The sequence below is a fragment of the Dermochelys coriacea genome, chromosome 10, assembly GCF_009764565.3.
Source record: "Dermochelys coriacea isolate rDerCor1 chromosome 10, rDerCor1.pri.v4, whole genome shotgun sequence".
In the NCBI taxonomy this organism is placed as follows: domain Eukaryota; kingdom Metazoa; phylum Chordata; order Testudines; family Dermochelyidae; genus Dermochelys; species Dermochelys coriacea.
This window is the reverse complement of record NC_050077.1, coordinates 85251471-85322102: the sequence shown is the minus strand read 5'-3', so window position 1 is coordinate 85322102 and position 70632 is coordinate 85251471. Positions and strand designations below refer to the sequence as shown.

The 70632-nt window shown below is 52.0% G+C and overlaps 1 protein-coding gene and 1 long non-coding RNA gene across 2 annotated transcripts; one reads left to right on the top strand and one right to left on the bottom strand.

The window, feature by feature from the left end:
* Nucleotides 1-1734: 1734 nt before the first annotated feature.
* Nucleotides 1735-13605, bottom strand: ANKRD34C (ankyrin repeat domain 34C). The gene is made up of 2 exons (XM_038420529.2): nucleotides 13482-13605; nucleotides 1735-4041 (listed from the first exon to the last, which is right to left on the bottom strand). The coding sequence occupies exon 2, from the start codon at nucleotides 3991-3993 to the stop codon at nucleotides 2401-2403; it is 1593 nt and encodes a 530-aa protein (XP_038276457.1). The 5' UTR covers nucleotides 3994-4041; nucleotides 13482-13605; the 3' UTR covers nucleotides 1735-2400.
* A 13857-nt stretch (nucleotides 13606-27462) lies between these two features.
* On the top strand, nucleotides 27463-69025 carry LOC122456100. Its single transcript, XR_006274766.1, has 3 exons — nucleotides 27463-27578; nucleotides 63880-63953; nucleotides 67446-69025. It is a non-coding gene; the product is annotated as an uncharacterized LOC122456100 (long non-coding RNA).
* The last annotated feature ends 1607 nt before the right edge of the window (nucleotides 69026-70632 follow it).

The following is a 70632-nucleotide window of genomic DNA, read 5'->3' as shown; positions in this document are numbered from 1 at the left end:
TAGAGAACAGCTAGTGCACTGGGGAAGGTACGAGCATCCTCAGGAGAGCTGCAAGAGGGGACTAAATGAAGCATGTAATTTGTCTGGTCTGGGCAATGACACAAGGACATAGCGCCCTAGGTCGCAGTGAGGTACATGCCAGGTACCGCTGCGCTGGGCGGGCAGCGGGAGTCAAGATATTGAGGCATTCATGAACTAAGCCTGTGGCCATTCTCCTCGGTTGGGGTAAACTCACGACACGTGTTTAAGGGAGATGAACAATCCAAGCCATGGACCCCAGGGTTAGAAGGAGATTTCAGGCTTGGTTTCCTCTCCAGCGGAGGTTCTGGTTGAGTGGGGTTTAGCTGAGCACCTACATGCCAAACCAATCCACTTGCCTACCCATATCCACCCCAGTAACAGATGGGGAGAAACACTTCTGGGAGTCGGGGAGTGCAGAGCGCTGAGATGGGGTAGCTGCCCCAGGTCTTGCTGTCCTGACAAAGCAGCTGCCGTCTGGTATCTATTTAGGCCCCGATCCTGTAATGGGATGCCCGTGCAGAGCCGGCAGCTGAATGGGGGCCCAGGGTCCTCTGACACCCTGCAGGCTGCACGGACCCTACCACATACAGCTATGTACCCATGTTCACTCACTCCAGACAAAGGCTAGGAATAGGCTGTGTAGACAGCTTGCTGGAGCACTCATTTTGTAGGGCTGTCCCTGGCTGCCCCTCCTCCTGTAGCAATACAGCTGCAGCCCCAATCTGCACTAGCTCAGGTCTGTCCCTGCACCCTCCCAGCTCAGCTTTTGGGCTGGGGGCAAGGGCTGCCCCTATGAAGAGCCCAGCCTTGGCTTCTGGTGCAGGGAAGGTAACTGCCAAACCAATGTGACACCAGCCCCAGCCCCCACTCTGGAAATGGATGCGGGGGTAGCTAGATCAGTAAAACGCCCCTATCCTTGGCTGCAGGTGAAGAATGCACAGTGCAGCTCAGAGGTGTGTTGGCTCAAGGCATCTTTACCCTCCCCCTAGGCCTGGACTGGCCTTGAACAGGCTGGTCCCACAGCATGAGTTAGAGCAGCCTGAAGGCTGCACCAATTTGTGCTGGTGCCAGTGGCCCCAAGGGCCTGTTGTGGCAGCTGTGCTCAGCAGGGAGAGATCAGAAGCTGCTGTGCTATCACCAGAGGGTCCCCCTATGCTGGGCTGAACTGGCTTGAGGCCCATTTGTGCCCCAGGTGCAGCCGCAGTGAAGCCAAGGGTGAGGGCCTTGCCCATGTCACCGTGGATGCAGCGGGTGAGGGCTGACCCTGCAGCCCCTCACTCGCCTCCCTGCAGCTAGCTGGGGACCCAGCGAGGGGCTCCCCCACAGCCTCTCGTGGGGGGAGGTGGGCTATGTGCTGTAGGGGGGGCCCTTTGGGGGCTGAGATCAAATGGCCATAGGGTAGAAATCCTCTGAGCCTCCCTGATTGGAACATAGTCAGCAGCATGTGACTTAAATGGCCAAGCACCTCCCAGGAGCAGAGCACGGGGCTGAATTCCCCACGAGCCCTTGGCCCGAGACATGGGCCCTGCTCTGCTCCACACTCCGGGTTCCCTCCCCCGAGAAAAGACCTGGCCAGGTCCCCGCCCTTCCGATGGGCTAGAGATGGGGAATGCTGCCCCCCTCCCCTGCCAGGCTGTGCAGTGCCCACAGCAGAACATCCCGCCAAGCAATGGGGGGCCTGGCAGCCTCAGTGGCCGATTTTCTCCCTGGTGCAGTCCTGTTGGTTGCGCTGGAGTGTCACCGGAGTGGATCTGCTCCATTCTCTGGCCTGTTAAAGTGCTAGGATTTCTCGGAAGTCCTGTCCCTTCTCCGGCTCAGGGCAGGTGTCAGTACATTCAGTGGGTCAAGGGTGCTGGGCTCTTCCTCCCCCTGGCAGCAGGAAGTCCTGCTCTGTTTCTGGTAGGCACTTGAGAAGTACACCAGCCCCATGGGCACTGGCAATCCCAGGACTGTTTCCATGTGGGTAGGAAAAACTAGAGATCAAGGACAGAGAATTGGAGAATGAATGAACAGGGATCATGTTCCTTTGTGTGTCTCACACTCTAGGTTCCTCTATGATCAACTCTTCACCAGATCCATCCTGCGGAACAAAGCACAGACCTGGGGGCACTAGTAGAGAAACATTTTTAGTACTTGGTGCTGATTCCCCCCGTTTGTACCTGGTGTTGTCTCCACAGCTGGGCAACGAGAGGGTAAAATGCTCCTGACTTGGCCCCGGTGCCCAGAGCCCAGACCTCCGCAAGGTGCAAGGCTGTGGAGATCTGACCCCTGCCTTGCCCCTCCTGGAGTGGGGGGTGTCAGCCACAGGGACACCCCTGTGTGGAGCACGAGAGAGCAGGGACCTTGCGCATGTTTATGGAAAATCCATTGAAATACAAACTACTGGGCCACTATTTCCTCAAAATTGGAGAGTTGTTTCATCTGCTCAACCTGCATCAAGTGTCTTCGAAGCAGCTTCTTCCTGGTTCTCAAGTCACCCTTTCTGGATGAACTCGGAGCAGCGGGCACTATGGGTTTGAAGCCCCCAGCGAGCTGGGAAGACAGTTTGCTGTAAGAGCCGATGTTGGGAATTGGCAGGTTGGGGTTTACATTCAAAGGAGGCAAATACCCTGGTCGGGTATGAGAAATGTGGTCGAGCAGGAGTGTCCCAGAGCCACGTCTTTCCAGCAAATTGGGTGGCCTGTGGCGACCGGTGCTGGGAGACGTGCTGGACGCGCTGTCCAGGGATTCCCGGGAGCCGTTGGACAAAGCCAAATGGGAACTAGTGAGCTGTTTTCTCTCCAAAGGCACCTTCCCCGCATCGGCCAGAATGGAGCTGGAGTCACAGCAGAGCTGTGAATCCGAATCGCAATGTGCAGTGCCCAGCCTTCTCCGGGGCAGGGCGTCTTTGCAGGCTGCGGAGCCCGAGCCGGCGGAGCTGGTGTTCTCCGGCTCAGCAGGGACAGTGCCCCTCCTAGCTAGGCGCTGAGGAAGGGACTGAGTTTTGTCATAGGATGGTTTCCTTGATCCCAGCACAGAAGTCGCTGGGATCTTCAGAGTCTGGTCATCCCCCAAAGGGAAGAGGGACAAGCCTTTGCCCTTCCTGCGTAAGGAGCCCTGTCTGCGGAGCGACAAGTCATTGATGCCCAGGGTGATTTCCTCATTTGCACGCACCGTCTTGGCCACATCCGGATGGGCAGAGGAGACGAGAACAGAAGGTGCAATCAAGCCCCATGGTTCCGACTGCAGCCTCTTCAGCGGCGGCAGACGGGCTCTGCTGGGGTTGCAGAATTTCCTGCTCGGAGACCAGGGCTCGTGAAGGGCCTGGGCCGGCTGGCACCCGCCGGCATGTGCGGGGAGGAAGTGGAAGAAGGGCTCTTCCTTCACAGCGGCTGAGGACCCTGAAGTGGGCACTTGCAGTTCAGCCTCCGAAGGCGCCATGCAGATGCCCGGGCGCTGCCTCTCCCCTGGCTCCGGCGCTGGCGGGACGTTAAGGTATTGTTGGGTGGCTGGGGTACCTGAAGAGGACTTGTCCGCAGTTATAATGATCACCTCCTTTCCCTTAGCTTTGCAGGCTCTCAGGAGATGGTTCAGCACGTCCTGGTCATGTGCGTTGACAGCGTAAAGCAGAGCAGAGGCTCCAGAGTGATCTTCTAGGCTCGGACCTGCTCCGCTCTCCAGCAGCAGAGAAACGACCTCTTCCCCGGCTCCTCTGAGGCACGCATGCATCAGGGCTGTTCTGCCGGCTTTGTCCTGGATGTTGGGGTCAGTCCCATTATCCAGCAGGTGCTTCACCATCCGGGCTTTGTCTGTACTCTGCTGATCCATGTGTTTAGTAAGGCAGGCCACCATGAGAGCGGTCTCTCCCTTCTCATTGCTTTCATTAATGTAGGTCCCGCCTTCCGGCAAGAGCCTGGCCAGCCAGAGTCTGCCTAGCCACACCGCCTTGAGCAGGGAATTCCCGTCCATCTGCAGCTCCATCACTTCATCCATCGCACCAGCGAGTGTCTATTGGCTGGGAAAGGCAAAGGCAACCGGCACCTGTTAAAGCAACAGAGAAATCAGAATCAGCACCTATTCTCAAAGGCCTGGCTCTGTGATCTGGTCTCTTCCCCGGTTCCCCAGGGCATGTCACATTGGCTTCGGGCATCTTCTTTCTAAGGCAGGCAATAAAACCAGCAATGAACTCTCTGCAGGGCAGGGGCTGGTCTGGGCAGCACCCACATGGTGCGGGCCCCTGGCTAATAATAGCTGAACTGAGATGGAAAAACAAGGGTATTTATGCTCTCATTTATTCTCCATGGAAAACCGCCGCTGTTAAAAGCTTGGAACTTTCTGATGATTTGAAGTGAGCTTTATTCACACACTGTGAGATTTTTACAAGTGACTTTCAATGGGACCATGCTCCTGAATGCCCAGGTGAAGCCCAGTGAGAGTCAATACGATTTGCGCTCCTAAACCCTTTAGGTGCTTGTAAAAATCTCTCCTGTCCCTCGTACTCTCAGCAATTGGACTCACTTTGATTGCCTTCCATTGCTTTGTGTCAGTCCCAGAAATGCCTTTCCTGTGACAGCTCCTTGATACCAAGGGGATGGGCACCAGAGAAGAACTTGAGCCAGATGGGCAAATGTGTGTGGTTCTCTGCAGCATGGCCTCCTCCCTGTCAGCAGAGATCTGCTTGGTCGGCCTGGCCTTGGCCTCCTTTCTCACTGTGCTAGTCGCACTCCGGCCCTGGGCTCATGCTGGCCTGTTGGGCTTCATGCTTCCTCTCCTGTGCGCTTAGCCCATGTGAAGAGTCTCAAGGCTCATTATTACCCATCAGCCACTTAGCTGCCCCCAGGCCACTGTACAGGCATCACCTCCGAGGTGTTTGCACTCTCTCTTTATTCTGGCTGCCTCTTGCCCAGTTTCGCTTCATTAGTAAATGTGCTAACAGCTGGAGGCTGCCGGGAATGTAGGTTACCTTCCGGAAGGGCCCTGCTATGCCAGGCAGTCCCAATGCTGACCCCTCTCTCCACGCTCCTACCCCGATCATATGAGGCCTGATCTGAAGCCTACTGAAATTAGCCCCTTGGACTAGTGTTGTATTGCTAGTGCCGAGTGTGTCCCATCCGTACATGATGCTTTAATCCATTCCAGCAGCTCCTCCCGTAAATCTACACTGGCCCCATGCAGTAAATCTGTCCGCTATATGGGAGGGCAGCACATGCCCTCCTGAAATACAGAGAGGAGTTTGGTTGTTTCACCATGGCCTACGGGGCCTGGTCCGAAATCATGCCACACTCAAACTCCCTCTTATGATGACCTTGTATTAATGCTCAGGTGCGCCCTGCCCTGCGTGGTGGGCACCAAACTCATGGGATGGGATTGGGGTGTGTGTGGATGGAAAAGGTGGATACATTGGGACATCCCCTCAGCATGTCCCAATAGTACATAGTAGGTAGGTGATATGGAAGGGGGGGATTCAGCTGTTGTGACCTGCACTGGATGTGCCATGTTTGTCTTTCTTCCACAGGACAGAAGCGACTTTGTCTGTACAAAGTGCAAGCTGGTCTCCATATTGGAAGAGAAGATTGAAGGTCTGGAGCAACAGGTAACGACCCTGCGTTGTATACGAGAGACTGAGGATTTTCTGGACCAAACTCAGGATAGCCTTCTAGGGGCACAAAGCTCTAAAGATATAGAGCAGGTTGCACAGAGGAGCCAAGAGGCCAGTGAAGAAGCTTGGCAACATGTGACCTCCAGAAGAGGTAAGCGGAATGTCCGGGTTCCAGTAACACAGACACAGGTAACTAACCGCTTTCATGTTCTCTCCACAGGTACCATTGCGGAGAGTGGACCAGATGATATGTCTGGGGGGAGAAAGCGGAAGGAGACTCCGCTGGTTGGGAGGCATGAGATGCGATGTCCTGAGGTTGGAGGTTCCACGACCACCACTCCCAAGAGGAGAAGGCGGGTGGTGGTGGTCGGGGACTCTCTCCTCCGGGGGACTGAGTCATCTATCTGCCGCCCTGACCGGGAAAACCGAGAAGTCTGCTGCTTGCCAGGGGCTAAGATTCGTGATGTGACGGAGAGACTGCCGAGACTCATCAAGCCCTCGGATCGCTACCCCTTCCTGCTTCTCCACGTGGGCACCAATGATACTGCCAAGAATGACCTTGAGCGGATCACTGCGGACTACGTGGCTCTGGGAAGAAGGATAAAGGAGTTGGAGGCGCAAGTGGTGTTCTCGTCCATCCTCCCCGTGGAAGGAAAAGGCCTGGGTAGGGACCGTCGAATCGTGGAGGTCAACGAATGGCTACGCAGGTGGTGTCGGAGAGAAGGCTTTGGATTCTTTGACCATGGGATGGTGTTCCATGAAGGAGGAGTGCTGGGCAGAGACGGGCTCCATCTTACGAAGAGAGGGAAGAACATCTTTGCCAGCAGGCTGGCTAACCTAGTGAGGAGGGCTTTAAACTAGGTTCACCGGGGGAAGGAGACCAAAGCCCTGAGGTAAGTGGGAAAGCGGGATACAGGGAGGAAGCACAGGCAGGAATGTCTGAGAGGGGAGGGCTCCTGCCTCATACTGGGAATGAGGGGCGATCAACAGGTTATCTCAAGTGCTTATATACAAATGCACAAAGCCTTGGAAACAAGCAGGGAGAACTGGAGGTCCTGGTGATGTCAAGGAATTATGACGTGATTGGAATAACAGAGACTTGGTGGGATAACTCACATGACTGGAGTACAGTCATGGATGGTTATAAACTGTTCAGGAAGGACAGGCAGGGCAGAAAAGGTGGGGGAGTAGCACTGTATGTAAGGGAGCAGTATGACTGCTCAGAGCTCCGGTACGAAACTGTGGAAAAACCTGAGTGTCTCTGGATTAAGTTTAGAAGTGTGTGCAACAAGAGTGATGTCATGGTGGGAGTCTGCTATAGACCACCGGACCAGGGGGATGAGGTGGATGAGGCTTTCTTCCGGCAACTCACGGAAGCTACTAGATCGCATGCCCTGATTCTCATGGGTGACTTTAATTTTCCTGATATCTGCTGGGAGAGCAATACAGCGGTGCATAGACAATCCAGGAAGTTTTTGGAAAGCGTAGGGGACAATTTCCTGGTGCAAGTGCTAGGGGAGCCAACTAGGGGGAGCGCTTTTCTTGACCTGCTGCTCACAAACCGGGTAGAATTAGTGGGGGAAGCAAAAGTGGATGGGAATCTGGGAGGCAGTGACCATGAGTTGGTTGAGTTCAGGATCCTGACGCAGGGAAGAAAGGTAAGCAGCAGGATACGGACCCTGGACTTCAGGAAAGCAGACTTTGACTCCCTCAGGGAACAGATGGCCAGGATCCCCTGGGAGACTAACATGAAAGGGAAGGGAGTCCAGGAGAGCTGGCTGTATTTCAAGGAATCCCTGTTGAGGTTACAGGGACAAACCATCCCGATGAGTCGAAAGAATAGTAAATATGGCAGGCGACCAGCTTGGCTTAATGGTGAAATCTTAGCGGATCTTAAACATAAAAAAGAAGCTTACAAGAAGTGGAAGGTTGGACATATGACCAGGGAAGAGTATAAAAATATTGCTCGGGCATGTAGGAAAGATATCAGGAGGGCCAAATCGCACCTGGAGCTGCAGCTAGCAAGAGATGTCAAGAGTAACAAGAAGGGTTTCTTCAGGTATGTTGGCAACAAGAAGAAAGCCAAGGAAAGTGTGGGCCCCTTACTGAATGAGGGAGGCAAGCTAGTGACAGAGGATGTGGAAAAAGCTAATGTACTCAATGCTTTTTTTGCCTCTGTTTTCACTAACAAGGTCAGCTCCCAGACTGCTGTGCTGGGCATCACAAAATGGGGAAGAGATGGCCAGCCCTCTGTAGAGATAGAGGTGGTTAGGGACTATTTAGAAAAGCTGGACGTGCACAAGTCCATGGGGCCGGACGAATTGCATCCGAGAGTGCTGAGGGAATTGGCGGCTGTGATTGCAGAGCCCTTGGCCATTATCTTTGAAAACTCGTGGCGAACGGGGGAAGTCCCGGATGACTGGAAAAAGGCTAATGTAGTGCCCATCTTTAAAAAAGGGAAGAAGGAGGATCCTGGGAACTACAGGCCGGTCAGCCTCACCTCAGTCCCTGGAAAAATCATGGAGCAGGTCCTCAAAGAATCAATCCTGAAGCACTTAGAGGAGAGGAAAGTGATCAGGAACAGTCAGCATGGATTCACCAAGGGAAGGTCATGCCTGACTAATCTAATCGCCTTTTATGATGAGATTACTGGTTCTGTGGATGAAGGGAAAGCAGTGGATGTATTGTTTCTTGACTTTAGCAAGCTTTTGACACGGTCTCCCACAGCATTCTTGTCAGCAAGTTAAGGAAGTATGGGCTGGATGAATGCACTATAAGGTGGGTAGAAAGCTGGCTAGATTGTCGGGCTCAACGGGTAGTGATCAATGGCTCCATGTCTAGTTGGCAGCCGGTGTCAAGTGGAGTGCCCCAGGGGTCGGTCCTGGGGCCCGTTTTGTTCAATATCTTCATAAATGATCTGGAGGATGGTGTGGATTGCACTCTCAGCAAATTTGCGGATGATACTAAACTGGGAGGAGTGGTAGATACGCTGGAGGGGAGGGATAGGATACAGAAGGACCTAGACAAATTGGAAGATTGGGCCAAAAGAAATCTAATGAGGTTCAATAAGGATAAGTGCAGGGTCCTGCACTTAGGATGGAAGAATCCAATGCACCGCTACAGACTAGGGACCGAATGGCTCGGCAGCAGTTCTGCGGAAAAGGACCTAGGGGTGACAGTGGACGAGAAGCTGGATATGAGTCAGCAGTGTGCCCTTGTTGCCAAGAAGGCCAATGGCATTTTGGGATGTATAAGTAGGGGCATAGCGAGCAGATCGAGGGACGTGATCGTTCCCCTCTATTCGACACTGGTGAGGCCTCATCTGGAGTACTGTGTCCAGTTTTGGGCCCCACACTACAAGAAGGATGTGGATAAATTGGAAAGAGTACAGCGAAGGGCAACAAAAATGATTAGGGGTCTAGAGCACATGACTTATGAGGAGAGGCTGAGGGAGCTGGGATTGTTTAGTCTGCAGAAGAGAAGAATGAGGGGGGATTTGATAGCTGCTTTCAACTACCTGAAAGGGGGTTTCAAAGAGGATGGCTCTAGACTGTTCTCAATGGTAGCAGATGACAGAACCAGGAGTAATGGTCTCAAGTTGCAATGGGGGAGGTTTAGATTGGATATTAGGAAAAACTTTTTCACTAAGAGGGTGGTGAAACACTGGAATGCGTTACCTAGGGAGGTGGTAGAATCTCCTTCCTTAGAGGTTTTTAAGGTCAGGCTTGACAAAGCCCTGGCTAGGATGATTTAACTGGGACTTGGTCCTGCTTTGAGCAGGGGGTTGGACTGGATGACCTTCTGGGGTCCCTTCCAACCCTGATATTCTATGATTCTATGATTCTATGACTCACTGGCCACAAGGAACGAGCTGAGCTCTGTGTGACCAGAGTCATGATCCTAAATTGCTGCTACCCAGAGGAATCCCAACTGTCCCTCCACAGCTTGGAGGCCTCCTTGAGGGCTATCTGTGCATGGCCGGTGGAGGCTCACAGGAATGCTGCCAGCTGTGCTGATGAGATGGGAAAGGGCCTAGGAAGGCAGGGCCTGAGGGAGGTGACCCCAAATCCATAGAAATGGATTGTCTCCTGGATCTTCATCCACTGGATGGTCAGTGGGCCTTGCAGTCTGTTTGCTTCACACCTGCACTTACTCTTCCTATGAGAGGTATTCCTAGCCATCCAGGTGCGGTCACACCTCCCCTTCCATAGCTTGAACTGTGAAGAGAAGCATCTGGGCCTGACGTATGTTTCTAACTCTTCTGCCACCAGTTCCCCTGTTAATGTTTATGAAATCCTGCCCACAGCTGAACTCGGGTCTGTATGTCTGCGTCCCCATCACCACCTTAGGCCCCAGCTGTGTATATTGTAAGGGTGCCATTTCCTGGGTTCTCCCTTTCCTACATGTAAGGCCCGCATTCTCTGTTGCAGTGCAAGTCCCATCATATAAAAGCTTGCCCGCACTCCCCAGGTCATCGCGGCACCTTGTCGCCCTCTGCTTTCCAGTGGAGACTGGGGCAAACGCTGTAGGGACAGTGCATCCCTCTCATTTTCCTGGGTGGGCCTCTGGGCCCTGACTGTATTTTTAAGGTGCGTGTATCCTTGGCCCTTTTCATTTCCTGCTTGTGCTCCATTGGCTCCTTTACCTGCATGTAGTTATGTCTGGAGACACATGGAGCTACTGCCATGTTTGGTATTTCATTGTCTCTTCCTCTGGCCTGAGATCCAAGGAGAACTCAGACCTGCCCATTTGCCCAGGAGGGATGATGGCACCTGGGAACAGAAATGCTCTACAGCTACCTAATGTGGACAGCTCACAAGCTTCCTGGTGGGGCTTTGATCTCACCAGCTCACTCAGAACAGCTGCTGCCATGTGCTGAGTGTGCGGGTTCTAGTGTGGGCCTTGGCTGCAGTGGTGTCTAAATTCCCTCTACATTTGGTTTGCTTTTCAGTGGGGCCTCCTGCCCAAGCACTGTACCAGGGTGGTCTGTCCCATGCAGGAGCTTAGGGACGAGGGGTCAGCCAGCCCCTGCTGCGTGGCCAGCCCTGTATGCTTTGGGGAGTTGTGAGGTACACAAGGGCCCAGGAAATGTCAGAAGCAGGGTCCTTGGAGAGAGGAGGCAAGCTCCAGGGCTTGGGGAAAACCCCAGGCTCTTGTTCCTGTCACAGCCCAGGACCAGGAGCCTTGTACTGCAGGGTGGGGAATGGTGCCCCTCTCCCAGCCAACCAGGAGGGCTGGAGTCCTGCCTAGGACTGCCTGGAGTGGGGGACAGCTGAATGAGGAGCTAGCTGACAGCACAGCTTCCCTCCATAGTAACCTGGCTCCAGAAGGAAGGCAGAAGGACTCCTGAATGTAGGAGAGGCCTGTCAGAATTAGCACCCCAGGAGAAGGGTTGGGTTGGCTGGGCTAAAGCGTTTTTTATCCAAAGGGGGATGCTTGTTCTCAGTATGTGGGTCTGGGAGTAAACTACTGCAAGAACCAAGCGGTTGCCAGAGCAGTGTGCCCGAAGGGCCACAAGGGGGTGCGCTCGGACAGCACACTGCTCCTAGCACACACCTGCGCCCTGGAAATCGGGGGAGCAGGTGGGGTCTCTGGTAAGCTGGGTACAAGCAAACAATACATGTGTTACTACAGCTACATGTAAAGACATGCAGCTAGGGCCAAGGAACGCCGGCCGTGCTTACAGCCTGCGGGCCTCTCTCCTGGGAAGCAGGGACTGAAAAAGGGGTGGGGGTCATGGGGGATAATCAGCTGAACATGGGCTCCCTGGGAGTTGCCAAATGCGATGCATGAGCAAGGGACTCCCGTGTGGGAGCAGAGAGGTTATTTTCCCTCTGTATGGGTGCAAGCGCTGCTGCAATCCCCTGTCCAGTTCTGGTGCCCACAATTCAAGTTCAGTGATAAATGGAAGGGGTCAAGGATGATCTACAAGAATGGTTAAAGGATTAGAAAACCTGCCCCATGGTGATAGACTCCAGGAGCTCTATTTATTTAAGAACATAAAACGGCCCTACTGGGTCTAGCCAAAGGTCCCTCCAGCCCAGTATCCTGTCTGCTGACAGTGGCCAATGCCAGGTGCCCCAGAGGGAGTGAACCTAACCAGTAATGATCAAGTGATCTCTCTCCTGCCATCCATCTCCACCCTCTGACAAACAGAGGCTAGGGACACCATTCCTTACCCATCCTGGATAATAGCCATTAGTGGACATAACCTCCATGAATGTATCCAGTTCTCTTTTAAACCCTGTTACCGTCCTGGCCTTCACAACCTTCTCAGGCAAGGAGTTCCACAGGTTGACTGTGCGCTGAGTGAAGAAGAACTTCCTTTTATTTGTTTTAAACCTGCTACCCATAAATTTCATTTGGTGGCCCCTAGTTCTTATCTTATGGGAACAAGTGAATAACTTTTTAGCTTCACAAGGAGGAGGATAAGGGGTGACTTGATGACCAACATGGGGAACAACTATTTCATAATGGGCTCTTCAGTCCCTACAATGTAGCCCAGTGGCTGGAAGTTGAAGCTAGACAAATTCAGTCTGGAAATAAGATGCCGGTTGTTACTGGGGAGAGTAATTAGCCTTTGGAACATTTCCCCCGGGGGCTGGTGGATTCTCCATCCCCGGTCATTTCAAAGTCAGGATGGGATGTTTTGCTACAGGCCGAGCTCTCGGAGGTATGTGGGGGCAGGTCTGGGGCCTGCTAAGCGGGAGGCCCGACTAACTGAGCACAGCGGTCCCTGCCGGCCCCGGCGCGTACCCCCTTCCACCACTCCCCGGGGTGTGCAGCAAGCCCAGCGCGCCCGGCAGGGACGGAACTCGCACCGCGGAAGCCCAAGGCAGCTGGGCACTTGCCTCCCTCAGGCCCCCGTGCGAATCCCAGCCTGAGCGCAGGGACCAGGCTGACACCCCACCTCAAGGCCGTTGCCGGCTGCAGAGGTGTGTGCGCAGTGTGCAAGCCAGGGAGGGAACCTGCCTCTCTCTGGGCACCCCTGGGACGGCCGGGGATGGGGGAACTCCCCTCCCCCGCAGCTCAGGGCTGCAGCTCAGTGGCACTGCAGCCTGCGCTGTCCTAGACCCAGAGAGTAGTGGGGATCTAACTGTACCGTGGTGGGGGCAGGTCCCACAGCTGTGACCTGGTGGCTCTGGAAGGGCCTCCAGGGTAAGAGCCGAGACGTGAGACCCGCCCCGCAGGGAAGCTGCCACTGACCCTGGCTCCTTCCTGTCTAGGCTGCGCTCTTTGGACCAGTGCCCCTGAGCCAGGCGCCAGCCAGGGGACGCTGCCCAGCACCCCCATGAGCTCGGCCTGTGCCCCCGGCCCGGCAGGGACAGCTCGCCTCGGCCCCCGCGGGCCTGTCCCCAGCTATCTCGGCTCCGCACAGCCCCTGCCTGGCACCCGCCAGGAGCCCCGCGGACCTTCGGAGCGATACGGGCGGACAGAGGGCCCCGGAGACACCGGGCCGGAGCCCCCCAGGCGGACCCAGCCTGGCGCAGCGGAGCGGGGGAAACCCGGAAACTTTGAGCCCCTGGCGCGGCACGGACAAGCCACCGGCGAGCGGCCGGAGCCGGGGGAGGACTGGGCGCAGCCCCGCGGGAGTTCCCGTAGCGCCCGGGGCGTTATGTGCTATGGGGCAAGGGGGCCCGTCCCCCGACTTTTCCCAGCTCTCTCCGCTCCCTCCCCGAGCTAGCTGCCGACCCGGCTCGGCCCCTCCGCACCTACCGGGTCGGCGGGACCCGGCGCCGGGCACCGCGCTCCGGGCTGGAGCTGTGCAGCGGCCCGGGGCCAGGGAGCGGACCCGGCGCCTCTCTCCATGGTGCTGAGCAGCCGCCGGCTCCGCGCCCTGCCCCGCTCGCCGCTGCCCAGCACAGGCCCCGGCCCCGGTTACCTGCTCCCGGCGGGGCGCATCCCGCCCGCTGGCTCCTGCCAGTTCAGGGGCCGCCGCTAGCGCGGGTCCGCAGACGGCCCCTGCCGCGCCCCGGGGCGCCTCCGGCTTGGCTCCGGGCTGCGCCCCGCTGGCGGCGCCCCGCGGCATGGCTGGCTCGGGCTCCCCGGAGCCGCTGCCCGGCAGCTTGGTGCCGTCCTCTGGGAGCCGAGCGCCTGCGTCACGGGAGCGGGTCTGAGCTCGGTGCCCGGCTCCGACCTGCCCCTGCCCGGCCCCCAACTGGCCTGGCGGCCCCCGGGGCTCCTGGCCCTGCCCCGTGCGCCCCGCGGCGCCGCCGCCTCCCCGAGCCTCAACCCCGGAGCTCCCGGTGCCCGTCAGAGCTGGCTGGGCAGCTGCAGCCCCGCCGCGTGGAGTCAAGGGGGTGGGTGTGCAAAGGGGCCTGGAAGTGTGAGCCTGGGTGTGGATGGGTGTCGGTGTCAGTGGGTATCTGGCATCAGTAGGGGTGTGGCTGTGTCAGCCTGTGGATGTGGCTGTGAGTGTGTAGGGGTGTGGCTGTTGATGTCAGTGGGTGTGTGGCTGTGAGTGTGTCAGTGTCAGAGGGTTCTGGCTGTGAGTGTGTCTGTGTCAGTGGGTGTGTGGCTGTGAGTGTGTCAGTGTCAGTGGGTGTGTGGCTCTGAGTGTGTCAGTGTCAGAGGGTTCTGGTTGTGAGTGTGTCCATGTCAGTGGGTGTGTGGCTGTGAGTGTGTCAGTGTCAGTGGGTGTGTGGCTCTGAGTGTGTCAGTGTCAGAGGGTTCTGGCTGTGAGAGTGTCTGTGTCAGTGGGTGTGTGGCTGTGAGTGTGTCAGTGTCAGAGGGTTCTGGTTGTGAGTGTGTCCATGTCAGTGGGTGTGTGGCTGTGAGTGTGTCAGTGTCAGAGGGTTCTGGCTGTGAGTGTGTCCGTGTCAGTGGGTGTGTGGCTGCCCATATGAGTTTGGAGATTGCATCCGCTGCATTCCTTGGAAATTCCCTGCTCCCTTCCCAGCTGCCTGTGCACCCAGGGCCCCTCAGCCCTGCTGCTCTAGCTGGTCATTTTAAGGCAGGAACCTGGTGACTTTTCTAGGAAGCATCACCAAAGGAGGTGAATGGAGGCTGGGTTGGGCAGAGCCCAGGTTCACATGCCCAGAGTCTAACTGATCCGCATGTGGGGCCAGGAAGGAATTTTTCCATCAGATTGGCAGGGACCTTGGGGATTTTTTTTGCCTTCCTCTGTGGGTGTGAGTCACTCTCCAGCATTGTCTGAGTGTATCTCACTGGATCCTTTCCCTGCCCCTGTGAAGGCCTGGGGCACTGGTGCCCCTCGGTCTCACCTGTTCTCTGCTGGTGGCAGGTCACAGTCGAGTCTCCACAGGCTGTACCAGTGTGTCTGATTTCGGGGTTGGGTTGGTGTGCAGGTGCTGGGTGCTGCTGGTGGCCTGTGATATGCAGGGGATCAGACTATACACAGTTTTAATGGTCTATTCTGGCCTTAAACTCAATGACCATGACCTTGGGGTGCATAGCTGGACCCATTAGTTCATATTCTAAGGGGCATGAGGATAAGCAAGACTCCACCCACCCTCTCTGCATGACTGTGTTAGATGCCTACATACTGAACTACATGGTTAAGGCTCAGAACCCTCTCAGGAGTCGTTTACACTGCAGTAAAAACCCCATGGCTGGCTGGGCTCACCTGAGTTGGGCTTGCAGGGCTCGGGCCGCAGGACATTTGGGCTTCAAGTAGACTCAGGGGGCTGAGACCTCTTGAGGGGAGAAGGTTCCAGAGCCCAGGCTCCACCCTGAGCCTGAATATCTACACTGCCAATGAATAGCCCCATGGCCCAAGTCTGTCAGGGAGCCGCACACCCACACAAGCCAAGCTGGGCTCTGGTTACAGTGTGTTGGGTCACACCCATTGTTTCATGTTCTCTGTGTGTATAAATCTCCCCACTGTATTTTCCACTGCATGCATCCGATGAAGTGAGCTGTAGCTCATGAAAGTTTATGCTCAAATAAATTTGTTAGTCTCTAAGGTGCCACAAGTACTCCTTTTCTTTCTACTTGTGAGACAGAGGCTGGATCCTTGGAATCAATATCTTTGAAAAGGATTTAGGGGGCATGGTAGGTAACCCACTGACCATGCGCTCCCAGGGTGGTGCTGTAGCTAAGAGGGCTAATGCAGTCCTGGGAATACCAAGTAGTTGCAGGAAGGGGGTATTATTTCTGTATATGGCATTGGTGAGACCATCACTGGATACTGTGTCCATTCCTGGTTCCACACTTCAACAGGGACGTTAACATTGGAGGGGGTCAGAAAAGAGCTACGAGAATGATTTTTTACTTTATTGTTAATGTTTTATATTAAATATAAACATGTAACAGAACAAAGCAGATAGCAATACATGCACAAGCTGGAAATACCATATAAATAATACAATTGAGTGTTCATTATTTGTAAACCTGGAGAGAAGAAACAAACCAAAACCAATCAGCCAAGCCCCTGAACCCATCGAGGTCATGCAGGGCACCAGTTCAGAATGATTTCAGATCTGGAAAACCTGCCTCACAGTAAGAGATTGAAGAAGTTCAATCTGTTGAGTTTATCCAAGAGGCTAAGCAGGTCTGTAAGTACCTACACAGGGCAGAGATTTCTGATAGTAGAGGACACCTTATTGCTAGTCTGTATATGTCTAGCTTCAGCTTCCAGTCATTTGATCTGATTATCCCTTTTCCTGCTTGATTAAAGAACCAGCTCCTATCAGGAATCTTTTCCCTGTGTAGTTACTTGTCAACTCTCTCAGTGTTCACTGATGAAAACCCAAAGCAGTGGTGAGGACTCTGGAGGTGCAGTGGTTATTGTTTGCATTGATCTGGAAGTTCATGCTTTTTCTCTGAGTAAAGCATGTATGTTTAAGAAGCTCCTTTGCAGAGCCTCAGGCTGCCTGGCTTTAACTATCCTGTATCCCCAGAAGGCTGACGTGTAAACTGGAGAACCCGCACAGGTGGAGCTCTGGAGAAGGTGTGCTTACAATACTGGCAGACCTGGGGGGAGTGCACTGGTCTTTGGGCCTGGGGCAGCTGGGCTCTGGGGTCCCACTTCCCAGAAGGGTCACCAGACAGGGAGCCTGTACTGCAGCAGTGAACCTGACAGGCTAGAGCCAGAGCCAGTGCTGCTCAGTCTCAGGGACCCAGCAGCCTGCTGAGTGTCCACCAAGGGGAGCTCAGTCAGGGCTGTGTCCGGCCAAGCTGGAAGGCCTTCACTGGGAATCTCCCCTTCTCCGTTGTATAAAGCTCCCCTGTCTGCCCCTGGGGGGATGAGACTGAAATCTAGGACCTAGGGCTCACTCCTTCCCATCCTGTGAGGAGGCAATGCCACATTTGGGGAGAAAGAAGGAAACACTTTTGTGGGGGTGGATTTCTTGTCTAAGGTATTCAGGTCGCGTCCTCTCTTTGGAGCTGCTGAGGAGTTTGGAAGGTTCGGGGCAGTCCCTGGGGGAATGGCTAAGTGGGCACAGTACAGGAGCTGTGATCAAAGATGCACGACAAATCCAGTTTAACACAGGACCCTGCAATTTAACACGTGGGTATTGCCCCCCTAGAGTGGTATTTACTGTAGCTGTCTGGATCTGATCAGATTAACATCAGAGGAATGTGGCCCACAGTTACTAGGGCACTAGCTCAGATCTCAACCTTCATTCAGAGAGACATCAACAGGAAGAAGAGCTAGGGAACAAAGAACAGGGACAGGGTGTTTTTATTTTCAACAATTTGTGTGAAAAAGTTCCAGTTTCTTGGTTGAGAAAATGTTTTGATGGAAATTTCCTGATCAACTCAAATGATACAAGGATGTGCTGGGAACATGCTAAATTACCCACATCGTGTGTGTGTGTTTGTGTGTGTGTGTGTAAGAGAGAGAGAGAGAGAGAGAGAGAGAGGTGGATTAAATTATATAGTAGAAACCTTTTACGAACAGAACAAATTTAAAAACACAAACTCTCTCCAGATAGGGACTGACCAGCCATTCTGAAATGCTCCCATTCTCCTCTGTTGAGAACATCGTGATCAAAGAAGGCTTTTGCAGCAACCCCTATGAAGCAGGTGCAGCCAGACAGGATCAAGAGAAGAAATCTGGACTATTTCACACACCTCTCAAGGCAATTTTGAGACTAAAGGAAGACAATGGCATAATTGCATGAGACAGGCAAGCACCAGGGAAAGAAATAAAATGGTGCTTGGCTAACATCAAAGGACAGGTGTGTGAGATACCAGCCTGGGTGACAGGACAGGCAAACCAGCACAAGCACTGATTAACCATCAGACAGGCAGACAGGGCAGACAGGGCTATGTCAGGTTCTCCTATCACAATTACTGCCAATGAAGAGAGAGCACCCCTGAGTTTCAGAAGTACCAGCTCAGATTTCGACGGAAAAGACTTTATAAACATGCTTCTGCAATACACTTTGCAGCACGTGGGATACACGAACATCTCTCCACTGACTGGTTGCACAGTTAGTTTCCTTCCTTTGCATTGACCTGCAATTCCACTCTGAGCAGTGTCTCTTCTGTAGTTCTCTTGTCTCAATGGCCCGAGGGCAAATCCATTCAGTTCACAGTGTTCTAGGTGTGAATGCAGTGTGGGATCTGAAAGTCAAGTTGGGCTCTTTCCTTCTCATGCATCAGCATAGCCAGGGGTGGCTGGAGAAGCTTGCTGGTGTGCCCCTATGGCCTGGAGCAAGAGCTTTGCCTGAGTCAGGGCCAGTGATAATTAATCGAACAGCGAAAGGGACTGAAGAGAAGGGGCTGCCGATGTTGAGCCACAAATCATTGAAAACAGCACTGTTGGTATCAATTAGTCATCCTTGGAGGGTTTTTAAGGCCGGATTGACAAAGCCCTGGCTGGGATGATTTAGTTGCGGATTGGTCCTGCTTTGAGCAGGGGATTGGACTAGATGACCTCCTGAGCTCCCTTCCAACCCTAAAATTCTGTGATTCTATTCTATGATTCTATGATCCACACTGGAGTGCTGAGCACCCAGTTCCTGGGCTGCTCAAACAGGCAAATGAAATGAGAGAAAACAGTGCTAATAACATCTCCCTACAGATCCCACAAACCCTCCCCACTGCCCCTCCCTCACTTGCTACTCTCCATGAGATCTGATCATTTCGAAAGGGGCTGTCACTTCCCACCATGTGTCACACTCTACCTTTTAGAGCCAACATGGAGCCAGATCCTGCTCTCAGCAGCCCCAGCATACATCTGGAGATGCACTGTTGAAGCTAATGATGTGATTCCTGAATTACACTGGTGGGACCAAGACCAGACTCTGGCCTGTTATTGACACTCTAGAAAGGGCTGGTGCTCATTGTCTCCTCGTCCATTCCTACCCAAAGATCACATGTGCTGGTTCTGGCCCCTGGCATCATGTTTCTAGGGTGAATTCTCAAGACACTGAGTTTGAAATTTACATTCCATGACTATTTTGTGACATTTGCCTGGAACCAGCTGCTTTGGCCACCATCTCACCAGTGGACTTGTTTCCCTGGAGGAGTTGGGGAAGGGAATGCACAAGGGGTGCAGACAGAGCTGTAAGAACAATTTGCACTGATTCCAAGAGTCCCCAAAAGTGTTTTTCAGCATTCACCAGGCTCCAGTGTGAACCTTGTCTGTCTTTCTATCTTAGGTATTTCTAAACCAGGCATCACCATGGGCTTGACACCCAGGTATCCAGCTCTCCCTGCCTCACCAGCTAAGATGCAAAGAATCTGGTCAGCTCCCATTAAAACTAGACACGCTTTGAATGCAGACAAGCAGCGGGGCAGGTGGAGAAACAGGGAGACAGAGCAGAAATGGTGAGTAGCCTGCAGAGTTGAGGCTTTAATTGTCTCTGTTTGCTGCCTTTAGAATCCAGCCCAAGTGACGAAAGGTTCTGAGCTTCCTACAGTGGTTCCATAAGTGACAGCTGCAACCACAGAATAAATCCGTGTGCCCCACTCCTTACAGAAGCCAATGTGGAATGGGATGGGGGGTGCCAGCTCATACGAGAGTCCCCGAGACTCAAGGGAGCCTTGACAAGCACGTAGGTGGGCTCAGCTGGCTCAGCTGTGGGTTTGTGGTGTTAAAGCAGGTGCTAGAATGGTCAGAATGTGTTTAGTGTTCGGACTTTATTGAAAGCAGGCAAGTTGCTCATAATAGCTGGATCCCATGTCGTAAGGGAATATCTGAGTGGGTGTATTGTAAATTCCCGTGACTGTGTAAGGCCTCAGGCAGAAGAGATGTTGTTGTAGAGACAAGGTGGGTGAGGTAATATCTTAAGAACGTTAGAACGGCCAGACTGGGTCAGACCAAGGGTCCATCTAGACCAGTGTCCTGTCTCTGACAGTTGCTGTTGCCAGATGCTTCACAGGGAATGATCAGAACAGGGCAATTTATTAAGTGATCCATCCCCTGCTGACCAGTCCCAGCTTCTGGCAGTCAGAGGTTTAGGGACACCCAGAGCACAGGGTTTGTCCCTGACCATCCTGGCTAATAGCCATGGGTGGACCTGCCTTTCAGGAACTTCTCTTATTCTTTTTTGAACCCTCTTATAGTCTTAGCCTTCACAACGTCCCCTGGCAAGGAGTTCCACAAGTTGACTGTGCGTTGTGTGAAGAAATACTTCCTTGTGTTTGTTTTAAACCTGCTGCCTGTTAATTTCATTGGGTGACCCCTGGTCCTTGTGTTATGTGAAGCCCGCAGTTCAGGCCCTGAGCTCGGCTTTAAAAATCTTGCCTTGAGGTGCAGTGCAAGTTGCCCCAAGCTCCAGCCCACGGGCCGAGGGGCCCCGGCTCTGGCAGCTCTCCGTAGGAAAAGTATCTAGCCAGGGCAGCTGAGAATGCCCATGACAGAGGGACTCCTGGGCTTGTCTGGGGCTGAATAGCCACCCTCTCCCCCTGCTCTGCAGAGGGGAGAGCCAAGGCGGGGGCGGGGAGGGGAGAGCGCGGGGTGCTGTGGCTGAGCCTCATTGGGCCCTCCCCGAATTCTGCCAGGGCTATTTTGGCCCTTGCCACTGCTGCCAGTCCAGGATTGGAGGAGTGGAAAAGAGCTCGGAACCACACTGGCCTCTTGCTCTCCTTAGCGGCACTGGGTGTGAACGCCCTGGATTCGGCTCCGTGTCATGCACATTTAGAAACCCAGTTTCCCAGCCATAGATGGGCAGAAATGTTAATGCAAGGAAGCCTGCTACCCGCTGCATCCTACTCTGTTGGAACGTCTAGTAGCTTCCTGTCACAACAACAGGGTCAGTGCAGCTGGGGTTCTGACTTGCTCTGAAAGCCCCTGGCTGATTGACAGGCACGGGTCTGTCAGAGACCCTGGCACAGGACTGGTCACTAGGGGCTGGTTTTGTTCCAGTTTTATACTAACCCGGTTGCTATGTGGAGACACATCAGGCCACGCTGTGGAATGTGGGTTCTGCCTCCATGCCCAGCAGCAGGGGCCGTCAGCGGTAACTGGAGGGTGGCTTTTGGGCCCTCCACAAGGCCCCGGGCTTGGCTGGGAGCTCCGCTCACACCAGCCATTACGGGGCTTTTGCTCCTGCCTGTGCCACACATGCTGCAGTTATTGGCGTCACACAGCAATAGGGGAAAAGGCAAAAAAACAAACCTGTCGTTTGCAAACTGACCCACCCCCCCACCCCCAATGACCCTGGACCGGGTTCTGTCCGGCGCAGTGCATTGAGGTCTTCACCAGCCAACCCAGCTCATCAGGCCACAGGGGAGAGGATGGCTAGCGGGGCCCAACGGGGAGCCCATTGACACTGGCCTGACTCCCCCAGGGCTGCTTGGAGGCCTTGTGCTGGCGAAGAGTTGGAGGTGGAGATTATGCATGTGGCTGATCTGTCCCTGGCAAAGTCTGATCTGCCTGGAGAGAGAGTTTATGGCCTTCTGCAGCAGTGCACAGTATTGTGCGCATCTCCCCCCAATGGCCTTGTAGGGCTGACCTGGGGCCGCAGCCCTCTGGGCTGAAGAGGGGCAGAAGTGGATCCTAGGCCTTACGCCTCGAGGGGTGACACACAGGAGCAGAGTTCTTTTCCCTGAGCCGCCAGTGACCGAGTGTCACTGGCTGCGAACAGGCCAGCTGGGAGGGAACAGCCAAATAGCAGGCAGAGCTGCAGGGGTCCAGAGAACTAATAAAAGAACAGAAAGGTCAGGCCAGTCCTGCCCCAACCATCCGTGGGACTCTAGCTGCACTGGCTAGATGCTGGTTGCTAAGACACACAGTAGTGAAACCACTATTTACAGTGGGAGCTTTCCAAACACAGAGCTTAGAAAAGTCAAACAGCCACAGCTTTTCCTTCCAGGCACCAGCTGAGCGGCCCCACTCTTACATTCGGTGCACGGACCCCAGTGTGATGGGTGGGTCTGTATGCGTACCTGGTGAGAACAGGGCTAACAACTCCCGGTTCCCTCCACAGACCGATAACAGCCCTGGACCAGAGATACGGGGTATTGGGAACCCTCCATTCTTGTGTGTTCATGGAGGTGAGGCTGACACCCTGGGGTGACAGAGCTGGGGCGGGCCGGAGGGGGGCACTCGGCTACCTTTGCTCACCACTCGTCCTTCCATGCCCGGGGGGGGGGGGGTCAGCCAGCAGTGCACAGTGCACTTGGGAGAGCGGCTGATTTCTGCTAGTTTCATGCCTTTGCTTTCATCTTGGACACGGAATCACTCAGGCCTTTGGACTCAGGACTGGAGACTGCAGAACGGTTCTAGTCCAGCACCTCCTGCCCTGAGCCTAATCCCCCTGCTGCGAGGGGTGGGAGAGGATCGGGGGGTGACGGCTTAGAGTGGGGGAATCTGAGAGCCAGGGGGAAGACTCAGGCTGGAGGGTCCGAGTGCCGGTCGTACTGTATGTGGATGACTCAGGTCGGAGGAGTCTGAGTGCCGGTCGTGCTGTGTGAGGGCTCAGGCCAGAGGGGTCCGAGTGCCGGTCGTGCTGTGTGGGGACGGATCAGGCTGGGGGCGGGGGGGTCCAAGCGCCGGGCGTGCCATGTGTGGACGGCTCAGGCTGGGGGCGGGGGGGTCCGAGTCCCTGTCGTGCTGTGTGGGAATGGATGAGGCCAGAGGGGTCCGAGTGCCGGTCGTGCTGTGTGGGGACGGCTCAGGCTGGGGGCAGGGGGGTCCGAGTGCCGGGCGTGCTGTGTGGACGGCTCAGGCTGGGGGGTCCGAGTGCTGGTCTTGGCACTATTCATGGCCTCTCATTTTGTTGCCTGTGTTGTGTGCTCATAGTGTGAGTTGTGTGTGTGTGTGGGGGGGTCCCAACGTGCTGAGCACCCACCGGCCCAACACGTGAGTCGGATATGGCCCAACACATGTGAAGCATGGGCTGGATTTTGCTGTCATTGACACAGGTTCATCCCAGTGCAACACCAGTGTAACGTCACCAGTGCTGGTGGCCCCACTGCTGAGCTCTGCTGGTGCCAACGTGCAGTCGTAGTCGGGGTTAGACTGGCCCCCGGAGGCTGTGGGCACATGGGCTAGGTGCAGTCAGGGCCCCCAGGAGAGTGGCTGACTCAACTCTTGGGCAGCCCCTTTGAAGAAGGGCAGCATAGTCCCCCCTCTATGGCTGGCCTCTGTGGCAGACTCAGGGCTGGGGAGGGGGCGCTTTCAGGCAGCTCCTGCCTGTGTGGAGGGCACTAGATGGGAGAAAGGCTTTTGTCTCCACCTTGCTGCCTCCTGGGCCCTGTCCGAGTCCCACCTGGCAGAGCCAGCGGGGCCAGCCAGCACGTGGCTCAGCAGATCACTGGGTGGGAAATCAGCATCAGTTATGCACAGCCGTGACTTTGCAACTCCTGCCCTGCTGCCCATCAAGTCAAACTGCCACTGACAGCAGCTGACCGAGGGGTAGGCGGGGTAGGCTGCCCCACTGTGGGACTGCCCTGAGTGCCAGGGGCAGGGTGTGTTACCAGCCACAGTGCGGCAGTTTGACCCTGAGCATTTATCCCAAAGCAGCACCCCGCAGGGTGTGGGGCAGCTGAGAACATTCCTCCTTGGCCAGTTTCCTGTCCCCGTCTTCTCACTACGGCCCCTTCTCCCCAGAGAGCACTGCGGGGAATGACACAGGGCTGCTCCCAGTACAGCGCACCAGCCTGCTTCATCAGGCCAAGACAGCCGCTGAGCGGACAGCCGGCCGGCCGTCACCAGGACTGGGACAGCCTCTCCCGCTCAGAATTAGCTTGCAGCCTAGTTCAGCCGGAGGGAGGGCCAGCTGCTTTGTATAGCCTTCACTGGGGTTACTCTAGGACGGGGTGGGCAAATTTTTTGGCCCAAGGGCCACATTGGGGTGCAAAACTGTATGGAGGGCTGGGTAGGGAAGGCTGTGCCCCCCAAACAGCCTGGCTCCCACCCCCACCCCCTATTCGCCCCCTCCCACTTCCTGCCCCCTGACTGTCCCCCTCAGAACCCCCCACCCATCCAACCCCCCCGCTCCTTGTCTCCTGACTGCCCCCCTCCTGGGACTCCCCTGCCCCAAACCGCCCCCCCGGAATCCCGCTCCCTCCGCTCCCTGTCCCCTGACTGCTCCAACCCCTATCCACACCCCTGCCCCCTGACAGGCCCCCCAGGACTCCCTGCCCCTTATCCAACCCCCCGTTCACCGACCCCTGACCGCCTCAGAACCTCCGCCCCATCCAACCGCCCCCTGCTCCCTGTCCCCTGACTGTCCCCTGGGATCCCTTGCCCAACCCCTGCCCACCACCACGCGTGCACACGCTGCAGCTGCCCCCTTACCATGCCGCTCAGAGCAGCAGGAGCTCGCAGCCCCGCTGCCTGCGTGGTGGCATAGCTGCGGGGGAGGGGCCGGGGGGGCCTCCCGGGCCAGGAGCTCAGGGGCCGGGCAGGACGGTCCCACAGGCCAGATGTGGCCCGCGGGCCATAGTTTGCCCACCTCTGCTCTAGGACCTTATGGTTTGTATGTAACACAAACATGATTGCTGGAGTATTTTATTAGCCGATAAAAACACCTCTTCAGGAGGTCAAGGCATTAAGCTAGAAACCCTGAGTGCCCTGTTTGTGATCACTAGTCATTTGAATACATCCAGACAGATTCACTGGAAGCACAGAACGGACCGCCGCAGGGTCGCGTTTCGGTATGAAAGGATATTTAGGAGCATCCTGACCCAGCAAGTGCATATTAACTTCTACTCTGAAGTAAATGAAGACTAGGAGAGTTTGGGGTTTGCTCTGCCTTTCCCCAAGTGCTTTCTGCTCACACAAGCCCCATGTTTTTGTGTCCTCTGTTTCCATTGAGAGTGTCAGCGAGATCTAACTATTCTAACTATACTCCCCGGTGGGCGTATTCCTGCCTGGGCTGTAATGTGTGCTGGGCTTTGGGATCCCTGAGCGGACGGTGTAATGGAAATGTCAGTTGTTTATTAGAAGAGGAAATTTTTGATTTAATTGAAGCAAAAGGTCATTATGAACCCGTTCTGCCGATTTAATGAGAAGTCACCGAACCTGCATGAGACATTCAGGAAAACAAAGTAGCTCCCCTGAATGTGACTCCAGAGGCTACTTGGCCTGGTCAGGTGGCCAGGAGCCCACTGCCCCGACCTGCACTGTGACCTGGGGCTCGTCCTCGGTCTCTCGTCTCCTGAGGGCCAGACTGAGCGAGGACAGCGGGACTCCGGTCTCTGCTGGGGCTATTGCTGTACAATGAAAAGGAGGCTGTAGTGCCAGGCTGCACCCAGGGCACTGTCAGCACCTGGACCATCCATACCAGGAGCTCTTCAGGTCTGTCTACACTGCAGTGAGACTTCCGCGGCTGGCCTGGACCAGCTGACTCTGGCTAAGGGGCTGTGCAATTGCCATGTAGACCTTCAGCCCCGGCTGCAGTCTGAGCTCTGGGACCCTCCACCTAGCAGGGTCCTAGAGTCTGGCTCTATCCCGAGCCGGAATGTCTACACCACAATTAAACAGCCCCTTAGCCTGTGGCAGCTGGCCCGGGCCAGCCGCGGGGTCCAATTGCAGAGTAGCCAGAACCTTAGAGCACATGGAGATTTTCAGCCTCTCTTGGGGGCCGTGACACCTGTGCAGTTCGATTGACTCTTGTCTGTGTAAAACTTTTTGAGCTGACTTCCCTGAGTGGAGAAAGCGCTGGTCTTGGTGCCGTGCTGGGGATTGGGAGGAACGGGGTCAGTCACCAGGGGGTATCTTGCGGCCTGGCGAACTACAGCTCTTTAGTAGTGTGTAGAAAACCCTGACAGTGCTCAGGAACCGACAACCAGCTACAGACGGTGCTAACATCTGTACAAACCTTCCCAGGACCCAGCGTTCCAGCCACGCACCAGGGCTCCTGCCCTTCCACAGACGGCAGCTCTTGGAGCTCGATTAGCTTGGTGGCATCTAAGCAGACAGATCCTAGCACTGGACGCAGGACTCTCGAGGCAGCGGCTCCTGCCTGGTGCCAGGTTCAGTCACCCTCATTGCCAGGAGGCAGGTCAGTCCGTCAGCGATAGTTACTGCCTCCTTCCCTGAAGGCAATGCTGAGCTGCTGCAGGTTTTGTGCAGCTGGGAGGGGACCTGTCTTCTGGATCTGGGGACATCCAGAACGTGTCCTTGTCCCATCATGCAGGACACCGCCCTGGGAAACGGACATGGGGTTAAAAGGTGGGATAAGGACACCTAGTGTAATGGCCCTTGGGCATCAGCATGACCAGGCAGTGCCCCTCCCTTCTGAGGGCCAGAGGTCGGTCCCCTCTTTCCTTGTGCTCCCTCATCAGCTGTGGAGATAGTCTCCCCTGCTAGAGCGCCCCGGCCCGTCTGCCCCCGTGTCCACCAACTGTCACGCTCCAGGGCAGCGCAGGGCAAGATTTAGCCCTTGCTTCCGAACATTAGAGCTACTCCGGGAGCTGCTGCTGTTGCATTGGAGCAGCAACATCTGTACAGCTTGTAACTGGGTGAGCTAACCAGGCCCATCTCCCAGGGAGCATGTGCTGCCAGCCAGAGTCTATTTGCGGTGGTTTTTGCAGATCAGCTGGTGATCATTGTTACACTGACTGGAAATAGCTCCCTTTGGAAACCTATTTCTGCCGGCTTGATTGTGCACAGCAGCATCTTTTAGACACACATTTCTCCCCGAGAAGGAAACACCATTGCCGTTGGGAGCGCTCAGGGCTGTCAGTGAGAAGAAGGACAAACAGACAGCGAGTCGCTGGCACAGGGTTATTCAGGTCACACGTCTGTATATTACCCTCCTCTGAGCGCGTCCAAGGGTGACCACGGCCAAGCCCAGCCCCGCATGGATTGGGCCTGCAGCCTGTGACGTGGGCTCGTGGCCGAGGTCACAAAGCAGCCCAAGTGTGTGGTGCCCCAGTGCATGCAGGACACACCTGTTTCCATGGCTGCTGCGTGTGTGTGTGGGGGGCTTTGGGAATCAATGCGACAAGGGGTGGGGATCTGTTGCTCTGCAGGGCAGCTGACAGAAGCTCCATCACTTGGGAGAGGCCCCTGAATGATTTTATAAATCAAATCACTAACAACAACAGTGTCTGGTGCAATTGGACAGTGGGTCTCGGCCCTGCCTTCGCGGGGGGTGCTTATGTTAGTGCTGTGCCCAGGCAGAGGTGCTGGTACTGGGGATGTAGGGAGGGCTTCCACACCCCCGGCTTGAAGTGGTTTACATCAGATCCAGAGTTTGCAGCAGTCTGGTTCAATGGTACAGCTCCTGTTCCAGCCCCCTGTAACCACGCTCAAGAAACTGCCTCTGGCCCTTGCCCTGTCTCTGACCCATCCTTTCTCAGGGAGGTTGCTGCGGAGAGTGGGAGAAGGCAGCAGTGGCACCGTCTGGAGCTCTGGGACCCATTTCAGTGTGATTTACTGTGAGTCCACCTGTAACAGGCTGATTGCCCCTTAAGGGCCGAGGGGCCTGGGGCCAGCCACCCTGATTATTAGAGGCACTAGGCTCACCTGGGCTGGATCAGGTACTAGAGGGCCCAGGCAGCTGCATTGCAGGGGGAAGTTCAGGAAACTGCAGGATCAAGAAAGGCTTCTGCAGGGAGCCCCCCAAGACAGGCTGTTCTGCAGCCAGAAACCCGAGGTTCCAGCCAGGTAGGACCTAGGAGCGGTGGTAGCAGGAAAGACACCAGGCAGGGGGACTTGGAGGCCGCTGGGAATGAGGGTTTTCCATCAGAAGGGCTGGGGTGTGGGACATTGCTCCTGTGACCCCAGGTGGGACCAGCCCTAGAAGCGGGCTGGTGAGGGGAGAACTGATGGGCTGTGCTTTGGGACTTTGAGTTTTATTCTGAAGCTTTATTTAGGTAAATAAATGTGTGCCCTGTCCTTCCCCCCACCGAGGGGTGGTGAACGGACGAGAAGCACCTGGGTGAAGCTGGTTGAGAAGCTCTTTGAAGAAGAAATTGTTAGCACGGCACCACAGAAGCCCCCCTGCCCTGGGGGTGTCTGGTCCCAGTACATGGCATATGAGGGCACCCCATGAGGCCAGGATCCCAGGGGAGACTAAGCAGCTGGAGACAGGGGGAGGTAGGCTGTGGATGGGGCCAAGCAGCAAATGTGTTGTCCAGGGTCATTGTCTGTAGAATCATCTTCCTCCGAAACGTTCCTTTCCTGGCCCTTAGCTTGTATCTTGTACTTTCGCCTGGTAGCCATGGTAACAGATAAGTGTCATTTCTCTCCAGTATCTGAACTTAAACTGAACGATGGCAGTACATCACCCCTTGTGGCAATCAGAATTCATAGATTCATAGATACTAAGGTCGGAAGGGACCATTCTGATCATCTAGTCCGACCTCCTGCACAGCGCAGGCCACAGAATCTCACCCACCCACTCCTATGAAAAACCTCACCTATGTCTGAGCTATTGAAGTCCTCAAATCGTGGTTTAAAGATTTCAAGGAGCAGAGAAGCCTCCCTAAGTGACCCATGCTACAGAGGAGGGCGAAAAATCTCCAGGGCCTCTCCAATCTGCCCTGGAGGAAAATTCCTTCCCGACCCCAAATATGGCAATCAGCTAAACCCTGAGCGTGTGGGCAAGATTCACCAGCCAGATACTACAGAAAATTCTTTCCTGGGTAACTCAGATCCCATCCATCTAATATCCCAACTCAGGGGATTATGCCTATTTACCCTGAATATTTAAAGATCAATTAATTACCAAAATCACATTATCCCATCATACCATCTCCTCCATAAACTTATCGAGTTTAATCTTCAAGCCAGATAGATCTTTTGCCCCCACTGCTTCCCTTGGAAGGCTATTCTTCACTCCTCTGATGGTTAGAAACCTTCATCTAATTTAAGTCTAAACTTCCTGGTGGCCAGTTTATACCCATTTGTTCTTGTGTCCACATTGATACTGAGTTTAAATAATTCCTTTCCCTCTCCTGTATTTATTCCTCTGATATATTTATAGAGAGCAATCATATCTCCCCTCAACCTTCTTTTAGTTAGGCTAAACAAGCCAAGCTCCTTGAGTCTCATTTCATAAGACAAGTTTTCCATTCCTCGGATCATCCTAGTAGCCCTTCTCTGTACCTGCTCCAGTTTGAATTCATCCTTTTTAACAGGCGAGAGAACACCTGGTTTGTTCGGGAGCACAGGGCTCTCAGAGCAGTGTCCAAATCAGGAGAATGTAGTGATCCTGCCATGAAATACAGAGTGCTTGCTTTTGAGATGTCTCTCTTACAAACAGGATTTGGTGTGTGCGTGCGCACAAACCCTGTGTGTGTAACTGGGGAGAAGCAAGGCCAGGAAGGAGGTGTGCCCAAAGCCAGGCTCTCCTGAGGCCCAGCCTGTGCCCCACATACCAGGAGATCTGGGCTCCGTTCCCAGCTCTATGCCAGCTCCAGGTGTGACTGGGCACATGGCCCTGGCCCTGATCCTGCCAGTGCTTAGCGCGCAGCCTGCAAGCAGGCGTTACAGCGAAGAGCCTAGTGAGCTCTTTGCAGGAGCAGAGCCTGAATGTCTCTGCGCCTCCGGCTGCCATCTCTGGAATAAGGATGGTGAAGCTTTTAGACAGGAAATGTCTCGCACTGGGTAAAACACACTTGTTTCACTGTCCCCTGGGCCTGTCAGTCTGTTTCTCCATCTGGTGGGGCTTGTCATAAACCACGACTGTGAATGGTCTGGGGCAAACATGCTCCTGGTTCCTTGTTGGTGCAGCACAATGGGGCCTAATCCCAGCTGGGGCTTCTAGCAGTTACTGGATATAAACAACAATGCCAAAAACTCCTTCCCAGGGCCAGGTGCCGTCAAATACTTTGTTTAGGCACCCCTCTTGTGGGGCTCTTTAAGAATGTGGGGTTTGCATTGGGTAGCACCTAGAAGCCAGACCCCTTTGTGCTGGGTATCGTGCGCACGGAATAAAGCACCTGTCGCTAAGAGCTGGGATATTTGTGTTTCCATCGGAAATAAGGCAGGCCCTGGAGAAGGGTCACCAGGGTTCACAATCAGGCACTTTCAACACTGGCTGCAGTGAGCCAATGCACCGCTCCATGATAATTGTGCTTGGTGTTCCCTTCTCACTCTGGCAGGAAAGCCAGGCTGCCCCTGCTGCTTAGCATCCCTGGCCCCTGCATGGGGTCAGGTGGCTATTCAGGGCACCCCAGGAGCCTGCCTGTCTGGGTTGGCCTAGCAGGGAGAGCTGGGGTCTGTGGGGTTACTCTTCATCCAGCCCTGGCAGGCTCTCCCAGTGTGCAGTCTCAGGGCCCAGTGAGGAATCCTACTGCCCAGTGTCAATGGGCACCTGGCTGGGTGGCACATGCACCTAGCGGCAGCATGCCACCACCAGTTCCAGGTACGTCACACCCGAGCAGCAGTTCCCTGGATCCCCTTTCCTGGCTTGGCCTTTTATCCCCAGAGCGCTGTTACCCCATGAGCTCAGCAGGCTCCCTGCAGGTGGGACGATCCCTTCTCCTCTCCCAAACGGCCTGCCTTCCTCCTGCACTGAGCTCGCGACATCACGCAGGAACTGTTCTCATGGCCTTGGGTTGAGGGAGGAAGCCCTCCTAAATTCTTAAATAATCGCCTGTTTGCATCACTTCTGATTCTCTACTTCCCTGCATTGTAGCAGCTGCTGTTCCCAAATCACCTGTTACTTCTGGGCTCTGTTCTGTTCAGGTTATTATCTCCTTCCTCAGGGTTGCATCTGAGCATTTCTCCCCTGTTTGGAAAGACGTCGCCCTGTCATTCCCAGTTCAGCATGGCCCACACATTGCAGCAACTAGGGCCGAGCAGAAACAGTGTGCTCCAAATGTGCCCAGCTCTGTGTCTGTGTCCCAGCCCATGGCGCTTGAGCTCCTGAGACCATCTCAAGAGAGATTGAGAAAGGAAATTGGGCTCCTTTGCAGGGTCCTTTGCAGCATCTTCAGGGTGGGCTAATGGCTGCTAAAGGACCCTGTCTGTCCAGTGTGGCCCTGACCAGAGCTAGATAGTAGACCCACTCTCTGCTTTCTGCACCCCGGGGCAGGCCGAAGCCCAGGGAAGGAGGCTAGCATGGAGGCCGTGGCTCTGTGGAAGGCCCAGGCCCCCAGAGGGCTGATGCAGGTGGCACAGTGGCCCTGGACAGCTCTCTTCAGGGAGTTGAATCCCACTGCCCCTGGGAGGGGAGCGGGTCCCACCATAGACGACACAATCTGGGATCCTGACTGGTTAATTCCTTTTTGTGATTGGCTGAAAACAAGGAGGCACGTCTGTGTAAAAGGCTTGCACCTGAAAGAGTTCTGAGCACCAAGACTAAGCAAAGCCCAGAATGGGGCCGTAAGATGGAGGCCAAGCTAGGGCAGTGAGTGGTGGTTAACTGGGGATAACCCCCCTCTCCCCCACCCTTTGTCTGTCTTGTCTAGTGAAATGGTAAGTGCTGTGTGGCAGGGCTGTCTCTCCTGCCCTGTGTCCAGCACGCAGCAAAACCGAGATCTTGATCTCCTCTGGGGCCTGTTACAGGTGGGATGGCCCTAGAAAGAGACTGGGCATAGCTCCACCTGTGGCTAGTCCTACGTCCTCTCCTTGGAGGGCAGCTGTGGGGCTAGGTGGCGGGACATGGTTACCAGTCTGGGTTGATGCTGAGCTGTGTTTGAACACTAAAAGTGTACCTTGGGAAAGAGAACGAGGTAATGACACTGGTGGGAACCCTGCTGATGTGCTGGCAGGTGAGTGGGCCAGGGGAGCAGGGAAACTGAGGCAGAGACAGGATCACATGCTGGGTTTGAGGAGACCCTGTTTCGGAGCCTAATTACCATTGTGATAAACCAATGGGAAATCCACTCCTAGCAATGCAGGGGTGGAAGGGAGCTCCGAGGTCACCTAGTCCAGCCCCTTGCACCGAGGCAGGATTGGTCGCTGACAGAGCCAGACCCTATGTGCTTGCATTGCTTAGCTGCATGTCTCCCTGAGCCATAGTGCGTGCTGTAGTGTTGGTGTGAAATGGTGCGGCTAGTGAATCTGAACACAGGGAGTCTCTGGGCCAGCTCTCGGGAAGGAATTGTGGCTGTCTGGGTTTTGCTAAGACAGAGCATCTCTCAAAGATCCGGGGCCTCCTATGCAGTGAATAAATAAAGCCAGGAGGCAACCAGTGCTGCAGTGCTTCCAAAAGGGGCTGTGTCCCTGCAGGGAGGGCGGACGTTCCTATAGCAATTGTTGGTTTAAAAATAATCCAGGAATAAGTTAGGGAGTCCTGGAGTCCTGCCATTGGAAAGCTCCCTGAAAGCCGGGGCTGTCAGAGGGGGCCGATCACTTGTGAGGCGATGTCCAGCCGGCGTCCTGGGGATACCGTCTGCCAGTTCTCGCCCAGTGCCGTTGCAGCAGGGACTGTCAGTCCTCGCAGGGCCCTCCAGCCCACACAGGCTGATCTGTGGGCAGGAGATTCTGGGTCAGCCCCTTCCGCTAACAGCCATCACACCAGCTTCCCTGGGGTGAAACAGCCTGTCAAGGGAATGGCGTGTGGCTTGCAACGCAGGGGAGCCAGCCGAGGGGGCAGGATACCCTCCCTCCAGCTGGGGGACACCTCAGTGTTAGATCTGGTACCTTGTCCCTCTCCTCCCAATACAAACAAAGGCTGGGCCTGTCTGGAACTACAGTGTATGGAGAGTGGCCCCCGTGCTCCCCCACCTAGAGGGCAGACACCTTGTGGCAGGCAGAGGGGCGTTCCCTGACCTCTGGTGACTAGGGTGCTACCCCCAGCATGGTTCTTTTGCGCAGGCGGTCGATACACGGGGCTGCTTGGCAGGCAGGGTGGACAGAATGCCTTTGGGAAGGCAGGGGGCCCAAGCACTGTGCTCCTGGGACGGGGCTGAATTGTAACCTGGGAAGTTCGTGTGTTGAGCCAGCTAATACCCCACCCTCTGCTCCTTGGTGCTAGGCTGTGAGGAAAAGACCTGCTGCTCTTTTCCTGTTGAGCCATTTCCCCAGCGTGCAAACCTCCCCTGAAATGTGCTCACGCTTCCCACTCCTCCCACACACAGCGTTACTCTGTGGGGGTGGGCAAGTCTACACATTGCCATCTGGGGCCCAACTTTCAAAATGAGATGCATGCAAAAAATGCATGCGTGTTGCACCCTGAATCGCTCGTGCAATTGCACTTGCAAATCAGAACTAGCCATTGGTGGATGCTGTCACACAGCTCCCTGTCCCTTTTGTGCTCACAGGTGTCACCATACACAGGCAGCCACAGTAATCCCATGTGCAGCTGCAAGGCTTGATTCTCCAAATGAAGTGTGAGCATTCATTTGTAAATGCCCATTGATTCTGATCAATAACCTCCATCTAACCTTGGTTCCTGCCCGGTGGACCTGACACAAAGTGCTGCTACCCTTAACTTTGCTACAGGTGACTTGCCAATGTTTCTTCTTTTCCTCTTCAGTGCAAAGGAATGGACGAGAGCCCCCCCACAGCATAGACACTTCCCCTAGCCTCTCTTCTTGTAGAGACAGCTTTGCAGCCCACCCTGCTTCTGTTGAATGAACGTGGCAAGTCTCCAGCAAAAGGAGACATGAATCAGACGCTATCCAAGAGTCTGAAAAACAACTAGTTTCTTAAATGAATTAGAAGCAAATGTAGTGTCTCAAAATGATGACTCAGGTTTGTGTGGGAGCATGGGAATGCAGCAAGTGTCCAGTGCCGGGCTCTGCTCCTGGGGCAGTGTGAGCAATGCCAGGGGAATCTGCATGGATCAGACTCCTGTTGGGATTCAGGTCTGGTTTTTTTACTGTAGCCAGCGAAGGGACAAAGCTGTTTTTTCCAGGTCTGTTTGCCGCCGATCGCTCTCCTGGACTGCCCACGAGTTGCCTACCAGCTGGCATGTATGCAGAGAACGTGCTCTAGTGCAGTGCATGGGTTTGCTGCTGCTCTCAGGAATTTACAGAGAGCCCCATAAGGACCCCCAGAAATGGTCAGTGTCCCAGGCTGAACTGTGAGTGCTCTTCTGGGGCTGTTCCCAAGGCCAGGACTCAACAGTGCTCAAGCCCCAAATCTCCCAAAGGGCCTTACCCTCCAACAGAAATTGCTGGGGGGGGGCGCGTGGGAAAGGAAAATGTCTTCTGATCTCTCTTCCCCACCCACCTGCCATCCAGAATTAGATCAGGGAGCTGGTGCGGTGATTACCATAAAATAAGGAAATGGATAAATGACAAATAGCGAGTCTGAGTCAAAATATTGAGGTGTGTTCGTGAGGAAAGGAGCAGGGCCTGCCTCTTTGGTCCTGCTCTATGTGCATATCAGGACTTGGGAATGGGGGGGTAATCCGTGAACGTTGGCTTTGTCACACAGAGCGTGTTAGATCTAGTTTGTTAAAGCAGATCCTATGTATACACACACTCACCCCCGCTGGTTTAAAGAACGTTAGTAAGGTTGCAGACTCAAGCACTTGGCAGATAGGAAATGCCAGAATGAAATTTACTGGGTCAACCTTAATGCGTCCCTTGCCGTACCTAGGCATTGTCTTTAATAGAGCTGTGCAAATGCCCCCCCTTCACTGGCAGGTCTGGGGAAAACAATTATTTTTGTTTCCGTTTAACTCAAAACCTTTTGGACTTTAGGTATTTTTTATAAGAGCAAAGGAAATGAAGCACTAGTCATGAGGGAGCCAGTGGGGGAGGAAGAACCCTCTCTCTCCCGGGCTCAAGTTCTGGCTCAATCTGAACCCAGGTCTCAGAGGGCCCTAACCATGGAGCAAAGTGCCCTATGCATGAGGCTGCTGTGATTTGTGGGGTGGGGTCTGTCTCTCCTGTTGTAGCTGGTTATGCTGTATGAAATATTGCTGGGCTAGACCGAGCGTGTGACGGTTCAAGCAGTCAGGGGGCCACCTAGGGTCTGCTCCCTGCCCTGCTGAATATTTCAATTGCCCCACCAAGAGCCACAAGGCCCCCACTCCAGGGGAGGGGAAGGGCTGGCAGGGGCAAGGGTTCCCAGGACTTAGCCCAGCAGCTGGGGTGTTCTCTTCTCTTGTCACCCCCAGAGTCCTCTGGGATGCTATGGGCCGGGCTCCGCATCGCTCTGGGTAGAGCTAACAGCCTGTTGGTCACTGGAAATGGAGCACACTTCCTTAAATTTCACACCCAACTTCCTTTCCCCCCCCCCCGGGCTACAAATCCTCGGCTACAGCTGAGGGGTGCACAGAGCAGCTTGGGGGTGCATATTCTGAGTAGCCTCTGCTCCAGCTGTAGAGCTGGCCAGTCCTTGCTGAAAGCTGATAATGGTCCCAGGGCTGCTCTGCTGCCATGAGTGGGAGGTGTGAAGTGGCCCCAGTCATGTCTCGTCTTCACCCAGGCCAGATCTCTGACTCCCACCAGGTGTGGGTGGTGCTAGGGAGTGGCCAGGCAGGCCCAATACCAGTCGCGGATTCCCCAGCTCCTGTGGCCATCAGCACAGACGTTCCTGCTCCTGTGTGTTTCCAAGCAGCTCTGCAGGATCGGAGCTCGGTCTCTGACTCCAGACACGATGCTGTCATGCCTCCGGAGTATGTGAATTACTCTGTGTCGCTGATTTACCAGAAGGGGGGATAATTTGCTATGAAATCCTGTTATCTCTGTAAAGAAACTAAACTGAGGAGAAATACAGCCATGACTGCCAGCCTGGAGACATTGCCATAGGGTGACAAAGCGGGACTGTTCTTCATGTTTCGTCTGAATAGTGTGTGGGTGCCTCAGTTTCCCCTAGGCAGTTCTTAAGTATTTAGGTGGTGGGATAAGGGTGTATGATCATTGCAGAGCCCTAAAGGGCAGGTGTGTGCAGGGGTCTGGACACAGAGAAGGGCTGACACCCTGTTTCCTGGCAACTGATGGCCGGGGCCCTTCCCCGCTGCAAGGTGAGAGCTAAAGGGTTGGAGAACAAAGGAATCCGGTGACCTCCTGGCCCAGGAAAGGGACAAAGCCCAGAAGAGGGGGAGCTGGAGGGGGAGTCAGTTGGGGCTGGCTGGGGATGAGGAGTGAAGTGCAGACGGGGTTGTCTGACTCACTGCCCCCCAAAATGGACCCAGCTGAAGGGTCCTGTTCTCTGCACCTACAAGCTCTGTGTTAGACCATGTTCCTGTTGTCTAATAAACCTTCTGTTTTACTGGCTGGCTGAGAGTCCCGTCTGACTGCGGAGTTGGGGGGCAGGACCCTCTGGCTTCCCCAGGACCCCACCTGGGCGGACTCGCGGTGGGAAGCACACGGAGGGCAGAGGATGCTGGATGCTCCGAGGTCAGCCCCAGGAAGGGGGAAGCCGGGTGAGCTGTGTCCTGAAGACAGGCTGCTCCCAGAGAGGAGACTTCCCCAGAGTCCTGCCTGGCTTCATAGGGAGCAGTTCCAGAGAATCGCCCAGGGACTCTGTGACACATAGTAACTCAAGGAAGGGTTGTGTTTAAACAGAAGTAGCTGATTGCTTTCCTCTCGGGTAACTCTTTAAACTGGGTTGTGCTCAGGGTGTGGAGTCAGGTGTACTGGGTGGTCCTAATATTTGAAATGGCAAATACAACTTGTCCGCAGAGCCCCTGAAACAAACCGTCTGTCACTGAAGTGCAGTGGGTGGGTAGTGATGCAATCTATGGTTTGTACCCAATAGCTGTAGGGTGTGAGGCTCCCCCTCTACCTTTCCAGCAGTGATTCACAGCAAGAACGTGACTCTATCCCAGGCTAATACTTGGCTGGTGAGTTGAATGACCTTTCTGGCAGGCGCATGCCATGGTTTCAGGTGTGTCTCAAGCTGAGCGAAACATTGCCAGTGACCCACCATAGGCATCCCATAGTTTGGGGTTTTGTGGAAGAAAACAGAGTCTTCGCTCTTTGGTTGGTTGCAGCAAGTCAGAGACGGTCTTTATTCTCTAGCAATTGCAAGGAGGGAGAGAGTGCACATGGACAGGTATTACCCCTTCCTCGGCAGGTCTCTCAAAAGATAAACAATTAGGGCAAGCATTTATACCTTTTGTTACATGCAATAATATTCAACAGCTGCATCTTGTTTATACATATTCCTTCCTGATATCTTATTTTTCTCAGCAATTTCTGCTATAGTCTGCGTTCCATTCTTAACTTACACAAGGTCAAAACAACATTTCTTGAAGTTCTTTCCCACTCGCCCAGGCCCTGCTTTAAGTCTCGCGTTGGGACGGTTAGAGTTAGCCTGACTCTTGCTCATTGAAGAGAGAACTAAGAGGCCTGCATCCAAATTCCCTTTATCCCGTTTTTCACTTCCACAGGTTCATTACACCGCTGAGACGCAGGCCAGATTTGACCATCTGAGGTCCGAGTGCACATGGCCTGACTTGTGGCTGCGGTGCTGGCCCACAGGTGCGTCTGGGAAGCTCGCACAACTCGGTCTGGGTGGCAACTTGTCTGCTTGGTCCGAGTTAAGCCAATCAGAAGTGAGCCACCACCATGCTTCAGCGAGGACTACCCAGCCCCCAAGGCAGGGAATTGGCCAGGTCCGGCAGGCTCTAGCTCTGCAAAGCCCCCATTGTGGTCCCAAAGCCCAAGGTTGCTGAGGTGCTGTAGCTGTCTCTGCTGAAAACTAGAGCAGCAATTTGCAATAGCTACCCAGTGCCCCGTCTTTGATTCCAGGTACTTTGTACCAGGACAGCCAAGTTTTCAAACCCATTTGTTGATCACAGCCTGGCTCAAGCACGGTGTCCAGCACTTTGTCCTGCACTTCTCCCATGGCAAAGACAGAACCTGTACAAAAGAGGGCCCTGCATCTTCTCTTTCAGACTGGGAGGTGTCCCCAAAGCGTGGCTCCACCCCATCGCCGGTGTTCCTATTCAGGCCCAAGTGAAATTCACTGTGTGATATCAATTCTGTGGGCTGAGAAGCATTAATTATTCTTTTCTTGAAATAAAATCAGGCAGGTCTGTGTGCAGTGTCACTACCCTGCTCCATCCATAAGGACCGGGAAACTCATGAACTCTTCCCCATAGAACTCCTACCTGAAGAGCAAACAAAAGTTTAAACCATTTCTTTAAATGAGTAGCATTTAGAGTTGGGGGAAATCTGGGTCACCATCCATCGTTTGCTTGACAGTGTTGTGCATTAGTTAGACTTTGACTCTAATAACTTGTGTTAAGGTCTGAAAATAGAAATGCTATTGCAATGTGTCACTGGATAGAGTGTGCGCTTTTCGTTTTGCAATTACATTTGACATTTCACACAGTTAATTCAGTCGTTCCGGCCTCAAGTAAATAACTGCAAGTCTCTGCACTTACCACCTTGGCCCCCTTGATCTCGCCAGGCCTAGGCTGCAGGGCCAGCAACTAAATGGTCACCTGGGCCATCTAATGGGCTTCCCTGCTATTGGCATGGCTACACTCGCTCACTAACCGAGCATGTGCCAGCCCTCGAATAATTGCTGCTGCCTTGTGACTTTTGTTCTATTTCTCTTCTAAACTCAGCCCTCTAGATCGGTCCTCACAGTATATGGAGCTGTACATCAAACAGCACGTCGGGAGAGCTAGGCTAATGCTACAAAACCCTCCCTTTGGATAATCCCTTCATACGTTTAGAGTTCTTACCTTGGTTGTGCTTATCCTGACGTTTACTTTGCAGATATATTTGAACACTTGAAATTAGGAAAGTGAGTTCTGAGTCGTGTTCATTGGTAATCGCACTACAAACCTGATCCTAAAAGTTCTACTTGTCCAGTCAGGGAACAGAAACAGACCGTGTGTCCAGTTAAAACATCTCAGCCTTCCCAACTAGCTCCAGAACAAGACCTGCACAGAGAATTGCTCTCCCAGGAGACCTTGCTCTCAACGCTAGCACTAACTCAAGGCTGGGGCAGGCGGTGCAGAGGGAAGGGAAAGAAGCCATGGGGCCAAATACACACCCCTGGTGTAATGGGGATGCCTTTTGATTTCTGTTAGTGCTGCTGCAGAGCCCCCAACAGACTGAATGGGCCTGCCCCTGGCTGGCCGAGCCCATGCCCTCTCTAGCAAGCATTGCCAACTCTTAACATGCAAAGGAGCTCTGGAGCAGACTCGTGTGCTGTTCCGTGATGTGTGTCTGCAGCTTGTATTAACCTAGCTAAGCTGGTGGTGAGTGTGAGTGCTGTGATGGTGGTTGGTGAGATGCTGTTTGAAGTTGGTGGGCCTGACAGCCACCATTGATTCAGAATACAAGTAAAATGCAGGTAAGCTCCTTCTTGGAGTAAGATCGATTTAAAAACAATCAGAGCCAAACCTGCAATACAGGCCATATGCAAGACAGTCAAACTGAGTGTTGTGGGCAGAGGGGTTTTGCGGGGTATTGTCTGGAGGTGTCCGTGCGCAGAAATGGACAGAAGGCAGCAGAAAGCCAAAGACACAACCAGAAAAATCTGGGGTTAGCGGGGCATGGAGCAGCCTAGAGAGCTTTCTGGGTAGTGCGTTGTCTGGAAAGAGGCTTGGAACTGAGAAAAGAAACTTCCTCTGTTTGATTTCTACTCTGTTTAGAAAAGTGGACCTTGTGCACATTCATAAACAGGATTGTATGAACAAAATACCTTACTCTATCATCAATTTCTCCTCCTAACGGAAACCCCAAAGACCCTAAATCTAGGCTAAACGCTCAGGTCAAAAGGGGTAGCTAAGATTTATTTGGGTTTTTAAAAAATGATTTCCCTACTAGTCAAAGTAGACCAGTTGTAAAGTTCAGTAATGCCTTAGCTATGCTGCTGTGGTCCTGCTTGGAACGAGGCTGGGTTCTCTGCTGCCACATCAGTACCTCCAGTATTGCCACAGCCAAAAATAATAGAGCATCTACAGCATCTGAGGTAGAAAGAAATAAACACTTTGGTCTGGAGTCCCAAGGGTCAGTGGTGGTGGTGGATGCACGCTCTGAAGGTGGGACCTGTCCCACATCCTGCATGGTCCCGGGCACTTCCCTTCTCCCTCCATTCTGAGATGTGTACCAGTCTGCTAGCGTGACCAGCTCTTGCAAACTCTTCTATTGTGAGTCTGGCAATTAAATCTGGCTTTTAAATGACCTCTGTACTCCTGATTCAATCTTATGAAATTGCCCTAGTTCAAAATGGCTGCCAACTCTCTCTCGTTCAATGGGCCTGAATCCAGGCAAGATGGTAGCCATTTTTCTATGACCTCAGCATGTGGAAGTGTCTGCCTTCACGACAGATGGTCACAAACTCTGTGTTTTGAAGGCTGCGATCAGAGAAGATGGTGGCTGCTCTATTGGGCAGAGAGCTAGACTGGGGATTGCGAGGAGCAGGAGAGAGGCTGAAGAGATGCAGGAGACCAACTGAAAGGGGTGTAGGGGTGTGTGTGTGTGTTTGGGGAGTGTAAGGGGCGAGGGAAGAAAAGAAGACCAGGAGGTATAAGGGAAAGCTACTTCAGGATGGTGGTGGTCCCCTAAGCTGTGAGGAAGCAGAGAGGCTCCATCCTCCGACTGCTGCAATTTTGAAAGCGGGAAATTATTTGTGCAGTTGAAACTCTTCCTTATGAATGAGAGGAAGAAAATTGATGGTTATTCCTAAGAAGTTTCTAAAATATATGCTGTGCACAGAATTTCAGGGGATTTTAATTACACGGACCACCACAAACCCTTCAAACTCCCCATTTCTGAGATAATTTGGGGCAAAAATGGCCTGACACACAGGGCTACATTCTCAAAGGAGCCATTCTTTGAGTTAAAGATTAAACTGAGTAACTGACTTTTACAACTTCAAGAAATTCATTCATTGATTTGACGGTTTTTAATTTGAGGCCAGAAGGGACCATTCTGATCATATAGTTTGACTTCCTGCAAAGCACAGGCCAGAGCGCCTCAGCACGACATGTATTATGCTTGCAGTAAGAGCCAGTTTTTCAATGGTATTTAGGCACCTAAATTCCCATTGAAATGAATGGGATGTTAGGTGCCTAAATACCATTGAAAAACTGGTCCAAAGTGCTATTGTTTTGTGGTGATCTGCTATAGGCGTAAATAACCCAGGGGTTGAATTTCTGTTTTAAGTGCAGTGCTCAACTTTGCCTTAACCATGGAACTGTGGGCAGAGCTTCCATACTGTGAGTGAGAATATCTGTCACTCCCTATTCTCTCTCTCTCTCTCTCTCTCTGCTAGCCAAAACCGTCCCATAGAACTGCCATAGAATGTAAAGTGAAATGTTGGCTACGTGACGATCCACAATTTCAATGCTTTGAGCTAGAAGTAATTTTACAAAACAACTGGGGGAAGAGATGAGCCACTCCTTGCAAGATCACAGAATAGCATCTGAAGATCCAAATCATGTGAAATGAACTGGTGAAAATTTGTCGTCGTTCTCAATGGCTGCCAGCTTCAGTTGTCATTCATGACCTCCCAAAAAGTGGGAGTGTGCTAATAAAACCTGCAGCTGACACACAGTTGGGAGGTATTGCCAATATGGAGGAAGTCACCAGAATATCAGATGACAAGAGCGGGTGGCCCTTTGAAAACTGAAGTAATAGAAAGGGAATGAAATTTAATAGTGTAAGGTCATGCACTTAGGGACTAGCAATAAGAATTTTTTCCATAAGCGGGGGGATATAACAGAAGTGACCAAGAAGGAGCAAGATCAGGGTGTATTAGTTGATCACTGACGACTCATGGGATGATTGTGATGTGCTCGTGGAAAAAGGCTAATGCAATCCTAGGATGCATCAGGTGAGGTATTTCCAGTAGAGGCAGGGATGTGTTATTGCCATTATACAAGGCACTGGTGAGATCTCATCTGGAAGACTGGGTGCAGTTCTGGTCTCCCATGTTTAAGGAAGATGAATTCAAACTGGATGAGGTGCAGAGAAGGCTACTAGGGTGATCAGAGGAATGGAAACCCTGTCTTATGAGAACTTGTGGCACCTTAGAGACTAACAAATTTATTAGAGCATAAGCTTTCGTGAGCTACAGCTCACTTCATCGGATGCATTTGGTGGAAAACATCCGATGAAGTGAGCTGTAGCTCACGAAAGCTTATGCTCTAATAAATTTGTTAGTCTCTAAGGTGCCACAAGTACTCCTTTTCTTTTTGCGAATACAGACTAACACGGCTGCTACTCTGAAACCTGTCTTATGAGAGGAGACTTTAGGAGCTTGGCTTGTTCAGCCTAACCAAACAAAGGCAGAGGGGAGAGATTGCTCTCTATAAATACAACAGAGGGATAACAAATGACTGTCACCTGGCCATCAACAAGTTTAGTCTTCAAATTAGTCAAGGGTTTCTAACAGTCAGAGGAGGGAAGTTCTGGAGCATCCTCCCAAGGGGAGAAGGGGCAGGGGCAAAACCAAACTGGCTTCAGGACTGAACGTGATAAGTTTGTGGAGGGGATGGTGTGATGGGACTGCAACAATGGCATGTTGCCCATCAGCGACTGCCAGCAACAAATATCCCCAATGGCTGGTAATGGGACACTAGATGGGGCAGGCTCTGAGTTACTAGAGAGAATTCTTTCCCAGGTGTATTTGAGCAGTGAGCTGTAGCTCACGAAAGCTTATGCTCAAATACATTTTGTTAGTCTCTAAGGTGCCACAAGTCCTCCTTTTCTTTTCGCGAATACAGACTAACACGGCTGCTACTCTGAAACCAGCTTTAAGCAGGTGAGAGGCACCTTTGAAATTCCAGCACTTAGTCTGGAGAGGGTCTGACACACCAGCGCTGTGGGCAACAGGGCATTAGTGTTGTACCTGACACAACTCAGGGGTGCGAACTGGGACAAATGGTTCCTCCTGCATGGCAGAGACAATAGTAGGGGTCAGAGCAAGAAATGCCTCTGAGCACACTCCCTGTTCCGGAGACAGAGAATGTCCTGTACAAACCAACCCCTCATTCAAAGACTCCAGTGCCAAAGGACTACTATGGTGATCTAGTCAGATTACTGGCCAGAGATATTCACTTGTCCCTGCCATGAGCGTTCTCGTCCTCACCAGGTGGACCACATTTTATAAAGTGAGACCCCCCAATCTGCAAACAGTGGGCCTGATTCTGGGTTCCTGCCCCCAAGTTCTACGGGCTGTAATTCTGTTAACCTCAGAGCTGCTCTCCCTTTACAGAGGGGTGAGAGCTAAGATGGGCCCAAGTTCTCCAGTTACCCATTGGTAGAGGAGCTGCCGTGTAGGACAGTCATTCTCTCCAGTCCCATCTGGAGAAGGAGGAAGGAGTGGTCCAGACATGGTGCAATGAAGCTCCGCTAAAGAACAGCAGGGAAGTCGAGGCAGACCGGCCTTTTTTTGGTCGTAAAATGGCGTAGTTTTGGACACGTGACTCTAAGCACCAGATCTTTTTTTTTTTTTTTTTTTTAAATCCCTGTTTGCACCTTCACCCAACTGTGATCTGGAAAAGAGAATTTCTGAGGGTGGCACAACACTGTTCAGAAACTGATTTCCCTAATACAGTGTCCCATAATTATAGAGACTCACCCCTCCAAACAGCGCTGTAACAGTGAAGCACAGCGGTTGCCTGCAGAAAAGGAAATGGAATTGGAGAGCAGTGTTGGCATAAATAACACAAGTGGTGACTGTTCTTACTTCATCTTCTCTCTCTCATTCTTACAGTCGAAGAGTTGCCTTGACAACACATCTCCTTGTGCTTTTCATTTTTTCCTTCTTAATCCATGAATCCGAGCACCCCTACATCTCTTATTTCTGCTCTGCTCAAATGATTCTTTGAAAGACTGGTGCAAAAATATTGGACAACTGTACATCAAAAGACTTGGAAACTTGTCTTATTCTTGATTGGAAAACCTTGGATATAGAAATGAGTATTTATATTAGTAACAGAAGATGAGAGCTCTTAATGTTAGAGAATCGTGGTAGTTTGCGTCCCATCCATTTCACTATGATATACACTACGTGTGTACATATACACACAATCATAAAAGCATGTACTATCGTCTTCAAGTATAATGTGGTTATTTCATATTATGAATGTGCTACAAAATACTATTTTTACTGACTATGTTAAGAGCTTATGGGAGGCAGTAATAACCTTGTCATCATTAACTTTCCCTGAAGGAAGCTGGCAGGTTTGACACATTTGTGGTTTTTTCTACTGCTGGGTACAGGGTAAATAGCTCACAAACGAGATATTCAACAAGGAATACCGAGCACCCTCCCCACTCTCAGATGGCTCACTTAATAGTTGGGCTGCTGCAACAGGACTTTGAGATGCTCTGAAATGAATGGCGAAGGGCAAAATTTTCAAAAGCATCAAAGTCCAATTACAACACTGTCCCACTTTCAAAAATGCCATAGGAGCTTTCAGTGAGAACTGTCCAAGTGAGAGTCTCTTTTGAAAATGGGAGCTAGATGCTTCTGATAACTCTCCCCAAAAAACCAATGTAGAATCAGGTTCCTGGACCCTAGCAGTGCCTCAGAAAAGCGTGGCTTGAAGCAGAAGAGTGGAGTTTGTTGCCATTCCAGAAGAGTGAGGAAGCACCAGGTGCTTCTGAAAGTCGTCCTGTGACAGCTGCTGTGAAGAGGGAGTTGCTTCTAACTTGAGCAATAGTGGGAATTTAGCTTCATGGCACAAGATCCTTTTGTCACTGTTTCCATGCAGTCAAGCAAACGAGTCTTGTTCTGATGATGGTGCTCTCAGCATCAGACAAAGTGTTGTCAGTTGTTGGCTGCCTGTGTAAGCTCTGTGGGCTGTGCCGGCCCTGTGCAGGTAGCCGACGCAGCAGACTGTGATCAAACTGCCCAAGAAGACCACAGACATGGTTTAGAGGCAAAGGCACTCGGCCAGGTTTGTTGCCGACGAAGCACGGTTCTAGCTCCCTGGATCAATGTCTACAGTTTACACTAGCGCCTGTATGCCCGTGACAATGGACTTGGCTCAGTGAGTTCTATGATTCTATGAGTGGTGGGACTTTCTGCTCCCCCCCTTGGCTGGACACAGACACCCCTTCTGCAATTCCTCTTTTATACACTAATACAGACACATATTGCCCCTCTGACGTGGTTAGTTCCCACCCTTCCCCTTGCACCCGTAGGTCCAATCAAAACCTAGAATTGTAGGACTGGAAGAGACCTCGAGAGGAAGTTTTTCCTAATGTCCAACTTAAACCTCCCTTGCTGCAATTTAAGCCCATTGCTTCTTAACCTCTGAGGATAGGACAAGGATAACAATTCTTCTCCTTCCTCCTTGTAGCAACCTTTTACATATTTGAAAACTGTTATGTCCCCTTTCAGTCTTCTCTTCTCCAGACTAACATCTCTATCCATCACCCTGTCATCCTGACTTAGCCTTTGGAGGGGTCAGGGTGTCCCTGTGTCACCTTTGGAGAGTGTCCTTATACCACAGCTTGGTATCGGGGGTGCTTGGGTACTACCCTTCTGGAATGTGTTCATGTAGCATCCAGTGCCTAGCACTTCTTAGGCGTGTTTGTGGTTTTACAACACCAGCTATGTTTCTGCCAGTCCACATCCCAGACAGTGAACTCACAAGCAGGCATCTGCTTTGTAACTGGCCCCGACTCTGGGCCTCAAGCCTTACACTAGGCCTCTTGTCTCAGGCTCTCTTCCTATGACACAAGGTTCAGAATGATGGAGCAGCCTCTGCCCCTGAGAAATTAGCCTAAAAGCCAGACCTAGAGACAAGGAGATGCACTGAGAAACCCCAGAGATGGGGCAGGTGTGGCTAGCTATATAATTAGAAAAGAGAAACTTGTCTGTCAAGTGCCCAGTGGTGGGCCCCTTAAGCAGGGCTGAGATAAGGCAAGGGGATGGGGGGCATTCCAGCACTTGGGCCCTGGTCCAAAGCCCACTGAAGTCAGTAGGAGTCTTCCTGACTATGCTGGGCTTTGGACTGGGCCCTTAAATCCTGCTGGGATGACTTGAGAGCCAGCTGAAAGTTTTTCTAAGGGGCGGCATGGGGCAAGGGAGCAGGGGAGGGGCTGGAATTGTGGTGATGGATCAGCCTGGCTCTGTAGCAAAGGGAGCTGGCATTCTGTAGGGCTTGGAAGGGGAGAAGAAGTTGGCTCTGTAGGATGACCAATGACAGAGCTGCTATCTGTAAGAGGTTTTATGTGTAATTCTTTTAGGAGCATCACCTACTCAGTAAGCAATGTGCTCAGCAAATGGAATATTTTTCCATATGGGCTGAAGAAACCCTGGAGTTAGACTCTGACCATCCCAGCCTTTCACAGGAGACTTTGAGCAAGGTGGATTTTTAAAAACGTAGGGTGCAGTCTTGACTCCAAGGAAGCAAAGGCGAAATTCCCATTGACCTCAATGAGGTCACCAGCTCACCCTGGAGGTGTCGGACCCTTCTCGCGTTCATCCTGCAATTCCCAGGGAGTGGAAACAACAGTCCGGTTATGGCCACTAATCCTCTCATGATTCTCCCTTTCCATCATGTTGGAGATCCTGGATATCTCCCTCACTAAGCTGTGCTAGTGACCTGGGGACAGGAATCTTCCACTGAGACGCGATGTGACACTTCAAGGGACTGTGAAAAATCCAAGAGATGACTGGTTGGTTGGTTGGTAAATTCTGCTGCCATGAAATTGTCTGTTCAAAAAAAATCTTCTAGTTTTGTGAACACAGGGACAGGCAAAGGCTCCCCATGGCCTAGCGTAACTTGATAAAATACATACAAACCTACGGACAAGTTCAGTGCAACACGTCAGCCTGTAACTAGGTTGAACACTTCCAATGGAAAATAACTTCACACTGACATTTCTGGATCGGCTAACCCACAGGAGCTCACAGACATGTGGAGGAGGTGCTGAATTGCAATTCAATTTGTAGTGATGATTTCCTAATTAAGACTAGCAGAGGCAAATGTTTGGAATGGGAGGGAAAAGCCTCTTTATTCCAAGGGATGGGTTTGAAAAGGAGAGGGTGGGAAACTGGCAAGTACAATTATCAGGAGGGGATTAGTTTTGGAGACTCTTGATTCAAATAGTGCAGCGATGACTGAGGCCATTGTTAAACTGGCAGCATGGCTCACCCAACGACCTCCTGGGAATTCTCTCGGGGCAGGAGGTTGTTCTTGTGGGGCTGTCACCCATCTCTTCTGTGGGCACCACTCCCCTGGAAGGCCAGGAGATTCTCAGCTGAGTGACGAGGGAGAAGTTACAGAGGTAGATAGAGGAAGGGGTGAGAGCAGTGGGGTGAGGCAGGAGGGGATGGGATCACTGGTGGGGCAGGTGGAGGCATCTGAGGTAGGGATCAGGCAAGAAACCTGTCACCCTCCCTGAGGAGGGAGGTCCCCGCAGGTTGTCTTCATCCTGCCTTGGAAAGCAGCAGCAAGAACTAGGCTTCCCAATGCAGATCCAATAGCCTGGGGGTTAGAATACTCCGCTGGGACATGGGACACCCTGGTCTGAACTGGGTAGAGTAGGGAGTCACCCATATCCCCCTGAGCTACTGGCTACCCAGCCCGCTCTACCTGGGAATGATGCCTATGGGAAAGCTGCCTACCTACATGGAGATGTGCTGCTGCTAGTCCTCTTTATTCCGGCAATTGCTTAATGCTTTGTTAGCGAGAGACCAACTCCAGCTGCAGATCATGTCCATAATGACTCAGAGATGCCAGGAGCTGATCAAGTACTTAGGTCCCATCAGTATATGAAAGTCCGAATAAGCAATCAATGGATCCTTCAGGGGTTGCTCTGAATCTCAAAGTGCCAACATTCCGCTTTAAGCCCGCAACAGATGTCACTTCTCTTGTTCTTGTAGAATTTGTGCAATCACTGCAGCTCATCACGGGCACTATTTTCAGGTCTTTTTTCATGTACACATTGCAATTTCATGGGAGCAGCGATAGTGTGTTTGACCCAATAATCTTCAGGTTCTAATGTTGTTAAACGGAATATTGTAAATATTCCTCCAAATGAAATTAATGCAAAATTATGCAGTTCTTCTGTTTGGCTGGTTTAATTTTAGAAGCTCATTTTCTCTTTAGCTCTCGACTGAGAAGTAATTACAATGTTCATTGGATTATGTCTAACTTCTAACCCTGTAAGTGTCTCCAAATGTAATAGTATGTTAGACAATCAAGGGAAAATATGTTAGGGCCTTTTCCTTGAAATTTACAAAGCTTTGGGGCTTAACATTAAAGGTTTGAATTATTACAATAAGCAGAAAAGTGCTTTCCTGATATGGGTGCGGGGGACTGGACTAGAAGACCTCTCAAGGTGCCTTCCAGTCCTGTGATTCTAACAGAGAACAATGTGTCCTGCAGCTGTTGTATTCAGGACCCAGATCTTGCTGGCTGCAGGATTGTGCTTCTGACTCTAACTTTTATTTTAAAAATCCTTCTCAACACTTTTATGGTTGGGAAGGAAACCTTTAAAAGCACAAGCTGGATGGGAGCTGCTACAGCACTGACTCAGTCTGCAGACGGCCTGAGACCATTGCTTTTTTGGGCATGAACCATCCCAGTTATCCAGCGGGGCACTAACTTTGAAACCAAACGTCAGCACTGGGTTATTTTGAGAGCTGAAACCATAATCGTAAAAATAAACTCATGCAAATATCCAGATCCCACAACCAGTTCTCCTGGGGGCTTTTCGCTTCAGATGGGATTTATGCTAGACCTTGGTTTTAAATTAACCAAAGGTGCTAGCATTTCATGGGGGGAGACCAAGAGACACCGGAGCCTCACCAGAGAACTTGGCTCCAGCCTGCTGCAGAGTATGTAGGGGGGGCTTGATTAGACTATCTGTAGGGCCCTACCGAACTCCTGGCCATGAAAAACACGTCACAGACTGGCAAATCTCGTGTCTCGTGTGCTTTTTACCCTATACTATACAGATTTCACAGGGGAGACCAGCATTTCTCAAATTGGGGGTCCTGATCGAAAAGGGTGTTGCAGGGAGTCACAAGGTTATTGGGGGGGTTATGGTATTGCCACCCTTACTTCTGCGCTGTTCAGAGCTGGGCGGCCAGAGAGCGGCGGCTGTTGGCCGGGCGCCCAGCTCTGAAGGCAACACCCTGTCAGCAGCAGTGCAGAAGGAAGGGTGGCGATCCCACCCCATACCACCCTGACTTCTGCGCTTCTGGCGGTGGCTCTGCCTTCAGAGCTGGGCTCCCGGCCAGCAGCCGCTGCTCTCCAGCTGCCCAGCTCTGAAGGCAGCACCATCGCCAGCAGCAGCACATAATTAAGGGTAGCAGTACCACAACCTCCCTACATTAACCTTGAGACCCCTGCCCCCAGAAATCCTTTTTAGGTCAGGACCCTGACAACTTGAAAGTTAAGATTTAATAGCAGAAATAATGAAATTTAGGATTTTAAAAAATCCTATGACCATGAAATTGACCAAAATGGACCATGAATTTGGTAGGGCCCTAAGTATCTGCAAATGTAGTCCAAAGCCCTGGGGCGGAGTTGCAGAGTAATGACCTACCTTTCCGATGTCGCAAGTCTTGGGTGCTCCATTTTACTGTCCCATCTCAGGAGGAGGTTTGCCCAGGGATGATGCTCCCACCAAAAATGATTACAGCCTACAGCCAACAAGAATAAAACCAGCCAGCGGGATCCTCCTCCAAACTTTACACAAAGGCTGCCCTTTCCCCGCACCTTGGGCCAAGGCCAGGCCTGGAAGCCTTCTCCAGAAAAGCAGCCCAGCGAAAGTTGTGTGTCCACAGTTGCATGAACCCCGCACCTGTGATGGAGGTTACAGCTGCTGTGGAAAGGGCTGGCCCCCGTCCCTTGGGCCCCGTCACTCACGTTGGGTGGAATAAGGGTTTAAAAGCGGGAAGATTAAGTCAGTTGCTGGGCGCCTCTTGCAGAGAGCAGACTGCAGCCCCACAGTGCCCAAGGGGGACTGCGGGAAGGCTTCAGGGAAACTGCCCTCATGAAGGCCACTCATTGACTTCCCCCAATGCCTACAAGGAAACAGAAGCTGGGCAGGACACGTTTGGCAAGCCGTTAAGAGCTCCATGTTGCTACCCTCGATCCCTTCCTAGGGTAGGGATTGTGGGACTATACTGAGGGGAGCAGGAGCCCCCAGCCTAGCTGGCTCAGTTTTGCAGAGGAGATGCCTGTTTATGCAGATGGGGATGCCCTACGGGTTTTGCAGCGGCCAGACAGCAGGAAGCCCCTGTCACAGCCTGAGGACGGTGAGAGGGTTGGAAAACACGAGATTGTAAGTGAGACTCTGACCTGAAGCATATCGAGCACCATGTCCAAACGACAGACAGCAGCTCCCTGTCGGAGCTCTAGGGGATTCTGCTGCTCAAGGAGTGAGGAGTTCCTGAGTTCTAATCCTGCCTCTGACACTGGCTCAGCAGGTGGTCTTGGATAGGTCACTTCACCTGTGTTTCCATCACCTCATTGGATACTACGAGGGCTAATTAATTAGCCTGTGTAAAGTGCTTATTAAAATATCGGGTCAGCTTGCTTTTAAAGCAGTATCTGTTGTCATGCAGGGCCATGTTCTGGCCCCTGCGCTCTTGTCAGGCAATGGATTTCATACTGCAGCGTTCCGTCCGATCCATAGGCATCGAGATGGCTGATCTCTTGCTCTCAGACCTTGACGATGTGGATAACAACATACAGAGCTCTGACAAGTTTCGCAAGGCACTCTAGCAAATGGAGGAGGAGTTGGCCTCTATGTTTCATGGTCAAAGACAAAGCCGCAAAACCTAGGGTCAGACCCTCCCGTGACCCCAATCTTTCTGAAGCAGTCTCCAGCCTTTGCTATTTGGTTCTATACTCAACAGTTCCTGCAACTCGCACATGGAGGTTCCTCACCGGTTTGGCATCGCAGCATCTGCCATGGGTCATTTACAATGAATATGGAACCAACATCTCAGCCCGACATCCAGGTTCTGTATCTATTGGAGCTCCTCCCCTTACTGCTGTACGGTTGTGAAGCATGGACCCTATGCTGCTCAGAATGGGCAAAGCTGGAGGCTTTCCACACACAATGCCAGCGTTATATATTGGGCATAAAGTGGAATGCAGATGTTTACGGTCATTATGGTCTACAGACTCCTGGGAACATTGTCCGCGGATGGTGTCTTATGCTTTTCAGACACGTCACAAGGATGCCACAAGACATTCCAGCAAACGTTGTTCTCTGGGTGGCTTGTGACATCCAGCCCGGCACAAAATTCCACCAGCTGAGGGGTGGAGGCGGCCCAGAGGCACAGCCCCTATTACATGGGTGCATACAGTCTGTTCTGACCTTGGACTTTCAGCCTGTCAAGCCCATGAGGAATGGACCAAATGGCAAACGATCGCTATGGCCGCCCATTCGGCTAAGGATTGGAGAAGAAGCAGTGCACTTTTCAGCATCATTATACAGTCAGAACATAGCAAAGGTGGTTTCCTAACTAGACTCTTGCGCTTTATTTTTTTTTTTTTTTTTTTTTTTTTTTTTTTTTAGTATTCCAGTGTACAGTCCTGTAGTGCAACCCAATCAGCATTCCATGAATTCTTTGCATAGAAGAAAAAATGAAGCATGTGGTTTTTAATCTTTAATATCATTGTATTTATACTTTTATGCCTTAAGAAAACTAAGGTCTTGACCTGGCATCCATATATTTTTACCATTCACATACTTTATCAAATTCCCATTCCAACCATTTCTGTGTACTAAGTAGGTTAGGTAAATATTAGCCCTTACCTTTCTGGTAGTTCTTTGTGCTTCTAACACTGCTAACAACATTGGAGGTTCATAACCAGAAAACAATTCTTCCTCCTTAAGATGCCTTGGATGTATAGGTCCAAATTCAGATGTGAGGTGTGAGCTGGGGTAAGGTACCCATCCTGAAGAGTTGTGTGGGAATCTCTCTAGGCTGGCAGAACATTGTGCCGAAAGCACCGAAGGGGCAAGTTAAATGAAGAGGTGGCAATTCAAACTCTATGCTCCTCAGTAAATTGCTTTTCTTGCTTCCCTCCTGTCTCCTAGCCCGTGGCCACACCCTCGTGCTTTTAAATAATTACCCAGCTGATGCAAAGTCACAGTCTCGGGATCATTATAGATCACTAGCAGCTGGCTTATGTTGAAAGTATGCAGACAAAAGGCGTGTGTGTGCTGTATAGCCAATATACACAATCAATCTTTCCACACACAGAAATGGTGTAAAAATGCAGTTGGGCGAGAGACTGAATGAGAGATTACTCATGTGCGATAGAATCTTCTAGCTCTAGGATGCTGGTTCAAATCCAGCACTGGTCAGTAATGACTGAAAGCTGGAACAGCTTTATGGTGGCCTTTATGCAGTTAGATTGCTGGCATTGCTCCAGTGTCTAACACCGAGGTCTCTATCACAAATCCCATCACCGCAACTCAAACTAATTGGCAAGCTTGTTCCAGACCCAACCCAGAGGCCATGGCAGAATGTCCCTGGGGACAGGACTTCGGATATGTCTACACTGCAGTTAGACACCTGCGGCTGGCATGGGGCTGCAGGGCTATTTAACTGCAGTGTAGACATTTTGGTCTGGGAGCCTCCCACCTTGCATGGTCTTACAGTCCAGGCTCCAGCCTGAGCCTGGACATCAGCGCTGCCCTGTGAGCCCGAGTCAGTTGGCATGGGCCTGCCATGGGTTTTTAATTGCAGTTTAGACAGACCCTTCTGTGGGGGCAAGAAGAGAACTCGTCCTCTGCCCTAGAGAATTGTTCTGTAGAGGGCTGCAATCACCAGGCAGGGCAACCAATACAGCAGTTCCCATGAACACCAGTTGTGAAGGCACAAAAGAAGCTGGATCGGCCTTCAGCTTCCCATTCTGTACAGCCAACGCTGGTTTGGGGTTTGTATGTCTGCAATTTTCCTGTGTCCCTCTATGTACTAAGTCCCTCACTGTGATTTTTCATATAGGCTCTTACATACGCAAGAGTCACTTTGCGTGAGATTTGGTGTAATGAAATTGGTCTTATACATAAAGTATGTTAAGACATTGCTTGATCTGAAGTGTTGCTAGGATTCTGGGTTCTGCTCCAAGCTTTGAACATGACTTTTTTGTCAAATCACTGCAAATGGATTTACCCATCCATTAAATGGGCACAGTAATCTGCCTGGTATCTACCCTGCAGGGGGTTTTATAAACCTGAGTTAGTGATCTGAGATCTTGGGATTAAAAACCCAGTAGAGGTGCAAAGCAAGATTTTCTCCCCATATTTCTTTCTGTCCTTGGTACCATGTTCTTGTCTCTTGCAAAGATTTGAGTAAGCCTACCCTCTCTTCTCCATATTCTACATACTGTGCCACCGGGATTTTAAATGTAAATCCGAGTGGTTCTGAACAGGTGAGCTTTTTGCATAACAGTGAAAATTTAATTTTGTAAGATGGAAAGTCTAGATTGTGAAAGATCATGGAATAAGCATGGAAGTCAAGGCTCCTCCCTATGTGTCCAGCCTACGACATACCACTCCAGAGCATTCGCCTTTAAAAATGCCTGGTTTGCCCATTTTCTGGATGGCTAAAGCAGGTGTGAGTCATACACAGCTGAAGGTCTATTGATCTGTGCTGAAAAGACAAAGTGCAGTATTGCAAATGACAGTATCTGTTTGATTGCCAAAGCTCGTGTAGTACAAATATTACTTTGCTGGAACAACTCCACTGACAGAATATTAGAGAAGCTCATGTTCCACGCTCAGCTGTAAGGATAATTCTAGTCTGATGCATCTTCCTGGCTACAAACCTGAGTATGTGAAGACCATGCTTTAAAAGCAGCTTGCCTTTTATAGCCATTAGAAGGAGGATGCTAAGAAAGTAAACACACAGAATCCTAATTCCAGAGCTCCACATCTGCCTAGCTACAGAGTGCAGGCTGACTATTGAGTATTCCCCCTCAGGGATCTGACAACATGTCTTCAGTCTCAGAAATGACCATTTTTAAGAAATATGATTTTTTTTAAAGATACTTGTTCATTCTCCCCTCCCCCATTGTTTCCCTGCACTGCTTGCTGGTCCCTGTTCCCTCATCTATAGATTTGTTGTTAATGAAGATCCCAAGTTGGATCCGTTTTCTGTTGTTGTCATTGTTGTCATGGCTATTGTGTCCACCCTGACTGGTTAATTGCCTTCATCCCTGCTTCAGCGTGTTCTCCAGATGTACAGTGAAACTCTTACCACCTGCCTGGTGCTCTGGGGATTATCCCATATTTGGGGTCCATCACCTTCCATTTCACCTGGCCTCTAAACTGGAGAGACTGGCCACAGGTGGAAAAGGCCCATGTGTGGGAGGGCAGGGTGGGGGAAAGTCTGCAGCAGCTCAAGGCAGCTGCCACCTCTCTGCTGTGGGCCCAGGGGTGGGGGGAAGCACAGCATGAAAACTAGGCTGGACAGGCCTGGGTAGGGCGTAGCTGGGGCACCCAGGGAATGTACTGGGGCAGCATTCCTAGAGTTCCTCCTAGGCAGAAATTCCACCTCCCTGGGGAATTCTGTGGGGTGGGAGGAAGTCTGGCTTAGCCCAAGCTGAATCCTTACTGGAGTGCATCACACTTGCCATCTGCTCCTCCCTTTGCCAGCCAGAATGACTTGGGGCTCAGTGCATGGAGGGTCCAAGGTGGCCCAGCATGACAGAACTTGCCCTAGCTCTGCCTAGAGGCTCTGAGTTGTACCCCCAACCTCAAGTCCCATTGGAAATCGGTTGTTTTTTCCAGTCCCAGAGCCTATTCATCCACCTCCCCTGGTCTCCACCACTCTGTATGTGTGACCCTGCTCCAGAGGGAACGGGGCGGCCCCCAGGGCAGAAGCAGCACCCTCCGCCCCAGGCTGTGTGGGAGCAGCTCCCATGGCTCTGCTCGGGGCTATGTCATGAGTTTGCACAGCCTCCTGCTTCATCCACAACCCTTCACAGTGGATCTTAGAGCCCCGAATGGAAGGTGTACACTGACTCTCCAGGCTCTGGTCTTTCCACAGTGCAAGGAGCTGTAGTCAAATCCCCTTCGCTGAGCCCCCCTGCAGAAACAAACATGCCAGTTCAGCCATGCTCCAGGACAGCTCTGAGGAATGTGCTGGGTGGGTGGGCATTCAGTCACTCTGAAAGCAACATGATGCAATTCAATACAGACAAGTGCAAAGTACTGAACATGGGAAGGAAAAATCCAATGGGTGGTAGGTGGTAGTAGAGCAGAAAAGGATCTGGGGGTTAGAGCGGATCACAAATGGAATGAGCATTGTCAGTGTGGTGCAGGTGCACAAAAGCTTGGGGAAGATGTGGACAAATTGGAGACGGTCCACAGGACAGCAACAAAAGTGATTGATTCTCAACCAGGGGTACGCAGAGGTCTTCCAGGGGTACATCAACTCATCTAGATATCTGCCTAGTTTTACAACAGGCTACATAAAAAGCACCCAGGCAAAGCCCACATCCCCTCCTGTACCCCTGCCCCAGCCCAGTGAAAGTGAGTGAGGGTGGGGGAAAGTGAGCGACAGAGGGAGGGGGGATAGAGTGAGAGGGGTGGGGCCTCAGAGAAGGGGTGGGGCAGGGGGTGGGGCAAGGGTGTTTGGGTTTGTGTGATTAGACAGTTGGCAGCGCTATCCTGAGCTGCGGCCCTGCCCACTGCTCTGCTGCTACTTGGCCACCGAGGCCCTGCCCAGGCTCCCCTGCCCCAGGCCCTCCTACTCGGCCCCCACCTCATAGGGCCCCCCTTGCTGCTCACTCCTCCCCACCACCCCCTCCCCATAGCCTGCTGCCCCTCCTGCCTTCAGGGCATGTGACGGGGAGGGGGCGGAGAGGAACGAGTGGCGGGGCTCCCCCAGCAGCTGACAGGGTGGGTTGATGCTGGGGGCCATAAGTGGCAGTGGCACTCCAAAGGGGCGGCTTGGTCTTTTCCAGGGAGGTTTAGCCTCCCTGGCCTGTGATACCCCCTGCCCATTCCTGGAACAACAGATAAAGTCGTCAAGTGCCTGAAGCCTGCCGAGTGCCCCAGCATTGGGGGAGTGGTAAATAACGAAGAGCCCAGGTCACTGACTGAAACCGAACGATCTGGATTGCCATGCGTTTCTAATATGGCTAAATGTGTCCGTTTAGGAACAAAGCGTGGGACGAGGGACTCTCTCTTGGGCAGCAGTGACAGAAGGATGTGGGGGTCGTGGCATGACACTGGCTACGTCTACCCTGGAATGGTCCGCTGACTCGGGCTCGCAGGGCTCCGGCCACAGGGCCGTAACGTTGCAGTGTAGACGTTCCGGCTCAGGCGGGAGCCTGGGCTCTGGGGCTCTGCAAGATGGAAGGGCCCAAGAGTCCAGGCTCCAGCCAGGCCCCAAATGTCTACACAGCCATTTTAGCCCCACAAGTCTGAGTCAGCTGACTCAGGCCAGGCTGTGGGCCCTTCATTCCAGGGGAGATGTACCCGCAGTGGCCAAAAGGGCTAATGCGATCCTGGGATGGCTAAACAGGGGACTCTCGAGTAGGAGTACGGAGGTTCTTTTACTTCTGAGTTTGGCCTGGACATGACCGCTGCTGGAATCCCCTGTCCAGTTCTGGTGCCCACAGTTCAAGAAGGTGGCTAAATTGGAGAGGGTTCTGCGGAGAGCCAGAGGATGAGAAACGGATTAGAAAATATGCCTGATAGCGGTAGACTCAAAGAGCTCAATCTGTTTAGCTTAACAAAGAGACGATTAAGGGTGTCGTGATTAGTCTCTAAGGACCGATGTGGGGAACAGATATTTGATAATGGGCTTTTCAATCTAGCAGAGAAAGGAATAACACCATCCAATGGCTGGACGTTGAAGCGAGACAAATTCAGACTGGAAATAAGACATACATTTTAACAGTGAGAAATTAGCCATTGGAACAACTTATCCAGGGTCGTGGTGGATTCTCCATCACTGACAATTTTTAAATCAAGATGGGATGCTTTTCTAAAGCTCAGCTCTAGGAATTATTTGGGGGCAGGTCTCTGGCTTGTGCTATACAGGAGGTCAGACTAGATGATCCCAATGGTCCCGTCTGGCTTGGAATCGATGAACCCATCATGCATGCAGCAGTTCAGTAGGAAAGCTCCACACCAGGGTCTGATATAGATGCAACCAAGGTTCGAGGTGGAAATGGGGCCAAAGTTGCCTTGAATATCTCATTGGGACACTGTGCTTTTTTATGGGCTTCAGGTTGCACTCCCTTGTCTCTTTCTAGCTCTGTCTGGCACAGCAACTCCGCTGGATCTGAGACACCTGAGCTCCCATTGCTCACCCACCCTGCTGGATGTGTCCTCCCACAGGGATCTCCTCCTGGGAGAAGTCGCTGCAGCCTCGGAGTCCCCATGAAGATGTCGGGGAGACAATGGCAGTTCAGTGCTGCTGCGTGAGGCCTTCCCCCTTCCAGGTGGAAATGGCCAGAGAAACACGCAGCGCTCAGGAGCGAGCAGCCTGGTCCCATTTCTCACTTAGGTGCCCTAGTCACGGAGCAGGACCCCTGGCGCTGGGAGCTGTACAAATACATCCATTGGCTAGGATTCCTTGGCAGTTCCAGGGTGGTGTCTGCAACATTTCCTAGTCTCCTGCACTTCAGCATGGTTTGACTTGCACCTCCCGGCCAGAGACAAAGCAGTGCTTTATCTCTGCCCTGACCTCAATCCAGACCCAGTAGCATGAGCACAAGGGGAGGGGACAGGGCTGCTAGCATGTCCCCTAGAAAGCACCAAGGGTGAGTGTGGAACCGAGGCTGGATCTATCGGTGCAGCAAGAGAACGGCTGCTTGGAGCGGCAGCAGAAAAGTGGGAGACAAGCATCCTTGTTCCCTACGCAAAACAGGCTGCAGGTAGGGGGTTCGGCCTGAGCCTGGGGTGGGAGTGAACTGGACACTCCCCGCTGGCTTGCCTATGGGGGAGGGAAGATGTGACTCCAATCCCAGCACACATGGAAAAGGAAAGACAACTGAGGCAAGGAACTAGGGACCGGGCGGGCTGCGGCTGCTTCCTCCTCCAGCAGCGATTCCATGGGGCAAGAGGAGTTTGGAGCCAAGCTGGGTGAAACTCCCAAGCCCCACTCCCTCAGCAGAAAAGGGAAGCTGCAGCTCAACCCAAACTTGGGGGGGAATTTATCAAATTTGCCAAGTTTAGGGCTTTTGGAAAAAAAATTTTTTAAACCAAAACGTTGACACTTTTGAAGCAAAACCTCTAACGTTTGGATTCAGAAAGACTTGGTTTTGAAATTGGCCTTTTTTTTCTCGTTAAAGCTTGGAAATGAAACTCAACATTTGGTTCAACCCGAAACAACTTTTTACCCAACTTCTCAGTACAGCCCATGAACCAAACCATGGGTTACTTGCCCAGCTGTGGCTGAGCCCAAATCTCACTGACTTTGTGGGCCTCTCCCCCGCTGTCGCAGGTAGTGTGTTGGTGGCTTGCTGGAGGCCAGCACAAAGCCTCCATTCGGAACGGTTTGTAGGCAGAGCTGAGAGCGCTGAGCAGGGCTCTTCCCACAGCCAAGGATCGCCCTGCACCTGGGCTCCAGAACGCACCCCTGTGGACGCTCCCCTGTGCTCTGTGTTGGGGGGCTGCAGGAGCCAGATCTGGGGGCTGGGCAATGGAGAGAGGAGATGGGGACCAGGGGAAGGTGGTCCTGGGAGTAGGTGGTGAGGCAGGAGGGGGGAACTGGGACCAGTGGGGCAAGGAACCTGTGAGGTGGAGATAGGCTGTGGACGAAAACAGGGACTGGCTGGGCAAGGAGCCCAGGACTGAGATGAAGAGCCCCAGGAGTGGATGGAGACAGGTGACTGGAATTCAGTCTTCCCTCCTCAATGCCTCCGTAACATATCAGGGCTTGGCTTTGTAACTGTATCCTTTTAATGTTTGAGTTTGTATGCGTAACTAAAATAATAACCCCAAGCTGCAGTGAGCTCAAACTGGGGGCAGGTCTGTTATGTCTGGTTGAACAGCATTTGGCTACTGTGACGGGGCAAGGCCAGATGGCTATAGAAAAGTAGTGGGAGATAGATATATTAGCTCCAGGCTAAACAAATCCCTGGTACCAGGATAAGTGAAATGGCAGCTGCTCCACGTCAATTAAGACACCTGGGGCCAATTAAGAACTTTCCAGAAGACAGGGAGAAGGCTAGGTTGATTGGGACACCTGAAGCCAATCAGGGGCTGGCTGAAACTAGTTAAAAGCCTCCCAGTTAGTCAGGTGGGGGTGCATGTCAGGAGCTGTGGGAGGAAGTTGCGCAGTTGGAGAGGCTGAGCAGTACACACCATATCAGGTACAAGGAAGGAGGCCCTGAGGTAAGGGTGAAGTGGAGCTTGAGGAAGTGAGGGCTGCTGCGGGGGAAGTAGCCCAGGGAATTGTACATGTCCTGTTTCTAAAAGGTCAGCTACCAGAGCTGATACTATTAGGGTCCCTGGGCTGGAGCCCGGAGTAGAGTGTGGACCCAAGCTCCCCCCTCCCCAGCCTTTGCCCCCTGATTAATCACGGAGAGTGGGAGACAACAGAGACTTTTCAAGGAAGGATAACTTCTCCTCACCTCCCTCGCTGGCTTATGATGAAAATGGCTCAGTAGACTGTGACCCTTGTCTCTAGAGAGAGAAGGGTTACGTGGAGGGTCACAGTGAGCCTCTGAGGCTAGCAAAATCCGCCAAGAAACGCGGGACCCATGGAGGCAAGGACAGAGCTTTGTATCACAATGGAGGAGGTGGTCAGAGCTCTGGTACAAGCCATGGCAGCCCAGCAGGAGGCCACCCAGGTTCAGGCAATGGCACAAGAGGAGTCTGTGCGGCTACAGCAGGAAACCAATCAATTATTGATGAGCCAGGTGACCCAAGATCGTGCTCTCTTGAGAGAGGTGGTGGACCAGCTGAAGATCCTCACCACTCAGGCCTGGGGGTCCGACGGGACGCGAACCCTGAGGGCCACTGGTTGTCTGCCAAAGATGACATCAGGAGATGACGTAGAGGCATATCTCCTCTCATTCGAAAGGACTGCTCAGTGTGAGGCGTGGCCCCAGGAGCAGTGGGCCAGCATCCTCGCCCCTTTTTTGTGTGGAGAGGCCCAGAAGGCCTACTTTGACTTGCCTGCCATGGATGCCACTGACTATACCCGTCTGAAGGCAGAGATCCTAGCACGAGCAGGGGTAATGGCAGTGGTAAGGGCCCAGAGGTTCCATGAGTGGAAATACCAGAACAAATCCCCAAGGTCCCAGCTATTTGACCTCATACACCTCAAGCGGAAGTAGTTACAGCCCAAGGTGTGCAGGCTGGAGGAGATTTTGGAGACCCAGAGAAGCCTGGGAAGAGGAGCCAAATCCTGGAAGGAACATAGTTGAGCATGTACTGCAGATGAGAGATCGGATAGCCCTAGTTACGCCCATTGTACGGGAGCACTTGGAGAAAGCACAGGAGACCCAACGAATCCATTATAACCACTAAGCGAAGCTTTGACGGTTCCAACCAGGGGATCGGGTCATGGTACTGGTGCTCACAGAAGAAAGTAAACTGTTGGACCAGTGGCAGGGACCCTATGAAGTACTCGAAGCCGTGGGAGAGGTGAACTATAAGGTGCGGCAGCCAGGCTGCTGGAAATAGGAGCAAATTTACCACATCAATCTTCTAAAATTTTGGCACGATCGAGAGACATGCTTAGTCATGCAGGAGTCCCTTCCCCAGGAGGATAACTTACACAAGCAAGTGAGGATATCATCTGATTTGACGCTGATCCAAAAGATCGAGGCAGCCGACATGATTAATCGCAACCGAGATGTGTTCTCTACAAAACCTGGGCAGACAACTGAGACCTATCACCATATCCGCATGATCCCCGGAGCCAAGGTAACATTGAGACCCTACTGAATCCCAGCAGCCAAAAGAGAAGAAATCAAGGCCGAAGTAAAGAAAATGTTAGAATTAGGGGTTATTGAAGAATCTTACAGTCAGTGGTTCAGTCCAATTGTTCTAGTGCCTAAACCTGATGGTACCATGAGATTCTGTAATGACTTTCGCCGACTGAATGAAATATCCCAGTTTGATGCATATCCCATACCACGCATCGACGAACTGGTTGACCGACTGGGTAGTGCCCGATTCTTGACTACACTGGAACTGACAAAACGGTACTGGCAGATTCCTCTGACCAAAGAAGCTAAAGAAAAGACAGCATTCTCCACCCCAAATGGGCTATCCAGGACACTGTCCTCCCTTTTGGGCTACATGGGGCCCCAGCCACATTCCAGCACCTCATGGATAAGCTGCTGCGCCCCCATACTAGTTATGCAGCTGCATACCTAGATGATGTCATCATCCATAGGCCAGACTGGGGAACCCACTTGGAGAAAGTTGAGGCAGTACTGCACACCTTAAGGCGGGCTGGCCTCGCTGCTAATCCCACTTCTCACACCAGTTGTGACAAAGCTCTGTCCTTGGCTCCGTGGGTCCTGTGTTTCCTGGCAGATTTTGCTCGCCTCAGAGGCTCACTGTGACCCTCCACATAACCCTTCTTTTTCTAGAGACAAGGGTCACAGTCTACTGAGCCATTTTCATCATAAGCCAGCGAGGGAGGTGAGGAGAAGTTATCCTTCCTTGCACAGTCTCTGTTGTCTCCCAGTCTCCGTGATTAATCAGGGGGCAAAGGGGGGGGGGAGGAGCCTGGGCCCACCCTCTACTCTAGGCTCCAGCCCAGGGACCCTAATAGTATCTGACTTTTTAGAAACAGGACATGTACAATTCCCTGGGCTACTTCCCCCACAGCAGCCCTCACTTCCTCAAGCTCCACTTCACCCTTACCTCAAGGCCTCCTTCCTTGTGCCTGATATGGTGTGTACTACTCAGCCTCTCCAACCGCACAACTTCTTCCCACAGCTCCTGACATGCACTCCCACCTGACTAACTGGGAAGCTTTTAACTAGTTTCAGCCAGCCCCTGATTGGCTTCAGGTGTCCCAATCAACCTAGCCTTCTCCCTGTCTTCTGGAAAGTTCTTAATTGGTCTTAATTTTGCATTCCCAGAATAAGTTTTCAGCCAATGCATGCAGAGTTCTTATAAAAATTCAACATTCCCCCCACCCCGTTTCTTGAATATTTTGCTGAAAATTGCTATTTCATAAACCACATTTCTGTCAGGTATGAAGTATGCATCAAACATAGCCAGAACCCTTTCACAGTCATCTTTATGATTGTCTTCAGTAAAGTCAAAGGATTTAAAGATCTGCTCTGCCTGCTTCCCCATAGCATCAATTCAAGAAGATACATGTATATCTCCAGTTTCTTTGTGGAGCTTGGTAGCAGCATGAAATTTTGCAAACTACTGTTTCCAGGCGGAAGGTTTTGTCAAAGCTGAAGTTCTCTGGGACACTGAATAGTGGCTTGTTGAGGAGATCCTGCAACTTATGTTGCTTTGTTCCTCCTGACGCCATGTCATGTCCCTGTACTGGATATGGACTGGCTACAGAGCTTGCTTTTACACCCCAAATGTGTTTATTTTAGGATCCTTTCATGTTCTGCCAGGTATGGCTGAGGCTTGTTTAAATAAGGTATTTCACACACAGTGCCACCTAGTGGCTCAACAGTATAATACAGATCAGCATTTCACTAGGATGGTCTCTAGACATTAACTACAGTAACTCCTCGCTTAACGTTGTAGTTCTGTTCCTGAAAAATGCGACTGTAAGTGAAACGTTGTTAAGCAAATCCAATTTCCCCATAAGAATTCATGTAAATGGGGCGGTGGGTTAGGCTCTAGGGAAAAATTTTTCACCAGACAAAAGACTCTCTCTCCTCTCTCTCTCTCTCCACACACACACACACACACACACACACACAGTATAAGTTTTAAACAAACAATTTAATACTGTTCACAGCGATGTTGATTGTGAAGCTTGGTTGAGGTGGTGAAGTCAGAGGGTGGAAGAGCGGGAGGATATTTCCCAGGGAATGCCTTACTGCTAATGATGAACTAGCAATCAGCTGAGCCCTCAAGGGTTAACACATTGTTGTTAATGTAGCCTCACACTCTACAAGGCAGCACGAATGGAGGGAGGGGAGACGGCATGGCAGACAGACACACACCCTGTGTGAGGGAGAGAGATGCGCGTTGCTCCTTTAAGTACACTGACCCACTCTAAGTACACTGCCTCTTTAAGAAGAAAAGGAGTACCGGTGGCACCTTAGAGACTAACAAATTTATTAGAGCATAAGCTTTCGTGAGCTACAGCTCACTTCATCGGATGCATTACTTTAAGGTAAGATGCCTCTTTAAGGTAATCAGCAAGCTGAGGTGCAGCTGCTGCCAGGAAGTTCCCTCCATCCTGAGCCCTGTCGTGTGTCCCCCCTGCTCTATAGAGATGGAATAAGCAGGGGGCAGGAGCAGGAGGGAAGGGGACACCCTGACATTAGCCCCCCACTTCTCCCACCCTGCCCAGCAAGCAGGAGGCTCGGGGAGCAGCTCCAAGGCAGAGGGCAGGAGCAGCACATGGCAGTGGGGGAGGGACAACTGAACTGCTGGCAATTGGTAGCCTACTGGATGGCTGCTGCACAGGGAACTTAGGGGAGTGGGGAGCTGATGGGGGGGCTGCCGGCCCCCCCAGCTCGCTCCAACTGGCTGCTCTTCCTGCAAGCAGTGGACAAAGCAGGCGGCTGCCAAACGACTTATAAGGGAGCATCGCCCAACAGCAACGAAACAGTGTTAACTGGGACTACGAGGAGTTCCTGTACTGGCTTGTTAAGGAAGGGATAAGTGGGACAGACAATTAGTGTGATTAATAGTGTCTTGAGGGATAGTGGATAAGGGCCCAAGCCTGCAGACGCTAACTGGTAGACCCAGAGCTTTTGGTGCCTATAGCAGTATTGTGGCCAGCAGTAGGCACTGCCCCAGCAGCAGGGGCCTACAGGACTGGGCCCTACCTCTGGATAACTGAGGAAGCTTTCCCTGGAGTTGGTAGGCAGGGGGGTGATGATGCTGATTCTGATGTTGGGGCACATTGTAGTTGGGCTGTACTCATTGTGTGGAGGATGACTGGATCTCCGCACTCTCTTTTCTGTCCTAATCTGCTTACAGACTACATGCACAGTCTAGCACATGATCGTTTGGATGACTGATTCCTTAAGAGAGAATGAATTTAAGATGCTATAAAATATTGCAAACTTGTTTTTCGGCAGCATCTGTCATCTGAGAATCCTAGAGCACCACGTCCATGCTAGCTACACCACCCAGCGCTCCGGAGTGGTGGTAGGTCAGTATTATACCCATGTACGGTACAAGTGGACTGAGACATGAGGAGAGGTGAAGTGACTTGCCCACAGAGCTGTGGGAATAAAGATTTTGGTTTTGTTTGGTGGGACCAAAAACTGAAGGACCAAAAACAGGACCAAAAACTGAAGAGGAAAAATTTTGTTTTTGTTAACTCCAAACTAACATTTTTCAGGATTTTTGTCAAATAAAAAGTCAAAACTTTCATTTGGGGTTGAACAAAATGTTCTGATTTCAGGCATCTTAAACCGTCTTAAAAAATAAAAGCAAAGGAAATGAAGGGCCAGATTCACAAGGAGTCTCAGGTGCCATCCATAAAAGAGGAGGAATTGGGCCTTCTCTCCCAGCCCCAGTGGTTAGGACTCCACCAAATTCATGGTCCATCTTGGTCAATTTCATGGTCATAGGATTTTTAAAATCTTAAATTTCATAAAAGAAAAGGAGTACTTGTGGCACCTTAGAGACTAACAAATTTATTTGAGCATAAGCTTTTGTGAGCTACAGCTCACTTCATCGGATGCATTTGGTGGAAAATACAGTGGGGAGATTTATATACACACACAAAGAACATGAAACAATGGGTTTTATCAGAACCCCGACCTGGGGTATTCTATCTGCTACCCAAGATCCATAAATCTGGAAATCCTGGACGCCCCATCATCTCAGGCATTGGCACCCTGACAGCAGGATTGTCTGGCTATGTAGACTCCCTCCTCAGGCCCTACGCTACCAGCACTCCCAGCTATCTTCGAGACACCACTGACTTCCTGAGGAAACTACAGTCCATCGGTGATCTTTCTAAAAACACCATCCTGGCCACTATGGATGTAGAAGCCTCTAAACCGACATTCCACACAAAGATGGACTACGAGCCGTCAGCAACAGTATCCCCAATAATGTCACGGCTAACCTGGTGGCTGAACTTTGTGACTTTGTCCTCACCCATAACTATTTCACATTTGGGGACAATGTATACCTTCAAATCAGCGGCACTGCGATGGGTACCCGCATGGCCCCACAGTATGCCAACATTTTTATGGCTGACTTAGAACAACACTTCCTCAGCTCTCGTCCCCCAATGCCCCTACTCTACTTGCGCTACATTGATGACATCTTCATCATCTGGACCCATGGAAAAGAAGCCCTTGAGGAATTCCACCAAGATTTCAACAATTTCCATCCCACCATCAACCTCAGCCTGGACCAGTCCACACAAGAGATCCACTTCCTGGACACTACGGTGCTAATACGTGATGGTCACATAAACGCCACCCTATATCGGAAACCTACTGACCGCTATGCCTACCTACATGCCTCCAGCTTTCATCCAGATCACACCACTCGATCCATTGTCTACAGCCAAGCTCTACGATACAACCGCATTTGCTCCAACCCCTCAGACAGAGACAAACGCCTACAAGATCTCTATCATGCATTCCTACAACTACAATACCCACCTGCTGAAGTGAAGAAACAGATTGACAGAGCCAGAAGAGTATCCACAAGTCACCTACTAAAGGACAGGCCCAACAAAGAAAATAACAGAACGCCACTAGCCATCACCTTCAGCCCCCAATTAAAACCTCTCCAATGCATCATCAAGGATCTACAACGTATCCTGAAGGACCCATCACTCTCACAGATCTTGGGAGACAGGCCTTACAGACAGCCCCCCAACCTGAAGCAAATACTCACCAGCAACCACACAACAAAAACACTAACCCAGGAACCTATCCTTGCCACAAAGCCCGTTGCCAACTCTGTCCACATATCTATTCAGGGGATACCATCATAGGGCCTAATCACATCAGCCACACTATCAGAGGCTCGTTCACCTGCGCATCTACCAATGTGATATATGCCATCATGTGCCAGCAATGCCCCTCTGCCATGTACATTGGTCAAACCGGACAGTCTCTACGTAAAAGAATAAATGGACACAAATCAGATGTCAAGAATTATAACATTCAAAAACCAGTCGGAGAACACTTCAATCTCTCCGGCCACTCGATTACAGACCTGAGGGTGGCTATCCTTCAACAAAAAAACTTCAAAACCAGACTCTAACGAGAGACTGCTGAATTGGAATTAATTTGCAAACTGGATACAATTAACTTAGGCTTGAATAGAGACTGGGAATGGATGAGTCATTACACAAAGTAAAACTATTTCCCCATGTTATTTCTCCCCCTCACCCCACCCCACCCCCCACTGTTCCTCTGATGTTCTTGTTAACTGCTGGAAATAGCCTACCTGCTTGTCACCATGAAAGGTTTTCCTCCTTCCCCCCGCTGCTGTTGGTGATGGCTTATCTTAAGTGATCACTCTCCTTACAGTGTGTATGATAAAACCCATTGTTTCATGTTCTCTGTGTGTGTATATAAACCTCCCCACTGTATTTTCCACTGAATGCATCCGATGAAGTGAGCTGTAGCTCATGAAAGCTTATGCTCAAATAAATTTGTTAGTCTCTAAGGTGCCACAAGTCCTCCTGTTCTTTTTGCGAATACAGACTAACACGGCTGCTACTCTGAAACCTGTCATTAAATTTCATAGATTCAGATATTTACAGCTGATATTTCACGGCGTTGGGCCCCCATGGTTACAACCCAAAAGGGAGTCATTGGGAGAAATTGCAAGGTGATTGTGTGTTGGGGGGGTGTCATGGTATTGTCACCCTTACTTCTGAGCTGCTGCTGCTGGTGGCAATGCTGTCTTCAGAGCTGGGCAGCTGGAGAGCAGCGGATGTTGGCCAGGTGGTGCCATCGCCAGCAGTGGCATCGAAGGAAGGGTGGCAATACCATACCATGCCACCCTCACTTGTATGCTGCTGCTGACAATGGCACTGCCTGCAGAGCTGGGTTCCCAGCCAGCAGCTGCAGAGCTTCCTGCAGCCAGGGGAGATTCTCAGAGGTGGGTCTGACCTGGTCCTGGGGTCAGTCCGTAAAGGGGAAGAGGAAGTCCTGTCCCTCCTCAGCCTGGCCAGGACTAGTAGCTGGAGCCCAGCGCGTGGTAGGAGCCCCTGGCTGAGGTGTGCCCAGCCCTTCTGCTCCAGGCCCAGTACTCATGGGTTACGGGGGCCTTGGGCTGGCTGTGTGTGTGTCATCATTTCACCCTGACCAGTTGCCCATCTATAAGGCCAGCCCTGCCCCCCAAAAAGTGAGGCCCCCATTCCATGCCACCCTCACTTCTGCACTGCTGCTGGCCACAGCTCTACCTTCAGAGCTGGGTGCCTGACCAACAACGGCTCATTCCCCAACTGTGAGCGACGCCCCGCGATGAGCGGTCTCCAACGGACTCGGGGGGACGGGCACCGCTAACCCATGACAGTTTGTCGAACTTTCCAGGCTAACAATTCTGTGATGGTAAAGGGCCTGATCCTGCTCTCCTTGAAGCCAAGGGGAGTTTGGCAGTTGAGTCAATGGGAATAAGAATGAACTAATTAATTTAAAACCTTTAAACTTCCACCCTCTAGTGGCAAGTGCCTAGACAACAACTTTCTATTGCCTTCGGATCGATTCTCACAAAGGGGAGGAGCATTACCCCTGGAATCAGTATCCTGGTCACCAGCCCTACGTGTCAGCACTGAACCTCCTCATTTCCATAAACTGTCCTGCCCTTGGGCTCGGCTCCTTTTCCATCTTCATTGTCACCTTTGTACCCAAGCCTGCCGCAACTGGGATCAATGGGCAGCAGCTCCAGGCCCTTGTTTTGTGGGCTCCTCAGGCAGGTGTTTGGTTCCTGCAATTAGTCTCTGATGTCGTGTGTGCCTTGACTGTGTGTGCTGTTGGATGTGAAATCCGTCCCCATGGTACCTCACCAGCACTTCCCAAAACACTGCATTATTGTTCCCTCTCTGTTCCATGGGGTCAGGGTCACGGTCTCCCTCATGTGGACTTGCACCTGTCGCTTGGGAGATTCTCCACCTTACCCAGCTCAGTAGCAGAAGGAGCCCTGCAGGGCAACTTCTTACACCTCTGACACCGAGCGAGCCTGGGAGAGCTGGGAAGGATGCAGAGTTGACTTCAACAAAAACAAGGTTCTCCATAGCAGCAGGTCAGTGAAGAATCCGTTTGGCCGTGAGCTGTAACTGTCCGAGAGAGGTGACGTGTGTGCAGCGGGGTTGGTCTGCACGAACAGAAATACTGGGGGTCTGGGCAGAGAGGGACTGTCTCAAGAAAGTTTTTCTCATGTCCCCGAAATGGTTCCAGTGCAGCATGTGATACAGGCACAATGAAACCTGAGCAGCAAGAACTGCCAGGAAACGTGCAATTCCGTTGTCTTTTCCTTTTCTCTGAGGGTGCAGAGCAGCGTTGAGGACTCCCAGTTGCTGTCTGAAAGGTCCCTTCAGTGGGAAAGCCTGGCCTAGGACACCGGCGGAGGAAGTGTGGTGTTAGGCTATGTTCTGTCTGCTCTGTAAATACATAATTGGATGGCAGCTACGAGTCTGCCAAGAGGAGGCTCAGATTGGCTTGCAGTGCCCGTTCGAGGAGGGACTTTGTCTGCAATCTATAGCCTCTTGAGGAGAGAGCATGTATTGAAAGATCAATTCAGCCTCCCCTTCATATGGATAATGGGTCCTTGGTTTGCCTAGAGCTAGGTCTTAGCAGTTGCTCACATATGACTGGTCACTTGTGTTAATGGAGAATCAACAGTCTCCAGCACCAAGGGGCAGAATTTTGGGCTGGGGTCTCTCTCCAGGCTGGCAAGGAGAAGATGGATTTGCTGCTTTTCCTTTAGAAATAAAACTGATATTTCAACTCTTCCTTCCCAATGGAGCCCTCCTCTGGGCTCCTACCTGAGTCAGAGCTCGGTGTGATCATCACCCAGGCCAGTTTATTGTGCAGTGATCTATCTGGCTTGGGAAGTCAGTTTATTTTCCTTCTCTAGAACTACCCACATCTTGTCCATCCTGGAGCACTTTACTAAGCCATAGTTGTGAGGGTGGGTCTTCCTAGCATTGGCCAGACTGCTCCCATTGCAATCCATGGCAAACCTCCCCTTGACTCCCATGGGAACAGAGTACTGCTGAGCACGAATCTCACGTACAGCACGCCGACCCGTGCGACAGCCGCCATCTGACACGCTTCATAGCAGTGAGGGGCTCAGCTTGGGTGAGGATCTCATAGCAAACTCTCTGCTTGCAGAGCGCGATGGGATTTCTAACGCCCTTGCAGAGCAGTTGGGACATTGGCTCATGAGAACGACCCAAATGCAGTAACCTATAATATCTGCCTTTGGGTCAGAAAGTGAAGGGCTGAGCCAACCCTGCTGGGACTGGAAGCCATGGTTCCAAAGAGTGCTGGCATGTTAAACCTGAGGCCGGATCACTGAGCTGTCTTGTCACTTTACTGGGATTTCACCCTTTGTCTCTTTCCAAGGCAGAAGTGAAACGTTCTGTAAACACTTGGCTTTGCAGCCAGAGTCCCTAGCTTGCAGACTGCAGTGCAGCGTCAGCTGCTTTCCGTCTGGGACCCACCAATAAGCACTTTTTAAAGCTACCATCTTCCAGTGGCAAGGATTATTTTGTGGAAATGCAGTCACACAGCAGAGTACAAGAGATTAACCTGCTTAGCCAGCCCTCTTCCTCTCCAGGGCGGGCTCGGGGACAATTCTGAATGTCTCCGTGGTGGGGAAGCCAAAAACCAGCCTAATCTGGCCTTTAAAAGTCTGCAAATTTGTAAACAAAAAGGAAAAATAAGCACTGAATTGCACATGTGCTTTGGAGCTAGGCCCCGAGCCAGCAAAGCACTTACATGCTTAACTTTAAGCTAATTAGTAGTCTTGTTAATTAAGCTAAGAATGTACCTAAGTGCTTTGCTGGCTTGGGGCCTTGATGCACTAGATGCTGCAGATGGCTCACTTGTCTGCAGTGACTCCATCCGGTGCAGAGTGTGACACTCTTCTAGCTCAGACCGGACTTTCTGCTCCCTATCATCTATTTGGGTGGCAGTTGTTTCTGCTGCCTTTCTACTGTCCCGCAGCTAGTTTGATGCATTTATTCATTCAGCTCAGTGCAATTAAGGATGGCTGGGCACAGCCAGTTCTGCAGCAGCCACACCTAGTCCCTGATGCCTGGGACCAGGGAGCTGTTGCTTGTGCAGGAGCTGGTAGGGCAGTGGATGGAAGGGCCACCTTTGTAACCCACACCTCCACTTCTGTGGTCAGTTTGGCCCCAGTCAGGGCTGGCAACTCCAAGGGGCAGTTATGCCAGCTGTGGAATCCGAGAGCCTGGCAGGCCTCTGGCTGTGTCCCTGGCTGAGGCTGCCTGGCAGGGGAGTTGTGTGGAGCGAATACACTGGCTCTGCTTTGCTTGGCGGTTCCCCCACACTGGGGGAGCCTTCGACTGCCTGCCTGGGGTAGCTTTTTGACCCCACTGCACCCCTGGAGCCACACCAAGGGGCTGTCTCGGGCCTGAGGCTGCAGTGCTAGGGCTGCCAGTGTGGATTGTGTGCAGCTACTGCCAACTCACGCCATGCTCCGCAAAGCACAGGCTCTCTGCTGCACAAAACCACGCTTGTCCAACGCTCTTCTCATGGGCTTTGCCCTCACCCTTACCTGTGCCCTGTCCTGCCCTCGGCCTGCTGCAGCTCTCCCCAGTCTGCCCTCCCCGGCTTGCTGGCCTGCATTTCAGCATGCCCATCGCTCAGCCCCCAGCAGGC

Excerpts from the sequence above, each read along its gene's own strand:
- ANKRD34C (XM_038420529.2), bottom strand. The coding sequence starts at position 3,993 with ATGGATGAAGTGATGGAGCTGCAGATGGACGGGAATTCCCTGCTCAAG.